Genomic DNA, 72,089 nt, shown 5'->3' on the forward strand with positions numbered 1-72,089 from the left:
TCTGCTCTTTAGTCCATATCATACTTTCCAAAGTAGAGTGACAAATTCTACTTGGTGTTTGGGAGACGTCATCACAAACATGATTCTAAGCATGCATACTACTCAAATTTGTGCACAATAAAAAGAGCGATCTAGTCTTATAAGAGAAAAACATTGATCACTTAAAAGAAACATTTACATTTACTTACTCTAGTGTAGCATTGTAAACATTGACAAGGTTCATACTATCCTTAGGCTGTATTCTTTGCATCCATCTAGCATCTTCAAAAGGATAATTTTTAAACTTAATAAGATACCGTGAGATAATTTTACAATGTCTTAGTACCTTGTCCTCATGTCAAAGGATAGGTTCGGGTTATAGCACCTCTTCTTGATCTTCGATCTCTGGGAGGTCTTCAATAATTGGTTCTGTTGGTGACTCTCCTTTATAAGGCTCACATGAAAAGCATTGTTTATGAGCCAATGGTTGGGCAACTTGAGTTGATAGGCCATCTCATTGATTGTTTTTAAGATTTGAAAAGGACCATAGTATCTTTTTGCTAATTTAGCATAATACTTTTGGTAGCCCATAGGATTTTTGCCCGTAGTTTGCATCAATCGAGCCTTGGGAAACTTACCCAATCATTTTCTTTGAATGTTAAGGCCCTTCTGTGCTTATTAGTTACATGTTTTTTGCTTTGTTGGGAGATGGATATAGCCTCCTTAATCTTTTGGCAAGATTCTTCTATGTCTCGGCTATACTCATCGGCCAGTGAAAATCTTCCCATGTATCTTAAGTAGCAAGGGAGTTTTTGGTCTTCCCTCAATGACTTCAAAAGGTGCCTTTCCTGTAGTAGTATGGACAGTTTTATTGTACGCATACTCCACAAGTGGTAGATACTTCTCCCATTGTGAGCGTTGATCTACTTCTATAACATAAGTCTTTAGTAGATCGAGAACTGTAAGGTTAGCTATCTCACTTTGGTCATCCGTTTGTGGGTGATAGGCCGAAGAGAAATTCAACCTTGTACCTAGATTTTCAAAGAGACCTTTTCAGAAATTATTGGTTATTCTAGGATCTCTATCTGACACGATGGATGTTGGCAATCCATGGTGTTTGAAAATCTAGGACATAAAGAGGGTTGCCATTTGGTGTGCCTTAAAAGTCTTTTTGATAGGAATAAAGTGTGCTTGCTTGCTAAACCTGTTGACTATTGTCCATATTCTTGTATTCCCATGGATAGATTTGGGTAATCCAAAGATAAAATCCATGGATATACTCTCCCATGGCGAATTAGGGATGGACAATGACTGGAGTAATCGAGGTTGCTTCCCTCTATCATACTTTGTCTTTTGCCATACCACACATTTTGAAACATACCCTTATATGTCCACTTTCATGGTGGGCCAATAAAAATACGTGTCTACTCCTCAAAGAGTAGGTTGAATCCCTCTATGTCCCGCATAGGGAGGAGCATGGGATTCATACATCACTTTCTCACGAAGGGAGTGAGTAACACATAGCATGTTGCCATGGAGAAGATAACCATCCTGCAAGGTGAATGGTTCTTCTTTCTTCCCTAAGGCAAGGGCTGACATTATGTCCTTAAAATCAAGGTCAGTAGCATACTCATCTATCATAGAAGATAGATCATTGTGAGTTTCTATAGACACCGCATTTGTGCTTGGTCATCGTGATAGTGCATCGGCTACTTGATTATGCTTACCAGCAATATGAGCAATATGAAAATTGAATCCAGAAAGGAAATTTTCCCACCTCATTTGTTTGTTTTAGAAAGCTTGATTTGCGTCATGAAGTACGTGAGACTTTGGTGGTCTATTTGTAAGATGAATGGAGTCCTTAAAAGATAGTGCTTCCATGTGTCTAGGTCATGTAGAATAGCTAGTAGCTCTTTTTCGTATATGCCCAACACTCGTTCATCGTATTGAGTCTTTGACTTTCATATGCTATGGCATGCCCTTCTTGGAGCAAGACTACTCCAAGGCAATCTCCACAAGCATCACATTGGACCTCAAATGGCTTTGAGAGGTCCAGTAGTGTAAGCACTAGTTGGGAGGTAAGCTTTTCTTTAAGCTTATCAAAAGCATTTTTCTCTTTAGTAGTCCATGCATACTTAACGTTCTTTTTTGTTAAATTATGTAATGGTCCTGTTATTTGAGAGAATTCTCTATGAAGCATCTATAGTATGCACACATACTAATAAACCTTTGTAGCATGTCTAGATTCCTTGGGTTAGACCATCCTTTTATTACCTCTAACTTTGATGGATATATACGGATACCATCTTGAGAGATAATGTCACCTAAGTATTGAATCTCTTTTAGGAAAAATTCACTCTTCTTTTGGTTAACGAAAAGTTTATTCTCCCTCAAAGCTTGAAAGATTACCTGGAGATGTTGCTTATGCTCCTCAAGAGAGATAGCCACTTTTAAGGTCAATCCTATTGAAGTAGGTAGACCCTTGTAGCTTATCAAATAGATCTTCTACCCGTGGTACAGGACATCTATTTTTGATAGTGATCCGCTTTAGTGCTCTATAGTCGACACACATACAATATGTGTTGTCTTTCTTTTGCACTAGTAGGACTGGTGAAAAAGGGAGAGGAACTAGGCCTCACCATCCCCTTATCTACTAGTTCATGAACTTGCCTCATAATCTCCTCTTGTTGAGCTTGAGAAACTCTATAAGGAGGCTTATTAGGCGGTGAGCTCCCAGGTAGAAGCTCTATTCTATGGTCATCATCCCCTTGTTTTGGAGGTAACTCCATAGGGATGTCATCGATAAAAACATCATGGAATCTATTTAGAAAATTAAACAACTCTAATTCTTCTTCATTCCTACCACTTCGTTTTGGTAAAACATTATCGTCATTATGAACTCTTTGACAAAAATAATATACGCGGAAACTGAGCTTTTCATTGACAAGCACGACAAGCACCTCAAGCTTGGGCAAGGTTCCCACTTCAAGGTCAGCCCCAACTTGCTTAAGGTCCTAGGTCTAAGGACTTTTAACAATAACCTTTGAAGGTCTTTACTCAAGCTAATCCTAAGGTCTTTTAAGCTCCATTATATGGTCATTGCTCTTTGATAGAACATCTTCACTTTTGCTTGGCTTAGAGAAGAGTACGAAGAGGATGTCATCGTAGCCTAGAATCATTTGAGACTTCTTATCTTGTATTAGTAAGAAGAAGAAGAAGAAGAAGGTTGAACCTCCATCTGCATGTGTGTATGTGGCTCGTATGTGGTTGCAAGAGCTCAAGCTCTCTCCTTCTCTATCTCTTAACACTATCATCACATCATTTTTTTGTGGCCCTCTACATATATGGCACCAATCTGGCACTTGCTTTTCCATATAATGACTTGAATTCTAATAAGTTGTCACTCCTTTAAGCTACAAATGGCTCTTCTCCATGTCCCATCTTAGGAACATGCCCATGCCTGTAATAAGGAGGTGACCATGTACAAAATGAATCCAAATTTGTTCATATAAAAATTGAAGAGTATAAATTTCCAATTTAAATAGAGCAATGGTGGGCTTAAGTGAGATATATTACTAAAACACTATATATATATATTCAATTCAAATAAATTGGTGGTGCGCTTGAGTGAGATATAAAACTAAAATGCTATATTGTTTTTAAAAAAAGTAAAAATAGATAGGAGGCCTGCCTCTTATCCGAAGAGCAAGAGACCTCCTAATGTCCTTGGAGAGTCCCGAAGACACTTTCAATGAGAGATGCATCTATGGGTGTCATGGCTATAGCATATGGTACATTTCTTGTGGCTTTACCGAGTTAATGATCAAGTTTTGAACTCATATGAAACTCAAGTTTGTATGCATGTCTAGTGGACCATTCATGCTTTTTTTATAAAATAAAACCAAAATAGGAGGTGGTACAAGTGAGGTTGGTGAGTGACGATACATCTCACACGGCCACATGCAGAGGCATGACTCCATTATTGCTTTTGTAAGTATAATCTTGCATGTCTCTATAGTTTAGGATTGGCATGATCAAAATGAAAAACAATCTAACTTTGGATCTATTTGAAACATACCAAAGACTACGTTCAAACTCCCACTTCAGCTAAGACCAAGATGGCGCCACTAGAGCTACAAAGTCCTTCACATGACGCTACATCTAGTGTGCCTTTTTGTGAGTATGTTTCACCACTACCTTTGGCGTGCTCTTTTGCTAGTATGTTTCAACACTTTTTGATATTTTTGTTTGTGAAATTGAACTCTAAACTATCTACTAAATTGTTAACTGATCTAATTGCATTTGTTGATTCTGCAAGAGACTCGTGGAGAGACTAATCTAGAGCTTGTGGCCAAGGAGGAGGAGGAGGATGAAGGCAAGAGGTGGGATGTGGAGCATGCAACGGGCACAACAACACAAGAGATGGGGTGGCCAACTCACATTGAGGATGATTAAAATAGACATAGTTCCCAATCATCCAACTTAGAGGGCGACAGCCCATTAGAACCAGCTCTACGATCACTAGGATCGTTGACATCTCGTTTTATATCTTTTGATTCAAGTACCCATCCTTGTTCCAATTCATAGTTTGACATTTATGACTATTGTATTTTCATTCATGATCATATAGTGAGATGTTCCATCCTATTTGTTGCTTAAGGATGTTTCAGTTTTGTCTATTAGAAAAAATGGAAAAAGTGATGCAACGCTCAACATATAACACATATCGTGATCCATTCGTAAACGATTTAGTCAAAACTATTGCAAAAACAAGTCCTCCTCATATGAAATCTTCAACGCATTTTACAATCATCAAAATGTACAAGCGTTTGTGTGCGTAGGTTGCTTAGGCACTTCGATAAAAAAATCACAGAGAATTACTATGCACAGAGAATGCATCTCATAGAAACCATTACACTCTTTAAAACTCCTCATAGGAGTGATATGACTTAGCATATACGTGCAAATGAGGGCTAAATAGAGAAAGGTGTTGCAAGCTCCATAGATGTTACCTACAACCGTCACGAAAATAAAAAAAGCAGTAACATCATAGAACTTAGGTGTCATTGGTGTTGATATGAATGTGTGTATGTGTGTGCATGTGTATTTCATGTGTGTGTGTATCCAATTTGACCTTTGCCATGCCTTGATGGCTTCAATGAGAGGACGAGCTCCAAAGCAGTTAGCCAATGATAGCCCGTGTTTCGTAGTCTTCTTCATGCTTCTTGATGAGGGATGCAAACAAGAGCGCCGACGGGGTAGGACCCAAAGCTAGAGCTCATGGAGGGAGGTCTTAATGCTGAGTAGACGAAGGACTTTGCTGCTCACTTTGGTTCCAAACAAGACTCTGATCGTTGGCAAGGTTTTACTAAATAGAGTCAGCTCAAAGGGTAAAAGTAGTTTGGCCTACTGTGTGGAGGAAAGAGCAAAGTTAACAAAAAGGTTGGAAGAACGACCTTTTTGGCCAAAGCGGAATTGAAGAGAGGTTGTGGGTAGGCCCCTCTTGCTTTTACTTCATGAGTAATCGTGGTAGCTTGCTGCTATCACTTTGCATATCTTTGCCTTTTCAATCTCCTTCTTCAACATGTGTGGCACTACCATTCAAGAAACCTTCAAGTTTTCTACAACCAACCAATAGGTTTTCTCCCTCCATGAAAACAAGACGTCCGTAGTAGCACTCCGCTTCGGAAGAGAGAGACACAGAGAATCTTGCTTCTCATCGTGGCATGTCATAGAAAAAAAAGCAACCCGTTTTACACGGGCTGAAGAAACCTACTCCTTTCTCTCTTGAAAGCCAGTGGACTTTGGAATTTTAGCTAGCATAAAAAGGTCCAAAAAAACAGAACACAGTACTTACATTTCCTTTCTTATTTTCTTCTTCGGCTTTGAATCCATACTCTTGTAGTTTGCAGAAGGCGAGTTGTATTACTTGTAGAGCACTTCAAGCTGTCGGCGAGGATTTACGGCACACCCGCTTCGACGAGATGTCGGTGAGACCCCTGCTTCCGCACACGCGCCCACAGCACCAACATACACACGTTGATCGATTTGTTGTTCTCTAGATTTTTGAGTACAATGGGAGCGCAGTTGTCGCTATGGTGGGCAAGAACTGCTTCGCCATTGCATGTGATCGGCGTTTGGGAGTCCAACTTCAGACAGTAGCCACCGATTTCCAACGGGTTTTCAGAATCCATGACAAGCTTTACATTGGTCTATCTGGTCTTATCACTGATGTGCAAACTTTGTAAGCTCTACTGTTGATTCGGGGAGTGAGAGTGAGATTCACTATATCATGGCTTTAAAAAAACTGTCTTGTGAATAGGCACCAGCGTTTGCAGTTTCGGCACAAGCTCTATAATCTTAAAGAGGAAAGAAACATGAAACCAGAGACCTTTGCCAATCTGGTCTCGTCCATATTGTATGAGAAAAGGTAGGCTTTCTTTGCTCACCAAATGTAAGTGCTTTGCATCTTCCCATCCATACATCTCAAAAGTTTTTTGAGTTGTGTGGATCAGGTTTTAAAATTGTTTTGACACCATCTGGCATTTGTTGTGATCCTTTGAGCTTGTACAGTTTTTGACCAGAGGCAAGCAGAGCTTGCTGTCTTTACCTCTCATGGTGAATGCATGGCTCTTCAGTTTGTGGTGATTAGAGACTTGAGCATGTAGTAGGTCATGGCCAGTCTTAGCTTTCAAAAAGATGGACTTGACATTCACTCATTTGGCTAGGTGTCAATGTGATGTTATGGTTCACCATATGTCATTGTAAGGGTATTGTGTCGTTTCTTTTTAACATCAGCCAGATGTATCCGAGAAAAAGGTTACAGTAGGCTTTTTGATGTGCTGATGTAATAAGAACAAAAGAACTTTTTAACACATTGATATTAAACACCTCATTATCTTCTTACCAACTATTTTTTCACTTGAGATGGTTATAGATCTAGAGAAGGATGGATAGGCTGATAGCTAGTGAGGAGATGCAAGAGACAACGTCACTTTGTAGAAAGGATGTTAAAGTTATGCATTTTATGTGAATATTCATTTTAAAGCCCATTACTTTGACAATTATTTTCTAAAGATGTAAGTATTTGGCATGTTTTACTAAGGTGGACTGAGCAAGCTCGCTTGGAGAGCAATTGAGTAAACCTTTGCCCTTTGTTGTAACTCATTCATCTTAGTATTTTTTGGTTATCAATCTCCCCTCCTCTCTCTCTCTCTCTCTCTCTCTCTCTCTCTCTCTTTCTCTCTTGCAAGTGTTTTTGTGTTCTTGGATGGTTAACTTAGATATGACATGGAAGTTTTAGGGCCTAGGGGCCTAGGCTCGCGTGTGAACACAGTTAGAGGAAAGAGTAAGAGTGGCAGAGTCCGCACAACGGTGTGGTAGAGGGGTAGCAAGCATTAGCAATGGCCCCTAGTAGCATGCAGTGGCTTGTGGCAGGTGCACGATGCGGGAACAGAGATTGTTAGTAGGTGGCATCGTGAAATTGGCATGTTAGGTCTGTGGTGTAACAGTCTTGGACACTCCAAGTTGAGAATCTACCGCGACACCACAATAAATCACTTCAAAACATTTCACAGTTCACGATTGATTCGACGCTGGCTTGGCGGAGTTTTGTGCCTAGAGATGTTGGCCCCAAAGACTGCCTCCCCTTTCGATATTTCTTTTTGTATTAATCTGTTGCAAAGTACAAGCGAGTGGGAGGCTCTCACTCTCAAACTCTGCGTCTAGATGCTGTGCAGAGTGGGAGGCCTGCCCACTTATTTAAAGAGTTTACAAGGGATGCCTAAAGCAGAGCCCCAAAAGCTGAAAATCAAAAGCCTTGCCAAATAAAGCAAAAGCAAAAGAGCTCTCTCTCTCTCTCTCTCTCTCTCTCTCTCTCTCCCCCCCCCCCCCCCCCCCCCCCCCAAAATACGTAACAAAAGCAAAAACTGCTTGTCGTAAAATCCGTTGCGATTTACGAGATGCCACGTCAGCAGTATGCACTTTCCGGATTCTGCGCCTCATTTTGCGGGGCCTGTCCGTACGGAGCCTGCCACGTCATTGCCTGCATTTCTAGGGGTTCTCCTCACGGAGCATGTGTGTATATGAGTGTACCGGCTGCCACGTCACCAATTTGTGACATACCCCCCTCTTGAAAGCATTGTAATCGCCCTCGATTACGCCTGCAAAACAAATAGAAGTCATAAACTGTCTTAGCAGACACTGACTGTTAGTACCGACGCACTAGGAACACACATCTAGCACATCTAGCAATCGACAGTCACATCACACGACATCACTTGATATCACAGGGCATCACATGACAAATCACATTCAACATTCATTCAGATTTCAGACCATGATTTATCGGCAATGCAATTAGCAATCGCATCTAGATCCACTCAGGACCTCATAGATGCCCAATTGACTAATCCCTATTGCAACCATGTCTATCGAGATCATTCAGACCAAAATGCTACAGTCATTTCGTCTATCATTTCCTGCACTTAAACAAGTCAGTATCATGTTCGGGAATTCCAGTTCATAAAGTCATACTGTCAGCTCTCAGTATCCCTGAAGCTCAAAGAGACATCAATGACTCTAGTATCAAAAATCAAGGCATCTGTTGACAAAGGAGTGGAGTAACTCTCCTCTTGTGCATACCCACTGCACCAGATATCTGGCCAAGTTGGATTCAGGGTTCCATTTGGAAGACTATGCTAAACCAAACGCTTCAAGGTAATGTTTCACATTCCGAGGAGTATCTGCCAGGTCCTCCTCCTCCATTCACTTCGCATCCAATGCAGAGTAGGTCTTGAATTTAACCAAGAACCATCATTTCGCTTTACCTTCTTTCTTTATGTGCTAATTTTTATTCTGGAACGAGTATTTGCTTGTTTTCGTCCATTTCGGGTTGCTCATCATCGGGCACATCGCCTTCAAAAGGCTTCAAGAGACTCACATGAAAAACATTGTGAATCGTTTAAGTGTCAGGCAGTTTCAGTCGGAAGAAGATATCATTGATCTTTTCGGAGATCTGGAAAGGTCCGTAGTATCGCATACTAAGCTTCGGAAAAAGCCTCTCCTTTCCCTTTTTCTTTCTTAGGCGTGCCTTCTCAAAACGTAAGAGCACCCAATCATTCTCCTTCAATTTCAAATCGCGACGATGACTGTAACAAACTGCTGACGTGTCAAAGCCCTGAAGAAGGGAGCCAACCTGCAGATGTTGGCCGAGGGGCCTAAACCCTAAGAAGAACGAGTAACAAAAGAAGTCCTACCAACTTATGGGGACCCCATCCGATGCCCCCCCCCCCAAGTGACAGGATTAAAATAAAGCAGGACCTATACACACATACACAAATTGATGACGTGGCAGATTTTCGAAAATTGCACTGACATGATGACGTGGTAGGCTGTACAGATTTTCGTGTATTGCGTTGGCTAATGATGTGGCAGGCTGTACTGATTTTCGTAAATTGTGCTAACAGCTTTTTGGCTTTGCTTTTGGACCAGATGCTTTTAAGTTTGAAGGCTTTTTACTGTAAACTGCTTTTGGGGCCTAGGGCCTTTAAATATGAGGTTAGGGCTCATTCTCTGGCATGCTTCTTGGAGAAGGTGCAGAGTTTGGAGTACCAGCTTGTACAACGTTGATGCAATATAAAGAAGTACTGAAAGGGGCGCCAAGGTTTGGGGCCAATACTCTTTGGGGTGGAATTCCGCCACTCCGTGTCGCGTGTCGTCTCTCTCTCTCTCTCTCTCTCTCTCAGTTCAGTTGTTATTGAAGTGCTAAAAGTCTGTTGAGTTTGTTCTTTTCTATTGGCACGTGGTGCCCGTCTTATGATAGTGGTATCAGAGCATCAAGCGTGTGCTTTTCTAAAAGCATATTCGGTCCTACAAAAGAGCAGACAGAGCTATTGGGATTTTTATTTGAGGTATCTTCGCCCTCCAACCCGGACTTACTAGCCACTCCCACCCTTACTTCATCGCGCATCGGGCGTGCTCTCGTCTTCACCTCTCATGTCTTACAGGGCATAGCCATTAAGATCACTTGCAAGAGAAGGATCCAAGATTTGTTTCGAGTCATAGTGCCATGGAGATATTGATCTCTATAGCTACCAAGCCACACACTTCCAAGGACTTGGCAAGCTTTCAAGCAAAAAAATTTGCCTGAAGTAATATGGTTTCTAACATCTTCCTTCGGAGTGCAACTTCTGGCAGAGTGGGGTATCTTAAAATGCTTCCCATGGAAACCCTAGCAGATTATATCTTGAAATTTCTCGACATCTCTCAATAGATGTCTCTTCTTGAGTTGATAACCTTGGAGGTTCGATGCGATTGCTATCTTGGGACTACCATCATCGCCAAAGAAACACTGTCTGTCCAAGACCTGATGGACCATCCTGTGCTCGGCTATGACCTTACGAAATGAACCTAACCCTAATTTTTGGTGCAGGTTCTAGGATGGAAAGTCAGTCGACTTTTCGAGCTCGACTAATGTCGAGATTGCTTTTTAAGTTTGAATTTTGTCTGAGAATCTGTTCGAGAACTTGTTTGGTGATCCTGTTTGAAATTTGTTTGAAATGGATGGTACTTGTTTTGGTGCCGATTTGAAATGTTTGACTCTGCTTTTAATACTGGTTTCATTGATTGGTGATTTTACTCCCGGGTGGAGAAGTGAGAAATACTATTTTGGTATTGTTTGAACCTCGGAACGACGTAGGCCGATGCCTGGGGAGCGTTTCGTTGTATGTTTGAAAACCTCTGGATGACGCAGTCCGATGCTTGGGGAGCGTTTGGTTGTATGCTTGACCCTCCAAGCCCCCAGACTGCGGTTTGGGGAGCGTTTGGTTGTACAGTCCTCTGAGCTCATGGCCCGGACCTTTTTAGGTTATTTGCGGGGGGAGTGACGAGGTAGTCGTTGAGTAGCTTCATATCGCAAACCGTTTGTCTCGGGAGTGCTCAGCGGCGTTGTTTGTTGTGTCTTGTAACATGCATATGTAAGCATTTGTGTTGCATTGTGATGTGCCAACTACTGAGTATTCCTAATTGGATGAGATTGCCTGGGTATGTAATTTTAGTGTATCAAGACACCCATGGAAGATCAGTGCGGTCTGGGTGTGATTGCTAATTTTACTACGCCCGAATATCAAGAGTTCGGATTTGGATGAAAGGAGAAGTTAACTCCTTGATCAAAAGAGCAGAAAGGAGAAGCTAACTCCTTAACAAAAAGAGCAAACTGATTGTCCCTCGGAATGACCCTCGGAAATTTTTTGAGCTAACTTGAGTTGTTTTGCAGATATGCTGTAATCGCGGACGATTACTCTCTTTCAAGAAGGGGAAATGTAACAAACTGCTGACGTGTCAAAGCCCCGAAGAAGGGAGCCAACTTGCAGATATCGGCCGAGGGGCCTAAATCCTAAGAAGAACAAGTAACAGAAGAAGTCCTAACAACTTATGGGGACCCCATTCGATGGGGCCCCAAGTGCCAAAGGATTAAAATAAAGCAGGACCTACACACACATACACAAACTGATGACGTGGCAGATTTTCGAAAATTGCACTAGCATGATGATGTGGCACGATGTACGGATTTCTGCGTTTTGCGTTGGCTGATGACGTGGCAGGCTTTACGGATTTTCGTAAATTGCATTGATAGCTTTTTGGCTTTGCTTTTGGACCAGATGCTTTTAAGTTTGAAGGTCTTTTATTGCAAACTGCTTTTGGGGCCTAGGGCCTTTAAATATGAGGTTAGGGCTCATTCTCTGGCATGCTTCCCGGAGAAGGTGCAGAATCTAGAGTACTGGCTTGTACAATGTTCATGCAATATAAAGAATACCGAAAGGGGCGCCAAGGTTTGGGGCCAATTCTCTCTGGGGTGGAATTCCGCCACTCCGTGTCGCGTGTCGTCTCTCTCTCTTCTCAGTTCAGTTGTTATTGAAGGGCTAAAAGTCTGTTCAGTCTGTTCTTTTCTATTGGCACGTGGTGCCCGTCTTGTGACAATGACGATCTGCTGCCTTTTTCTGTCTTTCCTGAGATTTCTGCAAAGCCTCGCAGACCTTGGCAAAAGCCGTGTCCAAGTCGCGCGTGTACTGATCGGCTTCAAAAATCTTATCTTTCGTGCTTAGGAAGGGTGGAACCTTCACAACACCTTCAATAATCTCAAATGGCGCCTTCCCCGTTGAAGAGTGTATCGTGTTGTTGTAGGAAAATTCCACCAAAGGTAGGTACTTTTCCCATTGAGTCTTCTGATCCGAGATATAAGACTTCAATAAATCTAAAACCACTGAATTGGCAATCTCAGATTGCCCGTCAGTCTACAGGTGGAAAGATGACAAGAACTGCAACTGCGTGCCAATGTTCTTCCAAATTGCCTTCCAAAACAAACTCGTAAATCAAGGGTCCCTGTCGGAGACAATCGTCTCGGGCATGCCATGTAATCTAAAGATTTGGGCCACAAACAGTCTCGCTAAGTGATCCGGCTTGACTGTTTTCTTCACTGAAATGAAATGAGCCTGCTTGCTAAATCTGTGAATAACAGTCCAGATACCATCGTGACCACTCTGTGTTCTTGGGAGATAAAAAATGAAATCCATTGCAATACTTTCCCAGGGACGGGTGGGTATGGGCAAAGGCTGTAACAATCCGTGTGCTTTATACCTGTCAAACTTGACCTTTTGGCATACCAAGCAACTGCGCACAAACTCGTCCACATCCTTCTTGAGTCTCGGCCAAAAGAAGTATCTCTACCCATTTCAAGGTGGTAGCAATGCCGCGGTGACCCGTGAAAGGTGGACAGTGGCATTCGATCGCAACCTTTTCCCTCAACGGCTGTGTAACGCAAAACATGGTTTTCCTCATCAAGTAGCTATCCCGAATGGAATATCCCGCTACTGTCTCCCCATCCCGTATCCGTGTGAAAATGTCTGCAAAATCTGTATCTGTGACATATTGATCGACCATATCCTCAAAGCTCCTATGATGTATCGTGGAAATAGCCAGAACCAATGGCTTCCGAGACAAAGCATCTGCCACCAAATTCTTCTGTCCTTGCACATGGACAATCTGGAAGTGAAACTACGACAATTTGTTTGTTTGCCGCATCTGCTTTTTCGATAGCTGCATCTGTGACAAGTAGTATCGTAAACTCTGATGGTCTGTAAAGACAGTAAAATCCGCTCCGAGTAGGTAATGCGCCACTGAGTAAGAGCATGGATAACCGCCAAAAGCTCTTACTCATAAATGTGTCCTGTCAATTCCTGCCTTGAGAACAATCGACTCTCGTAAGCAATGACATGGCCTTCCCAGACTACGACCACAAGTATCACAATATACTTCAAATGACTTTTGCAAGTCCGGCAAAGTCAAAACTGGTCCCGTAGTCAATTTCTCTTTCAATGTCTGAAAGGCAGTCACCTTTGTGGATCTCCACGAGAAAAAGGACTCCTTTGTATGTCACGTGACACATCCCAACCCTATGTGTCCGTGGACAAGCTACACCACAGCAGGGTTCAGTCAGTTTAGATTAGCAGTGATCTGGCACTTTTGTGAGTCTATTCGTAGACCGTGCATGCCCAGTCACTTAGCATAGATGCATATCCTCCGGTTGCACACAGCATGATCATCGGAATTCCCATCAGAATCCATTAGCATCAGTTAGGGGAATTTTCCAGTGCATTTAGCCTATTTTCCTATTTATTGGTATTTTCACTTATTATTTTTAAGTGACTTTCCAACAAAAGTAGGTAGGGCAATTTTGCTAAGTTAATATATAAGCAAACCCAAGTTAGCACTTTCTGGCAGAAGAGGCAGCAGGAGCTTCCCGCTCAACAAGCAACTTCTCAGCAGTACCCCCTCAGACCATCCAGCGTTTTTGCATCTTCAACCATCCCTGGCGTTTTTGCATCTACACCCCAGCCTGGTGTTTATCCTTCACAGTAGATCCATCGCCTACAAGTTCCCTCCCTGGCACTTGTTCCCCCTTGAGGCAGCCCCAAGAGCCAGCGTTTTTGGGGTTGCAATCCTCAGCAGCCATAGCGTTTTGGTCTCAGCTTTTCAGCCTCAAAAACGCAGCAAGACATCAGCCAATCTCAGCGTTTTTTTCTGCAAACAAGCAAAACCTCAGCAGTTTGTAGCGTTTTTCAGCAAGGAATAGATCTACAAGTGCAGCGTTTTCAGCAGGTGCAAATCAGCATAAAAACGCAGCCTAAAGGATACAGAACTTCAGCGTTTTTACCATCAGCAAGACCCCCCGAAGATCCACCATTTTCAGCCATAAGCACAGAAAGAAAACAGTCATTTTCAGCCATCGAAACAGTCCCGAAATTCAGCGATTAGAAGGTCTCAGATTTCAGCCATCAAGTCGTCGTCGTCATCGCCGTCGTCGTCATCGGCATAGTCCCATTGCATCAGTCCATTGCATACGCATTATACACCTTTGTGCAATCAAAGTAGACCACTCTCGCCGATGAGAGTGGGGCCTTCGGAGGAGGGTTTTACAACCTCTCGGGTGTCGTATCTCTTCTCTCTCCTCTCAGTCTCATTCACTTGCACGCACAATATCCACTCACGTTGTTCGTGATCATAGCACTCTCCATAAGACGGAAAGCTCTCTCTTTCCCTAAGAACTAAAAGGAACCTTGAGCAATAAAGATCACTAATCTTGAGAAAATACAACATTCATTCTCATGCACCTTACATTGGTATCAGAGCTTTGGAAGTGTTCTGCATTACTCAAGGAAAGAACCACAAGAACCACGAGAACCACGAGAACCACAAGAAATTTTTTTGCTTGTTGCGGTCGCACGAACCCAAAATTACTTGGGCGTGGCGATTCCTAATCGTGTTTTGTTGAAGAGTGACAGGAATCCCAAGAAAGAAGGGCTTGTCCAGCCTCCCCTTGTGTCTCTTTTCACTCATTGAGAGCGGACCGTGCACTTAGTGGCTGGCCAATCGACGTGAGGTGGGAAAAAGCAACCTTGGTGTGAGCACAAGGCCGCCAAGGGGTGCGCCCACAGAAAAGAGTAGAACTCGGGTGAAGAGAAGATCCTTCTCCAACGCGATTTGCAAGCGAAAGAAAACCTCAAGAACCCCAAGAACTCAAGACCCTCAAGACTCAAGAATCTCAAGAACCTCAAGAACCCAAGATTCTCACGAAGCAAGGACCTCAAGAACCTCAAGATCCTCAAGAACCCAAGTTCCTCGCGAGCAAGATCATAGTGCATGGTCGTCACCCGAAGCGGAATGGATACTTCGCATGCAGGTGATGAGCATGAGAGAGGCGACGAAGACTCGTCCCACCCGGAGATGGTTTCTTCAACCCTCCCCCTTCGCCATCTACGCCACCAGAACCTATGGAGGCAATGATGAAGCAGATGATGACCATGATGGATAGACAGGAAGACAAGCGCCTTGCTTTAGAACGCGAGCGCGACGCAAGAAAAGAAAGAAAAGAACTAAGGAAGAAAGAAGCGGCAGCACGAAACGCATCATTGGAGGCCGATCGTGCCGCTCATAGATTGGCCTTGGAGGTCGAGCGTGAAGCTCGACGAGAGCTACACACTCAAGAATTGCTTGCCCAAGTCCTAGCCTCGAAGACCGAACCACCCAAAGATCGTGGAAGTTCGTCAAGTGGCGCAAGCCATGATGCGGATTCCAACCATCCAGTTACAGAAAAGTTGATTTTTAGTAAGCATGACGGTAAGATGGATGCTACAGTTATTCATTCTTGGTTGCATCAATTTAATGCTTATTTTGCGACAACTAAGAAGACAAGCAATAGCAAAGTTTTGATGGCAGCTATGTACCTTGCCGGTGATGCCATTAATTGGTTCCACGCAAGGCAAGAGGCACAGCTAGCCACGCACCTAGAGGCAGCCGACGATTTCACGCCCCTCTCTTTTAGTTGGGCTGATTTCCAAGACAAGCTCAAGGCACGGTTTATGCCACCTCAGTACCTTGCACGATTGAAGGACGATTGGTGCGCTCTCAAGCAAAATGGTATGCCAGTTATGTCTTTTTCTAATCGTGTTTTGCAGCCAGGTACGCAATTACGCATGTCGGATGAAGAGCGCAAAGAGGCTTTTCTCTTTGGATTGGACGAGTATATCAAGTACGACGTCGAGGTACTCGATCCAATCGATCTCAACAAGGTGGTAGCGATTGCTCTCGCACAGGAGATGAAGCACAACAAGGGAAAGCCTAAGGAGAACAAGACTTCCACAAGTACCTCGCAGACTCCTTAGAACGGTAAGAATGATAACTCTTCTAACCAATCTTCCAACAGTATCTCAACAAAGAATTCTTCCAATGAATCTAAGGGTAAGGCTATCACAATTGCTAAACCTAAGCTTACTCCAGATGAAAAGGTAGCACAAGGAATTGTAGGAGGATACATCACTTCGGAAGAACAAAGCACGTATTCTAAGGAAGGTCGTTGTTTCATTGTCACATTAAGGGTCACATAAAACGAACATGTCCTAAGCTTGAATCGAGTGAATCTAAAGAACCCACAACACCCACTACATCTGTCAATGCAATGAATGATAACACGATTGTGCCCAAAGTTTCTCAGGACCCTCCCATTGATGATTCTCTCATTAAATGTTATGGTTGTACGTCGGGGCACCGTTTTGTTATATTGTTTGACTTGGGTAGTATGCATGATGTGATCAGTTCCTCTCTTGTTGAGAGAGCCCGCCTCGAAGTTAGTCCGAGATCTCCTATCGAGGTCTCTGGCTTTCGTCCTGGTATGGACGCTCTCATCACCGAGGAATGCCTTGATGTGTTGTTTGCAATTCAACAGACTGCCTTCACTAGAAGATTTGTTGTTTCTCCTCTCTCAGGATGTGATATGATTTTGGGTATTCGATGATTTCATGATAATGACGCTCTCATGAAATTTAAGGCTAACACTATAACTATTAATGCCGACAGTGATTCTCCTATTGTCTTTCATGGAGAGGACATTGCTCCTTCTCCATCTCTCATTGCTACTATGCAGGACAAGGTTGAAAGGATTCGGGATAAGGAGATTCTCTCAATCTCTTTTTCTCCACAGCATGACACACAGAACTTGCATGATTATGAGAAGCATGATGATTTGAATGCTAATGATTTGCATGATGATTTGGATGAAAAAGACAAGCATGATGAATTGCATTAAGATGATGTGATTGTTCACAAGGATGATGTGCTAGTGGATGCTTTTCCTAGCGAAGCTAACCTCATTGTAGAGTTGATCAATCACGCAAAACCGATCTTGGCTTTCGAGTCGAGGTCCAAAGAACCCCCACAAGAAGATTCGATAGATCCCGAAGAAGCGATCTTGACTCTCGAGCCTTGGTCCAAGGAACCGTCACAGGAAGTGTTATGTGTTCGCATGATTAATACGCACGCATTGTTCGAGTGTTTCATTCGTGAAGGTTTCCTGTATTTTAGTCAGCATCGTTATGTGATCCCTTTTTCTAGGCATGACATACTGTATGTTGAGCACGTTTCTCTCATGGATGAGCACGAATGTATGCAGATTGTTCATGAAAAGCTGAAAAGTTTGTATGTAAGGAAGTCGCATTCCATGTCTCTTCCTTTGCATGACACAGTTTCTGAACGAGCACATGATAGTATGAGCACCAAGCATGGGCATTTCCATTGTGATTTGCCACAGTTGATTGATCTTGATCAAACAACAAAGATTTGATCTCATTGTTTGCATGTGTTTGATGAACGGGTTGTCACTCCATCTATTTGTTCATCTACATTGCATACACAGTCTTTAGAGAAGACAAGATTTTTTTCCTTTACTTTACATGGAATGGGTATGTTCATGGTTTTGTGATGGGTTCAGGAATTTTCAGCCATGGAGATTCTTGAAGACGAAAGAAGCAGGACTCTAGACAAAGTTGAAGCAAGGAAGGAGATTCAGAAGACTTTGTGTCGCTTTCGGCGCGGCCCAAAGAAGCAAGCATTGCAGACCTTTATGAAGTTCAAGTACCGCACGACCCACACATCAGAGTGGGCCGGCGAAGAGTCCCTTCCAGGATTCTGGATGCTATTGGCGATCTCCCTCGACGCCATACAGTTCGGTACCAGTACCTCACTTTGAAAAGGAGGGGATGTCACGTGACACATCCCAACCCTATGTGTTCGTAGACAAGCTACACCACAATAGGGTTCAGTCAGTTTAGATTAGCAGTGATCTGACACTTTTGTGAGTCTATTCGTAGACCGTGCATGCCCAATCACTTAGCATAGATGCATATCCTCCGGTTGCACACAGCATGATCATCGAAATTCTCATCAGAATCCATTAGCATCAGTCAGGGGAATTTTCCAGTGCATTTAGCCTATTTTCCTATTTATTGGTATTTTCACTTATTATTTTTAAGTGACTTTCCAACAAAAGTAGGTAGGGCAATTTTGCTAAGTTAATATATAAACAAACCCAAGTTAGCACTTTCTGGCAGAAGAGGCAGCAGGAGCTTCCCGCTCAACAAGCAACTTCTCAGCAGTACCCTCTCAGACCATCCAGCGTTTTTGCATCTTCAACCATCCCTGGCGTTTTTGCATCTACACCCCAGCCTGGCATTTATCCTTCACAGCGGATCCATCGCCTACAAGTTCCCTCCCTGGCGCTTGTTCCCCCTTCAGGCAGCCCCAAGAACCAACGTTTTTGGGATTGCAATCCTCAGCAGCCATAGCGTTTTGGTCTCAGCTTTTCAGCCTCAAAAACGCAGCAAGACATCAGCCAATCTCAGCGTTTTTTTCAGCAAACGCTAACGCTAGAAAAGCCAGCAAAACCTCAGCAGTTTGTAGCGTTTTTCAGCAAGGAATAGATCTACAAGTGCAGCGTTTTCAGCAGGTGCAAATCAGCATAAAAACGCAGCCTAAAGGATATAGAACTTCAGCGTTTTTACCATCAGCAAGACCCCTAGCAAGATCCACCATTTTCAGCCATGAGCACAGAAAGAAAACAGTCATTTTCAGCCACCGAAACAGTCCCGAAATTCAGCGATTAGAAGGTCTCAGATTACAGCCATCAAGTCGTCGTCGTCATCGGCATAGTCCCATTGTATCAGTCCATTGCATACGCATTATACACCTTTGTGCAATCAAAGTAGACCACTCTCGCCGACGAGAGTGGGGCCTTCGGAGGAGGGTTTTACAACCTCTCGGGTGTCGTATCTCTTCTCTCTCCTTCTCTCAGTCTCATTCACTTGCACGCACAATATCCACTCACTTTGCTCGTGATCATAGCACTCTCCATAAGACGGAAAGCTCTCTCTTTCCCTAAGAACTAAAAGGAACCTTGAGCAATAAAGATCACTAATCTTGAGAAAATACAACATTCATTCCGTTGCACCTTACATTGTATGTCGGCAAATGCAAAGGGGTAAACAACCTCTGCAAAGTTTCTGATGAACCGCCGGTAGTAAGAACATAAGCCCAAGAAGCTTTCAACTTCATGGACATTCTTCAAATCGGGCCAATCACGGATAGTCTCTATCTCGGCCAGATCCATATGCACTCTCGCTGTTGAGACAATGTGTCCAAAAAGTGTATCTCTGGCAGGAAAAATTCACTTTTCTTCGCATTAATCACCAACTTGTGATCTCGTAATGCGTGAAAGACTTGAAGCAAATGTTCTCTATGTTCTGCCTCGTCCTTGGAGAAAACAATGATATCGTCAAAGAAAGTGCCAACAAATAGTCTGTACTCTCGAAAAATCCTGTCCATTAGCCGGTTAAATGTCGCAGGAGCATTGGTTAGGCCAAAAGGCATCACCAAAAACTCAAATAATCCAAAAGTCGTTCGAAAGGCTGTCTTGTAGACATCTCTTGGTGCGATTCGGATCTGATGATATCCACTTTTCAAGTCGATCCTGCTAAAGCACGAGGATCCCTGAAGTCAGTCAAGTATATCATTGATTCTAAGAATCGAAAATCTGTTCTTGATGGTGATTTTGTTGAGAGCTCTATAATCGATGCAGATTCTCCAAGATCCGTCTTTCTTCAAAACCAACAACATTGGAGAGCAGTACGATGAAGTACTAGGCTGGACAAGGCCCTTTTCCAAGAGGTCTTTCACTTGGTTCATAATTTCTTCGTTCTGGGCTCGGCTCACACGATAAGGTGGCCGGTTCGGTGGTGTGCTTCCTGGTATCAAATCAATGGTATGATCTTCACGATGAGCGGGTGGTAACTCGTCTGGCAAGCCCTCTGAGAAGCGATCGGCATGAGTGTGGAGAAAATCTTGGCGTTCTTTATCAAGTTCAGACATATTTGTCCTATCCTCATCACTCAACTCTTTCAAAAAGATTAAGTAAACAAATAGGCTGGACTCATTAATTTTGAAATGGCGAAAGCCGATACAATAGGGACAAACTTGTCCTTAAGTTTCACATCGAGTACAATGATTCTGCCCTTCTCTGTAGTCAATGTCTCTTCCCTCGCCCGATAGTCAACCATGGCGTTGTTCTTGTGGTACCAAGGAATTCCCAAGAGGACATGACAAGCTTCCAAAGGCATTACGTAGAAGTCCTCATGCCCCAAATACCCCTGATAATGCAACCGAAGTTTGCCAATGACAGGTGTAATGGCTATGTCCTTGCTGGGTGTCGCTAGAACTGCCTCTGCAAGTGGTCCCATCCAATCGGGTGTGATCTCGAGCCTCGTCGCCAATTCAAGTGGAAATGAAGTTGGCCTTGGCTCCTCCATCAAAGAAGATGAGGGCTTCTTGGTCTTTTACTTTGCCCCAAGCTCGACAAAGTTCTGTACTCTTGTTCATCGTGCTGGGATCAATACCCACGCAATCTGGAACCAGTCCTGTTTTCATCTTACCTTTTCTTCCACGTTCCTCAGTTGCTCTTGAACTCTCAGGCCTCTCATCGTCCTTGTGGTTCTGTTCTTTCTGTGCCTTTTTAGGGCACTTTGCCTAGTTTCCCCGCATCCATAGCACTACCCCTCCTTGATGTAGAGAGCCCTCTCTTGAGGAGTGAGTTTGGGTCGTGCATCCTTTTCTTTCTTTTTTGGGTTGCTCTTCCTCTTTCTACTTCCATTTTTCAAAGTCTGTTCGGCCCTTTGCGTCATGATCATGTCTGTGGGGTAGGTCAAACTGCCAGAATGAATGGCAAAACCCCATTTCACACGGCTCATCAGTTTCTGAATGCAATCTGACTTTTGCTCTTAAGTGGTGATCTCGGATCTCCGTAGGAAGTCCCAAGGTAAACCGCTCAATTTGTTTTTTAAGCGTCACTGTATCCTTCTTGGTCATCTGAAGATGGTTCCAAGCAGTTCGTATGTCGCGTTCATACTCTGGAGTCAGCCAAGAAGAAATAGAAAGCCTTTTGAATTTCAGCCATTTAACTGGCGTTGTCTTGTTTAATAGAAGCGTGGACTACCAAGTTCGAGCATTTCCCTTAAAGTAAGAGGCAGCCCTCCGAATCTTGGAGTGCTCTGAGTAACGGCCTCCTCAAAAAGCTATGTCAAACTGCTGTATAAAAGACAAAGCTTTCAAAGCATCTCTATAATCAGAAAACGTGTCAAATTTTATTGACTATCCACCTTCCTTAAACTCTCAGACTTTCTTGCTTTTGTCTTCCAGAAAGTCATACTGGTTGGCTTTATAAAAATTCTTCTTCTTTGTGTAAAAGCTGCTGTCATCAGAGTTCGAACTATCTGAAGAGGAGTCCTCTTTAGAATTGTCAACCACGGAGCGAGATTTAGGCTTCTTTGCCTTTTTCTTGTCCTTTCTGAAGCTTTGCTTTTTGCTTCGCTTTTTGCCTTTTCTGTCTTCTTCGCTCGAGTCAAATGAGCTAGAAGAACTGTCAGAAGAAGAAGAAGAAGAAGAAGCAGAACTGGGTATCGTTCAAATCGAACATGCTTTTTCTGCTTTCTTACCAATTCAAAAGTAGACTGACGACCCAAAGAAAGGACTAGGTGATGGGTATTCGTGATGCGTCACAAGGTGGGTGACGGGTGCATCAGAAAGGGAATATCCATAGTCGAGAGGAAATTCCGAATTGTGTTAGAATTGTGCACAAGGAAAAAGCAAGCACTTGAATGAAGATGGGTTCAGAGGAAACTTTGAGGAAAAATAGATGCTTTCTGAGAAAGCGGGATTGCTTTTCGGGAAAGCAGATGCTTTCCCGCGGGGAAGTCTATGTCTGCATTGCAACTGTGCATGTGATTGCATCCAGGGACGCTTAGGAAGTGCTGTGAAAGTATTGTTTTTAAGTTACAAGGTTTTATTGAGTTTTTGGGCAGGTTTAGACTATTTTTAAAATACGTCGGTCGCCCACTAATTAGTGGACAGCCATCTGATAAATAAGGCAACAGATCAGCCAGCGTTTTCTCTCTCTTTTTTTGACAGAACATCGAAAAAAAAAGATGAAAAAAAAGAAAAAAAAAGCGGTTGCGATCTCTACGCGAGCAGCTATTCGTGCCCGTGGCTAGGAGCTATAAAAGTATCACATGCCCTCACTCAGAGAAGGAGGATCAGTTTTTGCAAGAAGGAGATGCCGCTGCAGAGTTCACCCACAAAGAAGATGTTTGCCGGTGATGCCCATGACTGTCCCAAGTGTACCAGATGTTGCCAAGACCCAACGTGCGAGTTCCCTCGCGAAGAAGTGCCTACGGAGCGTGTTTCCATCGCGACAAGTTGCTGTTTTTCTTTGTTTTCAGCCCATAAACGTCATAGACGGGGCTGATTTATGAGAAGGAACCCGAGAACACACCTCTTTTGTGTGTAGGATTGGAAGAGAGGATTTTCTATGTAGAGATCTCTTCCAGGGAATTGCTTTTCGAGAACCGAGTTGCGTTTGGAGCGTCAAGACTTTGAAGGTAACGATTTTCATGTTATGGTCTCTAAGTATTTGTTTGCAGGTGTACTTCCTCTTAGTGAGGGAGTAGGAGCAGAGGAAGGCATGAGCCTCTCCAGGAGAAAAGCGCTCAAAGGAACTAGAGCCAGATCAGCCCAAGGGTTTCATACCCGAGTTTGGGAAGTAGATCCACGGATCGTAGAGAGGTAGTCTCTCAAGTTGTAATCCGAAAGTTGGAATTCCCAAGTAAGGACTTCGTGTCTGGGAAAGCAGAGTTGTTCTGCGGGAAGAGGACTCTGGAAACAGAGTTGGAAAAGAGAGTTGCAGGGATGTCATACCCTGAGTCTGGAAGGTGAGATCCAGAGGCGAGAACCTTGGTTCTCAAGGATTTGGAATAAGGAACGGAAGTTCCTTGGAATAGGGTTTTTCCCCAAGAATCGGAAGTCGAGGCTTCCGGGAACTGTCAAGTCTTATTCTAGAACGAACGTGGTAATACGTTTGGTTCAAGTGCTTGTATAGACTTCTCCTCAGTAATAAAGATACTATTACGGGGGGGGACCAGCCCATCTTCTGGTCCCCAGTACTGTGTCGATCTTCTCACTCTCTATCTCTCTCTCTATCTATTTCTCTCTATATCGTTTGGCTTCAGTAATAACTGATAAAGTCTATTTATCCGAATGTATTTATATTGTTATGCGCTCCCGTTTGTGAGAATAACAGTCTAGATACCATCGTGACCACTCTGTGTTCTCGGGAGATCAAAAATGAAATCCATTGCAATACTTTCCTAGGGGCGGGTGGGTATGGGTAAAGGCTGTAACAATCCTTGTGCCTTATGCCTGTCAAACTTGACCTTCTGGCATATTAAGCAACTGCGCACAAACTCTTCCGCATCCTTTTTGAGTCTCGGCCATATTTGTCTACCCCTTTCATGGTGGTAGCATTGCCGCGGTGACCCGTAAAATGTGAACAGTGGCATTCCGTCATAACCCTTTCCCTCAACGGTTGTGTAACGCATAACATGGTTTTTCTCATCAAGTAGCCTTCCTGAATGGAGTATCCTGCTACTGTCTCCCCATCCTGTATCCGTGTGAAAATATCTGCAAAATCTGTATCCGTGGCATACTGATCGACCATATTCATGAAGCTCCTATGATGTATTGCGGAAATAGCCAGAACCAACGGCTTCCGAGACAAAGCAGCTGCCACCACATTCTTCTATCCCTGCACATGGACAATCTGGAAGTGAAACTGTGAGATGTTCGCCCCACCGCATCTGCTTTTCCGAAAGCTGCTTCTGTGACAAGAAGTAGCGCAAACTCTGATGGTCTGTAAAGACAGTAAAATCCGCTCCGAGTAAGTAATGCCGCCACTGAGTAAGAGCATGGATAACCGCTAAAATCTCTTTCTCATAAATCTGTGCTGTCATCTCCGGCCTTGAGAACAATCGGCTCTCGTAAGCAATGACATTGCCTTCTTGCATTAAGACCGCACCCAGACTACGACCACAAGCATCACAATATACTTCAAATGACTTCTGCAAGTCCTGCAAAGTCAAAACTGGTCCCGTAGTCAGTTTCTCTTTCAATGTCTGAAAGGTAGTCACCTCTGTGGATCGCCACGAGAAAGGGACTCCTTTGTGTGTCAAGATATGCAAAGGAGAAGCAACCTCTGCAAACTTTCGTATGAACCGCCTGTAGTACGAACACAGTCCCAAGAAGCTTCTAACTTCATGCACATTCTTTAAATTGGGCCAATCACGTATAGTCTCTATCTTGGTCGGATCCATTTGCACTCGTGCTGCTGAGACAATGTGTCCCAGAAAGTGTATCTCTGGTAGAAAAATTCACTTTTCTTTGCATTAATCACTAACTTGTGATCTCGTAATGCCTGAAAGACTTGAAGCAGATGATCTCTGTGTTCTGCCTCATTCTTTGAGAAAACAATGATGTCGTCAAAGAAAGTGCCAACAAATAGCCTGTACTCTCGAAAAATCCTGTCCATCATCCGGTTAAATGTCGCAGGAGCATTGGTTAAGCCGAAAAGCATCACCAAAAACTCAAATAACCCAAAAGTAATCCGAAAGGCTGTCTTGTAGACGTCTCTCGGCCCGATTCGGATCTGAGGATATCCACTCTTCAGGTCAATCCTGCTAAAGCATGAGGATCCCTGTAAACTGTTGAGTATATCATCGATCCTAGGAATCGAAAATCTGTTCTTCATGGTGATTTTGTTGAGAGCTCGATAATCGATGCACATTCTCCAAGATCCGTCTTTCTTCAAAACCAACAACACGGGAGAGCAATACGGTGAAGCACTAGGCTGGACAAGACCCTTTTCCAAGAGGTCTTTCTGCTGGTTCATAATCTCTTCATTCTGTGCTCGGCTCACACGGTAAGGTGGCCGGTTCGGTGGTGTGCTTCCAGGTATCAGTTGAATGGTATGATCTTCAGAACGAGCATGTTGTAACTCGCCTGGTAGGCCCTCTGCGAAGCAATCGGCATGAGAGTGGAGAAAATCTTGGCGTTCTTTATCAAGTTTAGACATATTTGTCCTATCCTTATCGCTCAATTCTTTCATAAAGATCGAATAAACAAACAGACCGGATTTTATTAATTTTGAAATGGCAGAAGCCGATACAATAGGGACAGGCTCGCTCTTCAGTTTAATATCAAGTACAATTGTTCCGCCCTTTTCTGTAGTCAAAGTCGCTTTCCTCGCTCGATAATCGACCACGGCGTTGTTCTTGTGGTACCAGGGAATCGCTAAGGGAACATCACAACCCTCCAAAGGCATTATGAAGAAGTCCTCATGCCCCAAATACCCCTGACAATGCAACCGAAGTTTGCCAATGACAAGTGTAATGGCTACGTCCATGCCCGGTGCCGCTAGAACTGCCTCCGTAAGTGGTCCCATCCGATCGGGAGTGATCGCGAGCCGCACCGCCAATTCCGGTGAAATGAAGTTGGCCTTGGCTCCTCCATCAAAGAAGATTAGGGCTTCTTGATCTTTCACTGTGCCCCAAGCTCGGCAAAGTTCTGTACTCTCGTCCATGGTGTTGGGATCGGTACCCACACAATCTGGAACCAGTCCTGTTTTCATCTTGCCTTTTCGTCCACGTTCCTCAGCTGCTCTCGAACTCTCAGGCCTGTCGTCGTCCTTATCATTCTGTTCTTTCTGTGCCTTTTTAGGGCACTTCGCGGAGATTTGTCCATGTTCCCCGCATCCAAAGCACTTCCCCTCCTTATGAATCGAGCTCGCTCTTGAGGAGTAAGCTTTGGTCGTGCATTCTTTTTCTCTGGGTTGCTCTTTTTCTTTCTACTCTCATCCTAGAAGTCTGTTCGGCTCGTTGTGTCATGGCCTCATCTGTGGGGTAGGTCAGACTGCCAGAGTGAATGGCAAAGCCCCGCTTCGCATGACTCATCAATTCTTGAATAGAAGCTGACTTCTGCTCCAAACAGTGATCTTGGATCTGTCTAGGTAGACCCAAGGTGAACCGCTCAATCTGTTCTTTGAACGAGATCTTCTTGAATGAAGAGGCGGGTAGAAAAGAGCTTCAGAATCTCTCACAGTAAGCATTTATTGTATCTTTCTTGGTCATCCGAAGATGGTTCCAAGGAGCTCGTATATCTCGTTCATACTCTTGCGTCAACCAAGAAGAAATAAAAAGCTTCTTAAATTTCGCCATTTAACTGGCGTAGTCTTGTTTAAAAGAAGCGCGGACCACCAAGTGCGAGCATTCCCCTTAAAGGAAGAGGCAGCTCTCCGAATCTTGGAGTGTTTTGAATAGCGTCATCCCATGAAAGCAATGTCAAACTGCTATATTAAAGACAAAGCCTTCGAAGCATTCGAGTATCCTGAAAAAGTATCAAATTTGATGGAGTGTCGACCTTCCTTAAACTCTCGGACTTTCTTGCTTTTATCTTCGAGAAAGTCATACTGGTTGGCTTTATAAAAATTCTTCTTGTCGCATAAAAGTTTCCGTCATCGGAGTCTGAACAGTCTGTAGACGAGTCCTCAGTAGAACTGTTAGTCTCTGGGCGAGATTTAGCCTTCGTTGCCTTTTTCTTGCCCTTTCCGAAGCGTTGTTTTTTGCTTCGCTTTTTGCCTTTTCTGTCCTATTCACTCGAATCTGAAGAGATAGAAGAACTGTCAGAAGAAGAAGAAGAAGAACTGGGTACTCCTTCAAAGTGAACACGCTTCTTCTGTTTCTTTGCTTTGTCAAATGTCGACTGATGACCCAAATAACCCGGGAAGTCAGTGCTTTTCTTTTGATTTTTGCCGTGCTTTTTGGCTTTCCTTTGCGCGTCAAAAAGCTGAGCAATCCGTGCATCAACCACCGCTTTTAATTCCTTCTCTGAATATTTCTTGTGAGGAGAAGGTTTCTTGAGAGCAGGTTTCGGGGGTGGTGTAGTGGTTTTCTGCCACTGCTCGTGCACTTCCTGAAAAGAAGTCTCGCTCATATATTTTGCAAATTTTGGGTCCTTCGCAAAATTGAGCATCATCTTTGTTGCATCGCCGATCAATTGACGGCGCTCCATCTCTCATCGCTCCGCCTGAGTAGGCCGAGGCGGGCCATACTGTTTGTCGGAATCTTCGTTGTGATCCTTGCCCGCATCTCCAGATGCAGAGGGAGTGGACTGATCCTTGCGTAAAGGCATAGGTGCCGCGGAAAAAAAAATTTGGGGGATCGTATTTCCGTAGAAGAGAAATCGGCCCTGCTCTGATACCACTGTAACAGAGTTGGACACTCCAAGTTAAGAATCAATCACCATAGCACCAAATAACCACTTCAAAACAATTCATAGATTTGCACTCGCGCGGCGGAGTTCCATGCCTAGAGATATTGGCCCCAAAGACTGGCGCCCCTGTCGGTATTTCTTTTTGTATTAAATCAATGTCAAAGTATAAGAGAGCGGTTAGGGTTTCACTCGTAGACTCTGCGTCCAGATGCTCTGCAGAGTGAGCCCTAAACCACTTATTTATTTGTTTACAAGGGATGCCCAAAAGCAGAGCCCCGAAAGCTTTTAAAAATAAAAGCAAAATTTCCCTCCCTCTCTCTCAAGAGAGTAAAAATTAAGCAGTCAATTCTTCTCTCTCTTGGCCAAATTGCGTCGCCCATAGGACTGCTTTTCAGCTCCGCGTTTTCCGGAAATGTGTACTCTGGCCACGTGGCATTTGCAGCCGCCAATTTTAGGGTTTCAGCCAGAAATTAGGGTTAGGGTTTCTGCTGATTAGGGTTTTTGGCAGGAATTAGGGTTTGCAGGAATTAGGGTTTCTGGCAGAAATTAGGGTTTCTGTTGTTGGTAGCCACGTCGAGAACGTGAGGCAAGAAAAGCAGAAATTGAGCGTAAATACGAAGACAGAACGATAGCCATAGCGCGTGAGCGCGAGGAAAGAGAAGCAAGATTTGATCGTGAGAACAAAGCAAGAATGCAAGAGATGTTGCGACTCTTTTCTCAAGTGCAGGCACAGATGCAAGAGATTCGGGAAAACGAGACTCTCTCAGTCTCTTCTTCTCCAAAGCATGACACACAGGATTTGCATGATGATAAGCATGATGAATTGCTTGATAATGTAAGCATGATGATTTGGATGACAATGACAAGCATGATGATTTGGATGACAATGACAAGCATAATGATTTGCATGATGATCACGATGTGATTTCTCACAAGCATGATGATTTGCATGAAGATGATGTGATTGTTCACAAGGAGGATGTGTTAGTTGATACTTTCTCTAGTGAAGCTAACCTCATTGCAGATTCGATCAATCACGAAGAACCGATCTTGGCTCTCGAGTAGAGGTCCATAGAAACCCCCCCCCCCCCCCCAGGAAGGTTTGATTAAATACGAAGAACCGATCTTGGCTCTCGAGCCTGAGTCCAAAGAACCCCCACAGGAAGTACTATGTGTTCGCATGATTTGTCAGCACGCATTGTTCGAGTGTTTCATTCGTGATGCTTTCCTGTATTTTAGTCACCATCCTTATGTGATCCCTTTTCATAGGCATGTCATATTGTACGATGAGCACGATTCACTCATGAATGAGCACGAATGTATGCGGATTACTCATGAAAGTTGAAAAGTCTGCATTCAAGGAAATCACATTCGATGTCTCTTCCTTGGCACGACACAGTCGTAGAGAGAGCACAAGAAAGATTGAGCATCAAGCATTTGCATTTCCATTGTGATTTGCCAGAATTGATTGATTTAGATCAAAAACACAAGATTCGACCTCATTGTTTGCGTGTGTGTGGTGAGCGGATTCGCACTCTGTCTATTTGTTCATCTACATTGCAAGCACAGTCTTTAGAGAAGACTAGAATTTTTCCTGTTACTTTACATGGAATGGGTATGTTCATGTTTTGGTGTTGGAAGTGGTTTCGAGGATTTTCAGCCTCGGAGATTCTTGAAGAAGGTAGACGCATGACTCTAGACGTTTATAAGGATACTGGTCTTGTTAATGCCTCCACCACAGGGGGGAGGGGGGGGGGTGGCTTGGCTCGGATAATCTCACGCGGCACTGAGGCCTTAGCTCGAATCATTCGAGCGATCACAGAGACCACAGGCCTCTTCATAAATCTCCATCCATCTGTGTCGCCAGATCTCCCATGGTGGTCTACTGAGGGTCCCCATACTTGAACTCCATAGAGCATAACTGAAGTCACTAGAGTGTCAAAAAGCCAGAGCTTTGTTTGCGGTTTCTGAAATTGAACCTGCGAACATATCCTCTCCAATCCTCCCAAAGCTGCATATGCTCGCGTCAGTCTAGTCTCTGATGCTCTCCTTGGTGAAAACACCGGTCCACCGAAGACTACCCCAAGATAAGTATATGCATCTGTGTGTGGGTGCTGACCTCCTGACCCACTGTAGTGTGGTGTTGAACACCATAACCTTGGTTTTTCCCAGGTTGACAGACAGTCCACTATCACGAGCAAATGTATGCAGATTATCCAAATGACTTTGCATCCCCTCACTTTGTCAGAAGTCATCACAATATCATCAGCATATAGTGACAACGGAATCCATTGCCCTGCCAGCTGAGCCCCCCTATCGCCCTGACGCTCTACATAGTCCGAAAACTCATCCACATACATCCCATAAAGAGTCGGGGATAGGGGGGATCCTTGCTTTACTCCAATAGTGGAGTGGACAATGTCCGACATTCCCTCAGTGATGCGTACCCGCCCCATCATTGTCCCACACACACACACACACACACACAGAGAGAGAGAGAGAGAGAGAGAGAGAGAGAGAGAGAGAGAGAGAGAGAGAGAGAGAGAGAGAGAGAGAGAGAGAGAGAGAGAGAGAGAGATTCTATTATCGTCCTCGGAGGTCAAATATGACCTATGGGACCAAACTTACATGTGATGTAGTATGTGTATGGCTGATGAGTGACTCTCGATGCTCCAAAATTGTGGTGATGAGAGTCGCAATGGAGAGCCCACACTTTGGTTGGTAGAGGAAAGTGTGTAGGTCTAAGTTATGGCTGAAAATGTGAGAGAAGCAAGTTCGGATGTGACCAAAAGCTGAGCACTCTAGTAGTGTGTGGTACTCAGACTCTCGAACTTGCAGTGAGCATAATGTGCACAGTCGATTTGACTCTTCTCCATTGCCCCAATGCCCTATCTCACATCGAAGGAAATGGGAGCTAAGCCGAATGGTTGCGATAGTGGGTATCAACCTCAAGGGGATAGGCTCAAGCATGTAAGTGTGAGTACGGTTTCCTCTTCAAGCAAAGAACATGGTTTTGTAGTTGGGGGCAATATGAGTGGTGTAATGTATGAAGTGTGACCCACCGGATTTCTCCCAAGCCGTAATACATTGGCGTTGTAGAAAAGCTTCATTCACTTGGGAGTCAATTGAAGCATCATGAAGCAAGTATAATGCATCCCATCTCCCAAACTACTTCTTTATGTCTTGCATCCATCCCGTGCTCAAGATCTTGCTTTTATGCGTCTTGAACTTTTTTGCTTACATCCCATGCAATTGTAGGAAGTCAATGTGAGGGGTTTTGACGCATCTTTATCATATACTCCACAACCCTTTCCATGCCCATAACCTCAACTGGAAGACATCTCGACTCAAGAAGTAGGAGCATATATGGTGTTTGTGTCTTCACTTGGAAAAAGTTTGTAAGAAAACAGGGGCTCGCTGTTGCTATGCTCTCCCGTTGCGCCATCGCCATCGCCTCCTCCCCCCCCCCCCCCCTCGCTCTGCCCTCAGCCCCCGCTGCCCCCCGCTTGCCTGTCCCCTCCCGCCTGCCCTCTGCCCTTGCTGCCACCCCTCGCGTCGCCATGTTCCAGCCATTCCGTCCGCCCTCAGCCCCCTGTTGCCGTCGCACGCCCTCAGCCTCAGCCCTTGCTGCCACCGCACGCCCTCAGCCCTCAGCCCCCCCGCTTTATCCCCCCCCCCCCCCCCCCCGACTCGGCCCGTTCATCCATCAGTTTGGGCCCTCCGCCTCGGTTGCTCCATGCAGATTCGGCACTTTCGGCAGTTGTTCCAACTCCTTGGAGCAGTGTTGGCGCGCCCTTTTGCAGCATCCTCCCGTCGTCCTCTTCTTACGCCATAGCAGTAGACACAGATGGAGGCTCTAGCTTCGCCACAGAGGGACTCGCCAGAAGCCCCCTCGCCCGACCCGACTGAGCCCACCATTCGACTTGCTCTCTCGCCTACAGAGCAAGCGAGCCTTGCCGCCGAGGTAGAGCGATTGCAGGCGACCTCGGTCATCTGCAAGATTCTCGGCACCCGACCTAGCAGAGGAGAGCTGCGAGACCTTCTCCAGGCCCGCGTTCTCGCAGAGGTGGGAAAGATTTTGTATGTCCAGATTCTCGGATGGGGCTATTATCAGATCGAGTTTGAGTCCTCCGAGATGGCGTCCAAGGTCATAGCTATGAGTCCACTAGCCATCCGAGCCTCACGTGCCCACTTTCGACAGTGGCGACATGGTTTTGACCCAGCTTCGGATGTTCTAGTAGAGGAGGCAGACATCCCCATCTCAGTCTCCTTCGGTTTACGGAGGGAGTACCTACCACTTCTTTCCAGGATCGGTTCCGCCATTGGGACTGTCCTGGAGACATCCCCATCTCAGTCTCCTTCGGTTTACGGAGGGAGTACCTACCACTTCTTTCCAGGATCGGTTCCGCCATTGGGACTGTCCTGGAGACACCTCGCACGGCAGCATCAGTAGCTGCCAAGGCGGCTGGCATTCCCTCAGTTCGAGTTTTGGTTAGAGATACCCACACACTCCCGAAGGTTATTCTTCTACCTTGGGTGAGTGGGGGTTGGTTTCGACAGAGTGTGGAGTACTCGGGCCTCCCGAACCAGTGCTTCATTTGCCGCCAGATGGGCCATCTAGCGAAGGCTTGTCCACGGAGGAGGCCGCGACCTGCACCACAGCCACAGCCAGCGGCACAACGTACAGATGCAGAGCCACCCTCCGAGCCTAGGGCTCCAACGGAAGAGGGGTGGTAGCAGGCCCGTGGCCGCCGACCCCAGGGGCCACAACGTCAGCCTGGCACTCAGAGTGGCCCTTAAGTGCCGACTCAGCGGCAGTGGGTTCCCATGGGGAACCGTTTTGGTCCTCTTGAGCAGGAGGAGATCCCTACGCCAGCCTCCACCTCCGCTTCTCCCTCGACAGCCGCAATCCCCCCAGAGTTCCCTCCCTTTGTCTCATCCTCCTCGCCTTATGCTCCCGTCGCCTCTCTACCCCGCCCCTCTACCTTTGTCGCCCCATCCTGCCCCTCTTCTCCTCCTCTCGCCCCAACTCCCTCTCCTCCTCCTGCTCCAGTTCCTCAGTCGGCTCAGGCGACTGGTCCCTCTTCGGCGGCTAGGAGATCTCTTGGCAGCGCTTTTGCCACGAGTCGCCTAGCGCGAGAGGGTCAACCCTTCTTGCGGCCCCCTCTACAGATTCAGACATCCTCCCTTGCAACCATCCCTCGTGGGCTGACGAGCATTGACATTAGACGCCGCTGGGACTTCTTCGACTACGGGTTCACTCGTTTTCTCGGCGACTCCGCAGTAGACCATGAGGCAGCCTGTTTCAGGGTCCATGTTTTGTTCCTCGCCGCTAGGGAGACAGAGGCCCTGGACTCAGCAGTTGGTTTCTCCTTCCCCCTTTGTGGTAGGACCGATGTCAAGAAGTGCGCAGTGCGACTAGGAAAGCGCCGGGCCTCTGACTGTGTGGATTCGTAGCAAAATCAAGCAAGGCGTAGACGATTTGAAGCCAAAAACACACTAAAAAAGAACAAAACTCCAGCCATGAAAGCTCCACTTTGAAAAAGAACCAATACTAACTCAAAACTCTTGTGTGTGTGAAGATTAGGTGTAGCCTCGCTCCCAATTGCACAGATGCAGTGCTCATTCGACCTGTTTTAAACCCTAAATTTACACTTCAATTCTTTGTAGTAGAAAGTTGAAAAGTATGCATTCAAGGAAATCACATTCGATGAAAAGTATGAAAGTTGATACAAAGGTTCTGCTACATGAAAGTTGAAAAGTATGCATTCAAGGAAATCACTTCAATTCTCTCGCTCCCCATGAGGATCGTCTCATGGAACGTGCAGGGACTAGGTGGGCCCCAGTTTCAGCGACAGCGGGGCCGATTGCGTTAGGAGCTTCAGCGTTGCCTTGTGGGGGGAGAGATTGATCTCCTTATGCTTCAGGAGCACCATTTGTGTGAGAGCCGCATTCGGCGTTGTGGTCAGATTTTGCGTGGACGGTATGATACCTTTTGGTCAGCTGCTTTTGGACCTAGAGGAGGGGTATGTATGACTATTGCGGCTCATTGCAGCAGGCCATTGTAGGTAGAGGGATTATTGTGCCAGGCAGGGCTCAGTGGATTACTATGCAGGTTTAGGGTGGCCTTGTGGGCTTCCGGGACATCTATGCGCCCAATGTGGCGAGTGCTCGTGCAGAGTTTTGGTCACAGATTGTTGAGTCTTTGCCGTGGGCCGATCATTGGTGTATAGGAGGGGACTTCAACATGTTGGAGGACCCTTCTGACAGGATTGGTGGCAGCCATGCTACTATGTATGGAGTCGAGTTTGCTGCTTGGGAGAGGTTTTGTATGACTTTGAGGGTCTCGGATACATGGCAGCACTCGGGTTTTGTGAGGCCCCCAGACAATCTTGCCTTCTCTAGATCGGACCGTAGAGTGGGAGGAGTGAATCTATCACGGATAGATCGCTTCTACACTAGTGACCACTTCAGTGACTTGGGGGGTTCAGTGGACATCCTGGCAAGGACTTCCTTCTCGGACCATGCACCAGTGATCCTCACAGTGGCAGATAGGCAGAGGAGTGGGAGCACGATGCTCCGCATCCAAGACAGGGTCTTGTTGGACTCAGCACTCAGAGAGAGGGTAGAGGCTCTCTGGACAGAGGGTATGGACAGACAGGATTCACCTGCAGACAGAGTGGCCTCAAGCCTAGGTCAACTTAGCCACTTTTTTCTTCAGGAGTCTCTGGCTCGTCGGGCTGCAGCGAGAGAGGCGGAGCAGCGTCTCAGACGGGGCATTGCTTCATTGCAGAGGATGTAGGAGCAGCATCCAGACAGTCCATGGTTGGAGGAGCAGTTACAGCAGGCTCGACAGGAGCTTGCTAGCACAGAGGAGAGGCGTCATGAGTTTGCCTTCCACCGACAGGCATCTCAGTGGACTCAGGTGGGTGACAGAGTGACTGGTGCTTTTTTTGAGACAGTGGGGCCTCGACATTCGCATGCCAAGGTCAGTCAGTTGAGGAGGCCCGATGGTTCAGTTGCTTGTGAGCCCGAGGATATGCGTGCAGTCGCTACTGACTTCTACCATGAGTTACTGTCGGCTGAGCCTCAGTCAGAGCAGCAGGATGCATGCAGGGAGCAGGTTTGGGCAGAGATGCCATGTCTTGTGACAGAGGAGATGCACCAGAGGCTAGAGATGCCACTTCAGCTTGAGGAGCTGCGCACAGCTCTGAGGGCCCTTGCTCGTGGTAGCTGTCCAGGTGAGGATGGGTTGACTCCCAGCTTTTTCTTGGAGTACTGGGACTTGCTTGGCCCTGATCTTTGTAGTGCTTTTCAGTACATTTTGCACACAGGAGTGATGCCTGACAGCATGAGTGAGGGCCTGATCTACCTCATTCCCAAGGAGGGTGGCTCCTTGGATGAGATTCGTTAGTGGCGCCCCATCACCATCCTCAACTCAGCCTACAAAATTCTTGCCAAGGCTCTGAGTTTGAGGATTCAGCCACTTTTAGAGAGCCTTATACATGGGACTCAGACAGGTTTTGTCAAGGAACGCAGTATCCTTGACAACATCTTTACTTTCTGGGAGGCTTCTGCCCTGGCATGGCTCCATGGTGAGGACCTTGTGATTCTTCTTCTCGATTTTGAGAAGGCCTACGACCGAGTTGATTGGGACTTTCTAGAGGGCACTCTTCGCATGATGGGCTTCTCAGATGCTTGGATCAGAGGGGTGTCAGCTTTGTACAGACAGGCTCATAGTCAGGTGCTTTTGGCAGGGGGGAGAGGTGCGCGCTTCATGCTCATACGCTCGGTCAGACAGGGCTGCCCTCTTGCCCCCTTTCTCTTTCTGTTCTATGCGGAGGCGATGAGCAGATTTTTTGTGTCACAGCAGGTTGGTCTTCGGGGCTTAGCACTCCCTATTCGGGGAGAGGAGCTACTGGACGTTGAGTTTGCCGATGACTCAGCCTTGTACTTAGATGGCCAGGAGGCCAATCTTCACAGATGTGAGCAGGCTTTGGAGACCTTCTGTTGTGCATCGGGTGCAGTGATCAACTGGAGAAAGACAGTGGCTTTCTCGGTTGGTAGTGCTCCTATGCCAGATTGGATGCTAGGAGAGGGTTTCAGGTGGATTCCCTCAGGGACTGCAGTTCGATACTTGGGTTGTCAAGTTGGTTTGGACTTGTCTCCCGAGCAGCAGATTGCTCCTCTTCTCCTGTCCATCAGGAGAAAGCTGTTACATTGGAGCTTAGCATGTCTGTCGTTGGTGGCTGGTAGAGTAGTAGTTGCCAACCAGGTGCTGTTGGCGACTATGTGGTACATCACCTCCTGCTGGATCTTCTCGAGTTCTTGTATCAGCCAGGTAGAGAGGCTGATCAGGAACGTCTTTTGGTCAGGACGTGACACTCAGATCGCCCGAGCCAAGGTGGCTTGGTCGGTCATCACGCTTCCCTGTTCTCAGGGAGGGCTTGGGATCATTGATCCAGCACAGCAGAGCAGAGCTCTTCTAGGGAAGTTCATAGTCAGAGGACTTCTTCCAGGTGAGGAGCCCTGGAAGGAGTTCTTGTTGCAGAGGCTTCGTGCCAGGGTGCCTCAGTTAGGAGGGCCCTTGGCAACCTTCGACCAGATGGATCTTTACAGAGATGCGCCGAGTTGGTTTGAGTAGGAGACTGGAGGACCGTTTCGCTGTGAGTTTGCTTCGTTCTTGGGAGCTCCTACGGCGTGGCCTGGAGCAGCGACAGCCGATGTGCACGGAGGAGCGCCTACGGCAGCCCCTCGTCTGGAACCCCATGGTTAGCACTCAGAGAGGCCACTTGGTTGGTAGTCGACCTCATGTTTCGTGGGGTCCCATGGCAGCAGGTCCAGCGTGCTCTCTAAGTGACTGGCTAGAGTTCATAGGTTTGTTAGAGGAGGTACAAGGTTTCCAGCTACAGGGCATGAGAGGGGTGTAGAGCATGTGTCAGGACATCTCAGAGTCAGTTCCAGCTGAGTGGCTCACGCTTCTCGAGCCAGTAGTACCCCGGTGGATGGGAGCCTTCACACGACTGGAGGTTCTCATTTCAGTCAGGGCTTGCTCAGAGACTGTCCCAGCCCTGTTCTTCGAGCTTCAGGGTGGGGGACGACTACAGCGAGTTGCAGTAGAGGCCCCGCAGGTAGCAGAGTGCTGTTTTTAGAGGATCTGAGTTGTGGGCATCTGTGGGAGGACTTGCGTCATAGACCCTGACCCAGCAGCTCTTGAGACTGGACACTGGAGGCTTTGGGCTTGGGAGTGCTGTCCACTGGCACGAGGACAATGGGATCCTGGTGAGTGGCTATCTTGTCTTCTGCAGACCACTCAGGAGTCCCCTTCTTTCAGTACACTGTTCGGCTTGGACGGCACATACTAGCAGCACAGAGAGAGGCTCTCCCCGCTGCAGCACGTCATTGGCAGAAGGAGGGTCTCACCGTCGAGTTCTTGGCAGACTTTTGGGAGAGGTTGTGGGACTCCAGACAGCTGAGGCGAGTCACCTTGTTTCAGTGGCTGGTCGCACACAGAGCCACAACAGTAGGGAGCTGGCTAGTGTATAGTGGTCTCTCGGCCACATGTGCAGCTTGTGACCTTTTGGTGGAGAGTCAGCGTCACTGTCTTTGGGACTGTCCCTCGGCCCAGCAGGTGTGGCTACGAGTTCTTCGGCTGATGCCTGCTCTCTCCACGGCTCGACAGTACACTTGGGGGGTAGCGGCTTGGTCCACCCTCACGGGCCCGGCACTTCAGTTTGAGCTATCTTCCACCAGCAGGATGATAGTGATGCAGAGGAGACGTCCTACACTCCAGCCTGCTACAGAGCTTACTCCACAGGAGTGGTGCAGTGAGAGAGAGGAGTCTTGGGAGCTCATCAGTGGCCTGACACTTTGGTTCATTTGGCGGGTCCGCTTTTTTCGCATCTTTGAGGCTCGCCCTGTGCCACCAGCAGAGATTGTTTGTGACTTTTGGCTAGAGCTAATCCATACTCTCAGAGGACAGCTTGAGGGACTACAGGGCAGCTCCGACCGCAGGCGGGAGCGCCACGAGGCTTTCCTTCGACTTTGGTGCCCCGGGCCTTTCTACACCATAGTCCAGGGGGTGCTCAGATGGCACTACTGTCCACGTGTGTGGCTCTTCCTTCCTCCCATCTCTTGATTTAGCCTCATTGTTTATATGCTGTTTTTTCATTGAGAGTCTCCCCATCATGCTTGTTGTAGCCCTCTCTTGTAGAGGAGATTGTAGCCCTATGGGCAGTTTTCATTAACTAATAGAAGGATCTTTTTCTCGGGAAAAAAAAAAAGTTTGTAAGAAAACACTTTTGGACATTCTCAAACTCTTTCCGAGTAGACTTTGAGATGCTCCCACCCCACACTTCAACTCCATAAAGAAGAACCGGTGTCACCAATGCATCAAAAAGATACTTCTTGAGAACCCAACACTTGATGTTTCCCACATTACACATGTTCTCAAATGCATAAAATGCTCTCTTTCTTGCTTCCAAACGACGCATAGCACATTCATGCCACTTGTGATTGGACAGAACCTCAAGGCCAAGGTACTTAAGCTCTCAACAACTTCAAGTGTCTCATTGTTGTACACAATGCATGGCTTCTCCTTATGGTTGGTTTTCACAAGCATAACCTTTGTCTTGGATTCATTCACAATCAGCCCACTATGCAAGCAAAAGTTCTCAAGGACAACCATAAGCTTTTGTGCATCTTTTAAAGTGTGTGCTAGAAGCACTACATCATCCGCATACAACAAAAGCATGATTACCGCATTGCAGATAGTGACCTCTTCAATGCCTTCTTCTTGGATAAAGTCAAGTACCATTTATTCCAATTGATCGATGCATAGACCAAAGAGAGTTGGCGACAAGGGACATCCTTGTTTAACCCCAATAGTGCTTACAAAAATTTCTAAAAGTTCTCTTCCCATGCGCAATTGACAAATCACCTTCTCATAGATTCGAGAAACCGCAAGCATAAACTCACTTGGCACTTGGAGTTCTTCCATCCTTCTCCACAAATTGTTACGGGGAATCATATCAAAGGCTTTCTTAAAGTCCACAAAACAACAATACAGTTGCTTGCCTCTCAACCGATACATGCTACCCCTCCTGGTCCTCTTCGTTGCTTAAGATTCTTTGACCACATCAATGAATGTACATTGTAATTCTTTAGGCCGTTAATCTTGTGTATCATGCTCCCAAGTTTTTAGAAGAAGTACAACATCGGCTCTGCTTGTTAGTTCATCAATCCCAATCCCCGCATGCCATGCGTATCCATTACAATTCCAAAAGTATATTTTCAATTGTAACTCGGTCTCATAGGTCACGCATCCCTATTTGCTCAAGGGACTTGCCTCCTCCTTGGGCACATTTTCTTCATAAGAGATCTCCTTGTTTTTCTTATTCTTTTCCTCATATGCCTTGCGACGCATATTTTGTTGCTTAATAGTGCGATCTTCACATACAAAACATTTTGTGTCCCTCAAATAGATCCAACTATTATCAAGGATAATCTTTCGCTTGGTCTCATCCGGCATGGTGCATACAATTTGCCGTTCTCCCGAGCGAGGAGCTCCTTGCTTCCCCACTCTATGTGCTCCATACACCATAACTCCGGACATGCCAAAGTGGGTTTTGAAGAAATCATCAATAACAATGGCAAGAGAAGGAGATGTCTCTAGCTTCTCTTCGGGAATTCCACGAATAACAATGTTCTTGGAATGTCGCTCCCGTTCCTTCAACTCCTCCACATCCACATTCTCAACATTCTTTGTTTGAGCCATATCTTGCATGAGTGAAAAATCAGAAGCCACATTGCTACCACATACATGAGCCCAAGACTTGTTTGTGCATACATTTTTCATGTCGCATACATCCCGGCTCATGGTGTCAAATTTCTCCTCTTTCAATACATGGTCATGCTCTACTTTGCTCATCCGCTCCTTCAAAGCATTCAAGTCCACAAGAGAGAGTTTACATTCCTTGACTTCCTCTTCAAGTTGCATCAAACGTGTTGTTTGCATCTCAAGTGTCCTCTTGAAATTCTCATTCTCAACCACAAGTACCCTTAGTGTGCCATTTTCCATTGCAAGTGCTCGTAAGTCTTCACCTTGTTTGTTTACGGTCTCTTGCAATGATACCAAGTATGCCATGATCATGCTTTCCGATGTCGTTGGTTGGGTGGTTGTGTTGCTATCTCCACACTTAGGAGATCTTGGATCATTTTCCACAATGGTTGTGGATCTTGTTGAAGAAGAAGAACCCTTGCGAGTGCCGGAAGACATTGTATGTAAAATAAGAGATGAGAGTCAATTTTCTTGAACCTGTTCACTTCAGAAATGCTGTCACAGAAACGCCTTCCATAACTCTGGAAATTTTTGTCTTTACACCAATGTGTAGAGGGCTTCGTGCTCTTCGATTGAGGCTATAGATCACCCAAATCGGAGTTCGGATAAAGAAGTTCTGATCAAAAGAGTGAACTGCTGTCTACTAGATCAAAAAACGGCTGCGTTTTTTGTTGGATGGATGGAGAGAGAGAGAGAGAGAGAGAGAGAGAGAGAGAGAGAGAGAGAGAGAGAGAGAGAGAGAGAGAGAGAGAGAGAAATGAAATGTTATATTTAATGTCTTCAAAAGGTCAAAGTGACCTATGAGACCAGAAACGTATTTGAGAGAGAGAGAGAGAGAGAGAGAGAGAGAGAGAGAGAGAGAGAGAGAGAGAGAGAGAGAGAGAGAGATGAAATGAAATGAAATGTTATATTAATGTCTTCAAAAGGCCAAAATGATCTATGAGACCAATCTGTTACAAAATGGTGAAGAGAGAGAGATTTTGTTTGCAGGTTTGGTCCATATTTATGTCAGCCTGTGATTGCTGGGCTCGATGTAGATGGAAAACCTTTTATATGTGCAATGGACTCTCTTGGAGCAAAGTGAGTCTTGATGGACATTTGATGTCTTGTAGCCTAGTCAATTGTTTGCTGTACTTGAGGAAAAGTATGGTTTTTTACATCAGCATGCTACTTTCCATGTAGAGAGCTGGCAAAAGATTTTGTTGTTGGAGGTACTGCAGGGGAATCTCTCTATGGTGCTTGTGAGTCCATGTTCAAGCCAGACATGGTATCACCTTTATCTGAGAACTTAATCTTTGAAACGTTTTAATCGATTTCTCTATGCTAGTTTAGAGCTTGTATAATTTTTACCTGAAGGTCCATGTTTTCCTTTTCTATCACGAGAATAAGAGCATGTTATACGTTTCTTGTGGTTTTGGAATTTTCTCTTGTGGCACTGAACACTGATGAGACCATTATTTCATGTGTTATTTTTTCACTTCATAATTTTAAGACACTGATCAAAGAGCATCGAGCGTTGGCTTTATTTCACACCTTGAGTTTATTTGGTCGTACTGTCAAGGAGCGAGGTGTGTTTTTTACAGACCTGAAATGTAGATCTTAGAAGCAAAAGTTTGTATAGCATTCAAGGGAGTGACCAACAAAATCACCACCAACTGAACATTGTAGTGCTTGTTGACTCGAATACAAAAAATGTTGGTCCTGTGACAAGTTTATATGGTGAGACAGAGGAGCTGGAAATACGAGAGAGAGAGAGAGAGAGAGAGAGAGAGAGAAATGAAATGAAATGTTATATTAACGTCTTCAAAAAGAGAAATGAAATGAAATGTTATATTAACGTCTTCAAAAGGCCAAAGTGACCTATGAGACCAGAAAGTTACAATGTGGTGGATCTGATACGAGAGAGAGAGAGAGAGAGAGAGAGAGAGAGAGAGAGAGAGTAGGCAGGCTAACATGTGAAAAGATTCTGTGAAGGCTACCAGAAATTTAGGTGGTGGAAATGAGGAACGCAAGCACAAGAAGAGGATAAAACAATCGCTTGCAGAAGCATTTCTCTATTGATCTATGCGTGTTATGTTCTTGAGATCAGGGTTGAACGCATGGTCATGTACCATCAGTACACATACTAAGATGTGCGGTACTGATGGACTTCAAAAATTATAACATAGGTATAATAAAAAATCGAAGACTTCTAGTCCTTAAAGGAAAGATGTGTGGGAAAGGGCCTAACTGGCTGAAAAAGCTACAGCCCAAACACATGGAAAAAGGCCAAAATGCAGCCCACAATGTTGAAAAATGTTCATTTTGGCCCAACATTGACTTGGAAACTATCAAACGAGTACAGAACAAAACGTACTAGTTTATGGTACAGAGCAGAACATACTAGTTGTCTCGTACATTGAAGGTGAAGAACCTGTGATGAATGATGATTGATTGGTTCAGTATGTTGTATCTGGGCTTAAGAATTCTATTCTAGGTTTTTGGTGGTGTTAGTTTTGGTGGCATTAGTGAAAATGGCATTCTTCCTGCATGTCAACTGGCTTGTCGGGTTTGCAAGTACCTGGTAATAGCCTGAGTTGTTGAAGATTTTCAAACTTTCAGTTGTTTGTATGCAAATTTTTCTATCTATATCTTGTGTATGGATCCAAGGCCCCATGTATGAGCAAGCCCTATGTTCTGCTCATTTTAGTTCTAAGGCTCCTTTCGATTGTCTGTTTTCCTAATAACTGGCATTTTCGTGCACGTTAGTTAGTATACGCTTTAATGCCTGGAAACCTTTATCTACAGGAACCAGAGGAATTGTTTGAAGTTATTTCACAAGCCTTATTATCATCAGTGGATCGAGACTGTTTAAGCGGATGGGGTGGAATTGTCTATGTTGTGTATGTTTTTCTCACCTTTGTTGCTTTGATTTTGAACCAATGTTTGTTGGACTTGTAGCCATTGATTTATTGTCTCAAAACTGATCTGTGGTGTTGTGATTTTAGGTCGGCTGATCAAGTTATCACTCGAACTCTGAAGGGACGAATGGATTGATTGTTTTATGCAGAGCGGTGCTATCATTTTCTCTGACCTCAAGCTGCTGACTGAGGGTTTGGGAGCTGGACAAGTCCCGATAATAACATGCCATTGTTAGGTTTCTGTGGGTATGAGGGAATTTTGGCCTTTTGCTTAATTATGTCAATTCTGATCATGAAAACATTTATTTTGTCAAGTGTCATTGGCCTGGTATTCTCAATCAGAATGTGAGTCAGAAGCGTAACTCAAGTATAATTGAGGAGAAATATTAGGAAGCTGATCCCAATATGCCCTAGTAAAGTGGCATTTATTTGGGACAAAGAATGTTTTGCAACAGGTTTAGGCTTTTTCTGGTACAGTCACAAACACTTTCTAAACAGAGTATGGAAGCACAGGAAAGCTTTTCCTGCTGCATTTTATGCAACCAGTAAAGCTCTCCTCAGGAAGACACTGTAAATGGGTAGACGCCATTTGAAAACTAAAGCTGCACCTATGGCCTCAGGATTTTTCTCCTTTTTCTAATCGAATGCTCGAGAGATTGGAAATGGTGTGTAGTTACTCGTTATATTTTGAGGTTCCAGTAGTGCTGGACATGCTAGGTGTCGTAGCGGCAAAAAAATTGGAAGCATAGCGAACAGTCATTTGTTGATTTGGTCCTCACGTAGGTGCCTTTGTGTATGTGCTGAGGATGAAACTTGCTTTTGTTACTCTTTTAAGATTGAAGAAGTTCTTGATGCTGATCATAGCAAGAGAATCCTCATTGATTACAAGCTCTCAATTTGTAGTGTTGTGCCTGCTTTTGCTCACACTAACTCACACACTCTGGTTTTTGCTCACACTTAACTCACACTCTGGTTTTTGCTTGACTTTATTAATTTTTGACATGTGTGTTTACTCACTTTGGATTCAGTGTGGATTTCTTATCCACGTGTATGCATATTTGGTTAAGGAAATCATCCATCGGTCGATCAGAGTCTATATACCTACATCAACACAAGCGCAAACTAGGGAGGGAACATGGTTTGGGTCACCATCCAAGCAGAGGAGATGAAATTTGCGTCCCATTTCAGGCCAATGTAGCAGGGGCTTGTCTGCCCACACTAACTAGACCCACAACCTCCCTTTCACAAGGCGCTCGAGCTTCAAACCCTGGTTTGCATACTGTCATGCTCCAGCGCATGACCTCAAGGCCCAGTTCTATAGCACTATCAATTATGTGTGCAGCTGTTGCCCGTACTTAAGAGAGCTGATGCCTGCACCTCTCAACCCCTCCAAGTTGGCCCAAAAGCTTGCCCCCACTCTCTGCCTTGTCCTTGACCAACATAGAGTCTACTCATCGCTTTGTCCTTACAAATGTCGTCAGAGGTTGCGTGCCGACTGCTCTATTGAACTGCAAGCTATAGCCAAAACCATCAATCACTTCTATTCTTCTTTTATTTTTTGGCTTGCTCAAACAACCCTTGCTATAACCTTTGGTCAAAGGTTCTCGTCTGAACAACTCTGTAGGGGTGATGGGATCTATTTATTTGAGGAGTTTTTACATTCTCTCTCTCTCTCTCTCTCTCTCTCTCACTCACACACACACACACACACACACACACACACACACACACACACACACAATTTGTAACTTCAAGCGATAGTAGGCTTCTACTACTACTCTACAAACCTACCTATTCTCATCCAGCAAAAAATTCAATTTTGGAATCAATGGCCGGACAAAGGGTCGCTGTTCGGTCTGCCACAATTTTAGGCTAAAGGAGAAAGACTGTAGTGTGAACTTCTCAGAATATTCGATATGGTGAGGTCTACATACTCAATGCCCTCTACCTTATTTACTTGCCTCTCAAATGCTCCAAGGAATCATCCAACGTGTCATGAACCTTGTCTCATGCAAGTAATTCACCCAGCTTCAGATAATGGGCAGATCTCCTCAAATGCTCAAAGGAATCATCCAAATGTGTCATTAACTACGTCGTCTCCATGAGAGCTTTCTGCTAGTTCCTTCTTTGGCACTCGCAAAAAAACAATTGCAGAATAGCATTGAAATAGTGAGTCAACACAAGGCAATGCACTGTACATGTATGTGAAGCGATTAGGGAGACTTTTAGCAGTGCTCCCCCGTCTTGATACGCAAAATGCAAAGTTTGCAGGAAATGGAATTGCTTAAATGTGAAAATGCAAGCACCACTATATAGAGGACCAGACTTCATGACCAAATGATGCTAGATGGGGATTGCTAGGGGAGGAGTGCAATTGGGAAACAACTCCAAAACGTTGCAAAAACGCTTTTTTCGAGCAAAAAAATGTAGCCCCTAGAAAATAGGCTATTACCATGATAAGGTAGGTCGATGAGTTGGATCGACTACGTGCTCTAATAAGCTTCTTGTAGACATGCTGGCTTCATCATTCGATGGACTAGGCTACCTGCTTGACCTTCTTGGATGTAGTATACTCCTCAAATGTAGCGCATAGAATAAGGTGAGCAATTCCATGGGGACTTACACTCTGTTTTCTTGGCACCTCACAAATTACTCTTTGGGCACATGATAAGCATCGGGAAGCTTATGGATTGTTTGACCCCACAGGTACCAACACTTGTTTCAATGACTGTATAGGGATACAGATAGTTTATGAACTTCTGACCAAACTTATATTTTCCTATGTTTTTTAGAGATAATGGTGACCCTATGTTGACAAACATTGGTAGTTACCACATGTTTAAACCGCTCAATGTTTACAATAACCTATTGGAACAATAGGTTATTGTAATTTAGAACAATATTGTTTTGGAAATTTGTAGATTTCTGAACTTGGTAATTTAGAATCATATTGTCACTGTTCTGAGCGTTTTGCCGATGTAGAATCATACACGTAGTGCATTTAGAATCATATTGTCATGTTTTGAGCTTAAAAATTTGGGTCTATTTTTAGTTACTTCTGGTTGAAACTAGGTTCTTGGCCTTTTATGAGTCTAAAAAATTTAACAATGGCACATCTGACTTTTGAATAAATTGGATAGTCAGATGCTCAAATAATGTAGCATTCAAATTTATATATGTTTAGTATTAAAGATTATATGATCTAATTTTCTGGCTAGGTTTAGTACCGTGCATAAGAAACATATACCGGGTAGAACATTCATGAGTCTTGTCAAGTGAAAAACTGAACAATTTGCTCCCAAACATAGAGCTGAGAGAGAGAGAGAGAGAGAGAGAGAGAGAGAGAGAGAGAGAGAGAGAGAGAGAGAGAGAGAGAGAGAGGGACATGGATGAATGTTGACAATTGTGTAATTGGATAAGAGTGCTCAATATTGCATGCTCTAGTTTTGAGTCATTAGGTATTAACACTGAAGGACACAGAGAGAAAGAATTGGAGAGCATTAATTGAGAGATCGACAGGCTGTAAGAGGGAGGAAGATGGTATTATGACTAGTTCCAATTTCCATAGGCACATGTCATTTCATTGAAGTCCACAATAAAGTCCCATTTTTCTAACACCAACCCTTGCTTGAATTATAGAAGTGATACCTCAAAATTAAACAAAACCTGGTCTTGTAAACATGCTCATGAAAGAACCGGTAGCCAATGCGGTTAATGTTCTTAGTTCACTCCAAAACCATAGTAAAACATGGCTAGCTAGATTTAGATTCATTGTCTACACACACTTGTTCGGTCAGTCTTGTACATCATATCAAATGGATTAGTCTAATGGGGTACTATCTTGTCTCTAGTACAACCTCGTCTCAAACAACAATGTTCACAATGTGAAGACATGCTTCTTTCGGAAGAAGAGTATGATTTGAGTTTATGGATGAAATTCTAGTCCACCTCTATGCTTTTTGTATCTTCCTATCACACGTCAAAACTTTCCATGAATAAGGCTCAACGAGGGCATTTGTGACCAAGATACATCAGTTGTTAAACTCAAGTCTATGGATCATTAGACTTTAATCAATTTTCCTCTCAAACACAGAAACAAAGATCTATATAGTTTTGTTGCAAAAGTATATTGCCGGTGGATACCTTTAACTCCTTGACATTGCCACTCTCTTACTATTTGGTGAAAGAATTGCAAACATGATACATATATTTTACTTTTATAGTAAGCCTATTGATGTTTAAAAGATCCAAACATCAAAAGAAGCATGGGAATTTAAGTAGTGTAAATTTTTTTTTTTAATGGTGCAAAAAGCTTGTGTAAATCATATGTTCAAAAACTTGGCAATATTTAGGATTCAATGTCTACAAAATGTTGTACGACCATACCTTACTGTTGGGTATGTGGTAGGACTATACCTTTCTATTGGGCATGTGGGCTTTGTCCCAATGCTCTAACTACTCCTTATGAAGTCTACCTTGTATCCTATTGATGGTTTTCATGTGGAACGCGTCTTGTCTAATCATATCCTATGTGGCAGCTAGTCATGTGACTACCATATGCACTTGATAAGTTATGAATGAGTCCAAATGAGGTGTACATAACTCTAAACCACCTCTCTGGCCTCGTGGGCTATACCACATTTGTGGGGATGATTTGGGATGCCTCTTGGTGTCTCCTAGAGATAAATTCATTGGTACTACACCCTTGTACTACACTAGCTACTTCTACTTAAATAGATAATCTTGTACAAAGTGAGTTTATGGTCAATACTCTAATTCATTTTCAACTTGCTACATCTTGTGTTGTGCCATTGATCATTGTTTAATTATCATTATGAATGCCTACTTATCAAGCCACCCTAATCCTAACAATTGGTATCAGAGCCATGAGAAGTAATTAAACTTCTTATGATTGTAGCATTTTAATTAGTAAGCACTTGATTAATCATGTGTGAGCATGCTCTTGGAACACCCAAGTGAGCCTCTACCCTCCATGGCTAATTAGTCTTTCATTAAAGAGAACCTGAGCACATAATCCAATAAGTGCTCTCTATGCTTGCATTTGCCAATAGTTCCAATGCTTAATTCATCAATTAATCCTCACTCAATTTCATTGCCAATGGACGTTTCAATTGATTGATACATAGTTGGATCATTAGAGAGCTTCATTCAAGCGTGTTAAGCCCCATTTTCCTTGACTTTGTATTCTTAATTAGTATTGCAGCTTCACCTTCTCCTTGCATTGCTCACCCCACTCCAAAGTTCTCTCCTCACAAGCTTCCAATAGAACCCACAAACATGCATTTTGAACACCATTAGCCCAATGAATGATTTTTTAATCCTATTGCTAATCATGTGTGTGTGTTTTTCTACTAAGCCGATAATAAGATTCTATTTCTAGGCCCTTACGTGGAAGCCCATTGGGCCTTGTGGCTAGCATAATTTATATACTATATTGGTCCCTAAGGTCACAAGTTCAAAGGCCTCGACTAATTTTGATGTTGAATCCATGACAAATGCAAAATTGGCTATTAAAAGTATAATCAATGATCGGTAAGGTATGCCAAATTTGGTTCCTACGAGCACACATGTGTTGGAAAGTCTCCTTGGATACCAAGGAACTCTTCAAAGTGTCTTTTTCATAGGTCGGGTTCATTGGGGCCCCTTCCTGCATGCCTGCACATTCTCTCAATGGGGTCAAGCCTTTAAGCCCGTTGTGTTAGAGCACATTCCCACGAGCCTTTTGAGCTCCAAGGGCCCAACCCCTTGGTCCTTTGGCCAAGGCCCCATTCCCATGGGCTTTGTAGATTTTTTATTCCTCTCCCTCACCGGAATTTCACATCAAGGGTTACCCAAAGGAAGTTACTCCCACGGGCATCAAGCATCAAGCTTGTATAAGAGTAATATCCAAAGCTTTTCTCAAAACTTCATTTCAAAGCTTAAAATTGACAGTTGAAGCACACCAAAGGAATTCAAGGAAGAGTATTCTCAAGCCAAGAAATACTTCTCACTTTCTCGCTTGCATTAAATTAAAACTTTGCATACAAGCACAATATCTTGGAATGTATCTTATATCTAGATTTCCATCCAATAAAGGCACTATGAAGTGCTATGAGTGTAAAATACTAGGGCACAAAGACAAGGATTTTTGGTAGCTCAAAATATGTGCACATTGTGGGAAGAAGGGGCATCCCTCTTCTAAGCGTCAAGGAGACATTATCATAGTAGGAGAGATGGCAAAAGGAGGAAGATGGAAGAAAATAGCTTAATGGTGATTGTCATAGCTTGGAGACATTATAAATGATCCTTGGCCTCATCATGGGAGTCCTCTTTTTGGGATAGCTTGATCCTAAGTGATTTTGTTTGATGAGAGGCAAGCTTTAGCCTCCATGGCACCATAGTCTTTTGAGGTACAACATAGCATGTGTGGCTTGATTGGCCTTTGTCATACAATTTGTGTGGCATGGCCTTTGTGGTAGTGTAGTCTTTTTGCAATTGGTCATTGGTTCAAACCCCAAGGGGAGGTTGGTTGGGTATGGTTTGTCCCAAGGCTGCACCTTTTTGTTGTGAACTCCACCTTGTATTTTGCTAAGAGTCTTCATGTGTAATGCCTCATGTCCAGTCACAACTTATGTGGTACCTAATAATGTGACTACCACTTGCACTTGATGAGTTGTAGATGAGTCCAAAAAAGGCGTACATTACTTGCTATTATATTAGTTGGAGCTTACAAATCAATTCATTGCATTAGTGTGGAGCGAATCATTTCTCAGAGGGCTTGACAAAACTGATCCTTATATTGGCATCAACTTGACCAACATGCAGTTAGATCTTTGGTAGAGAATGTGGTGAAAGCATAGCGTCTTCAAGTGCTCATTATCCAAGAAAGTGGTTTTTAAACAAGGAGTTAGAGCTTTTGCTTTAGAGTATGCAGGGGAAGCAGTTTGCAAATGGCAGCCTAGCCTTTCCTAGGTTCTAGAGGCTCATAAAAGAGTAGGCAACATAGCCATGAGGGTGCAGCTGGTTGGTTTGTGTTATCAGGCTTTTGGCCTAGCATATTGTGTGGTCACTTTGCTAGAGAAGAATTTGTGGAGTGGAATGCTTAGATAAGAATCCATGGTGCAATATTTGCCAAAACAACAGGCATGGGGCTGAGGTGTGTGCATACAATGATCGAAGCCAAAGAATGGGTATTTCCCATCCCTTGGTGTTGAGATATGGTCCAAGTGCTAATTAGCCAAGTGATGCCTTGCCAGATTCTTACCAGACTTTTGATGCATTATGCACTTTGCTATTTGCAAGAGTCTCTTTCCAAAAAAAAAAAAGGGGACTAGACAGTGTATAGTTGAACATGTCTTTATTGTTGCTCAAGAAAAGGTGGTAACAACAATGTAGCCACTTCTCATGGTTCTTCTGTGAGCGGTAAATCACTTTTCCATTATTGTAAAGCTAATGATCACTTGATCAAGCAGTGTCCTAAGTTGAAGGCCAAAGAGGCTAAGAAGAAAGTGACTGGTTCCACTACTAACGCTGGTTTCACTACAAATGCGTTCAAGGAGACTGTGATGCTTATGTTGATGCAGAATGGGCTTTTACTGCGGAGGGGCACTTATGATCCTTCTGTCCATGATGCATGTTTGTCAGTTGTTGCAGATGCTCAAGTGTGGTACTTTGATAGTGGTTCTAGAAAGCACATCACCTCTCATCATGACTGGTTTACCTCTCTCAAGGATGTGCCTCTTATCTGGTCAAGGGATTGGAAAGATTGTGCTTACTACTACAAATGGCAATTCTTGCACACTTGTTGATGCATTGTATGTACTTGGGATCAAGAAGAAAATATTGTATGTATCTACACGTGCTAGACTTGGTCTTGTAGTCAAATTTTTGGATGACAGATATACAATACATGATCTCAATTTCGGTGATGAAATTGTTGCATGTCGCAATTTATGCCGTGGGTTGTATAATCTCACTTTGTATGACAAGTGTGGGTAGATCTTTTCAAATGCAGTTGTAGATTCTAAGGCTATTTCAGGTGCAAAACTTTGGCATGCACGTTTTGGTCATCTGAATTTTGCCAGTTTGCAGAAATCTGATATGGTTGCTTCTTTGCCTCCTCTTGAAGCACCTGTCAAACATGTTTGTGAAGGCTATATTTTGGGTAAGATGCAACATTTGAAGTTTCCAAAGGATAGTTCAGTTAAGGCCACATGCAGGTTGCAACTTGTGCATAGTGATGTTTGTGGACCATGGAAACTCCGTCCTTGGGCAATTACATTTACTTCGTGACTTTTATTGATGAATACTCCAGGCATGCATGGGTATATGCGAAGTCCGAAGTGTTTTTTTGGCTATGGCTGAAAATGTCTCGAAATGTATTATGGGCACTTATGGAAAATGACACATGGATTTTATGTGGTTTGCCTCCTAGCAAAAAGCCCATTGGTAAAAGGTGGGTTTACAAGTTGAAACGCAAGCTAGATGGTGAGATTGATCGCTTTAAGGCTTGACTTGTTGCAAAAGGTTATGCACAGCAAAAAGGCATAGATTATGAAGAGACTTTTGCTCCCTCTTGACGTATGACTACTGTGCATTTTCTATGTGCATTGGCAACTCATTTTGGTTGGGATGTACACCAGTCAAACATTGTTACTACTTTCCTAAATGGTGACATATTTGAGGAAGTTTATGTAACCCAGCCTCGTAGTTTTGTCAAGAAAGGGCAACAGGATAAAGTATGGTGATGTAAGAAAGCTTTGTATGGGGTTGAAGCAATCTCCTCGTGCTTGGTATGAGAAAGCTGACACTAATTTGGTCAAACGAGGCTTCCGTAGGAGTCCAACAGAAAGCACATTGTATGTAAAGCGTGAGGGTGATGTACTTCTCATTGTGGTTCTCTATGTGGATGATTTGCCGATCACTTGACCAAATGAGAGACATATTGCTGAATTCAAGACTAATTTGAATGTTACCTTCAAGATGAAAGATTTGGGGATGTTGCATCATTACTTCGGTATATAGTTTAAGTAGTGTGATGGTGGTATTGCTGTGTGTCAAACAAGTTACATAGAGACATTGCTATGTAAGTTCGGACTTGAGGATTGCAAACCTATTGCCACTCCCATGGAAACAGGTCTGAAATTGAGTCTTCATGATGCTGGTGATCCTGCAGATGTCACTCTTTATCAAATTTATGTTGCATGCCTCATTTATGTATGCAAGACAAGGTCGGATATTCAGTTGCAGTCTCACAAGATTCATGCATAGTCCAGGGCCTAAGCATTGAAGGCTGTAAATAGGATTTTTCTCTACTTGAGTGGCACTTTACATCTTGGCTTGTTTTATCCCAAGAAAGGATCAATGTTGCCACATTTACATGCTTTTTCGGACTCAGATTGGGCTTGTTGTTTTGACACATGAGTGTCCATAAGTGCTTGACAGCTCATGCATATCATGGTTGAGCAAGAAGCAACCTACTATGGCCACTTCTAGTTGTGAGGCTAAGTACAGGGCATTCTTCATAGCTCTCATTCACCGCATCACTCCCAGGGGGGATTTATTACCATATACATGTGGTAGTGATGTGTGTGAACACACTTAGGACCGTCGGGGCATTTTTTCCCTCACTAGGAGGTTTTTTTCCCCGTGCATTGTATATACGCCCATCACTCTAGGGCTATCTTATCTTTCCATTATAGACTAAGTAATATACTCTCTATTGTGTGCCTTGAGATTCCTTCGTCTTCTCCAATCTGTGCGTGTTTTCCTACAACCCTAATTCTAACAGGAAACTCTCCCCCAACATTAGCTCCCTCTTCAATGTAAGCTTCAATCTCTTCATCATGAAGCTCTTATTCTTCTCTCTCTACTATGGATGTTATTGATTCATCCGGGATGTGTTCTTTAGTAGCCTTCTCTTTTTTCTCTTTGTTTTTTGATCATATGTACTGATAGGTCCAACTCTAGTACCCGAAACCATCATCTCGCTATTTGTGTCTAGATGTAATTTTGATGGCATATCCGTTGGAGTCTTTGTTGATGCTTCTCTTGTCCAATGTCCTCGAGAGTTTTCTAAAATGAATGATAAGAAAGGACCAAATTGTTACCATATACATGTGGTAGTGATGTGTGTGAACACACTAGGACCGCCGGGGTATTTTTTCCCTCTTTAGGAGGTTTTTTCCCCGTGCATTGTATATACGCCCATCACTCTAGGGCTATCTATCTTTCCATTGCACACTAAGTAACACACTCTCTATTGTGTGCCTTGAGCTTCCTTTGTCTTCTCCAAGCTGTGTGTGTTTCTCTGCAACCCTAATTCCAACAATTGGTATCAGAGCAGGTCACGTCCTTCCGGGCTTAGTCGCCAGCCGCTCCAGCACACGCCTGCTCACCTTCTCCGAGTTCAGTGAGCTTTGGCGAGCGTTCGTAGGTCGACAAAAATTTTGGGAAAACTCGAAGAGCTTGGTCTGCTCAGAATTTTGATTTGGGCTCATTTCGGCCTCCGTTTCCACTAGAGGCAGTACTGCACAGACTATTTCGTCATTTTGTGCAGAATTTCTGTCAGTGCCGTTTTCTGCATAACAGGTGCCTTACAGTCTTCTACGGTTTGTGCTATATAGCACAGGTTGCTCCCGCTCAGTTTCTCCTATTTTCGGGCAGTTTTCACATCAGGTGCAGCATTTACCATGGCTGACAACAACAACACAGATGTGTTCAAGATGTTTGCTGCTGAGGACAGGTTGGATGGGGACAACTACCCTATGTGGGCTTATATATGCAATATGTTCTTGTGTCAAAGGGTGTCTGGAACATTGTGCAGGGCATTGATGTACATCCTGGTTCTGAGGATGTAGGCGATGTTGAGGATGTTGCAGGTCTTGCTGCAAGGATTGCAGCTGTTAGAGTTGTTTTGCCTACGGCAGAACAAGCTTGTTGGGATGTTAAGGATGCGCAGGCTCATGCATTGATTGCGTTGTCTGTGAAGCGCACCATTGTTCCTCACATCCGTTCTGCAAAATCTGCAAAACAGGCTTGGGATATTCTAATAGGTCTTTATGCGAGCCGCAATGAGGCTAAAATTGCTTTGCTGCGTAAAGAGCTGGAGTCGAAGATTATGCATGAGGAAGATGATATGGACACTTTCCTTGCTAGTGTCAAGGATATCAATGAGCAGCTTATTTCTGTAGGTGAAGTCATTTTAGACAGTTCCCTTGTGCAGACGGTTCTTGATGCCTTACCAGATTCCTACCAGACATTTGCTAGTACTTGGAGACTAATGACCCAAGGAAATCTTGAAGTTGTCAAGTTTGATGCATTATGCACATTGCTGTTGTAAGAGTCACTTTCTAGAAAAACCACGACTAGGCAGCGTGCAGTTGAACAGGCCTTTATTGCTTCTCAAAGAAAGGGTGGTAATAGTAATGCAGCCACTTCTTATGGTTCTGCTGCGAGTGGCGAAAATTATGTTCCTAATGCTTCTGCTGGCAGTACTTCGTCTGGAAATTCTGGTGATAAGGGAAAAAAGAAGATGCGTTGCCATTATTGTAAAGCCAATGATCACTTGATCAAGTCGTGTCCTAAGTTGAAGGCCAAAGAGGCTAAGAAGAAAGAGGGTGGTTCCACTGCAAATGCTGGTTCCACTACAAATGCAGCCATTGTTGAGTCTTCTGTGAAAGGAGACTGTGTTGCTGATGTCGATACAGAATGGGCTTTTAGCGCAGAGTGCACTTACAATCCTGCTATCCATGATGCATGCTTGTCAGTTGCTGCAGATTCACATGTGTGGTATTTCGACAGTGGTGCTACAAAGCACATTACCTCACATCGTGAATTGTTTACCTCTCTCGAGTCTGTCCCTCATGGGAATTCAGTCACTTGTGCCAACAACGCCTCTTATCCAGATGAGAGAGTTGGAAAGATTGTGCTCACTGCTGCTAATGGCAGTTCCTTCACACTTGTTGATGCACTTTATGTACCTGGGATCAAGAAGAATCTCTTATCTGTATCCGCACTTGCTAGACTTGGACTTGTAGTCAAATTTGTGGATGACAGATGTACAGTTCATGATCTCAGTTTTGGTGATGAAATTGTTGCATCTGGGCTTATGTGCCGTGGGCTGTATAAGCTCACTTTGTATGACAAATGTGGACAAAATTTTGCAAATGCTGTTGCACATTCAAGGGCTATTTCAGATGCAAAACTTTGGCATGCACGTTTTGGTCATCTGAATTTTGCTAGTTTGCTGCGTTTGCAGAAATCTGATATGGTTGCTTCTTTGCCGCCTCTTGAAGCACCTGTCAAACATGTTTGTGAAGGCTATATTTTGGGTAAGATGCAGCGTTCTAAGTTTCCAAAGGATGGTTCAGTTCGGGCCACATGCAGGTTGCAGCTTGCAGCTTGTGCATAGTGATGTTTGTGGGCCCATGCAAACTCCGTCCTTGGGCAATTATCTGTACTTCGTGACTTTCATTGATGATTACTCCAGGCATGCATGGGTATTTCCGCTTAAAGCGAAGTCCGAAGTCTTTATGTGCTTCAAACAATTTTTGGCTATGGCTGGAAATGTCTCGAAATGTACTATGGGCACCCTCCGTTCAGATCGAGGGGGGGAGTATATGTCTCATGAATTTAATGCATTTCTGGCTAGTTGTGGGATAAAACACCAATGTACAGTGCCTTATACACCTCAGCAAAATGGTGTTGCTGAGAGGAAAAACAGGTCACTGACGGAAATGGCACGATGTATGGTCAAAAGTCAAGCTTTACCGCATTCTTTTTGGCTTGAGGCCATCATGTGTGCCACTTATGTACTTAACAGGTTTCCTACGAAAGCTTTGCAGTCTATTACTCCATATGAAGCATGGCATGATAGAAAACCTTCTATTGAGCACATGCGTAGAAAATTGGATGATAAGGCTGTCAAATGTATTTTTGTTGGTTATAGTGCCGAAAGCAAAGGTTACAGGTTGTATCATCCGCAAACAAAACGTATTCTGGTTTCTCGGGATGTAGTGTTTGTGGAAGATTCTGTTCAGCCCTTGCTGTCATGTACTAGAGACAATAATGTAAGCTCACAAGACATTTATGACACTTTGTTGCCTCTTTTCAGTGGTGGAAATACGAATGTAAGTTCCAATGAGGCAAATGTATAGCCTATGGGGGTTTCTGAAAATGTTTTAGATCAGCCTATTACTGATGCAGATGTACATGATGTACTTGATGAGGAAAGGGCTGAAAATGAGCAGGCTAGAGGTATGCCAAAATGGCCGGTGCACACTTTGCGTGACAGTAAATTGGATGCACCTTTGTCTAGTCGTACTCGTTCAAGATCTCGCCATGCATCTTATGCATCAGATTGTTATGCTTTGGCTGTGTCTAGTTTACATGATGTTGAGGAGCCTCTGTCTTTTGATGAAGCACAGAATTCAGAAAATTGGATGGCTGCCATGCAATCAGAATATGATGCACTTATAGAAAATGACACATGGACTTTATGTGATTTTCCTCCTGGAAAAAAGGCCAATTGTACAAAGTGGGTTTACAAGTTGAAACGCAAACCGGATGGTGAGATCGATCGCCATAAGGCTCGACTTGTTGCAAAGGGTTATGCACAGCAAAAAGGCATAGATTATGAAGAGACTTTTGCTCCCACTTGTCGTATGACTACTGTGCGTTTTCTATGTGCATTGGCAGCTCATTTTGGTTGGGATGTACATCAATCAGACATTGTTACTGCTTTCTTGAATGGTGACATATTTGAGGAAGTTTATGTAACGCAGCCTCGCGGTTTTGTCATAAAAGGACAAGAGGACAAAGTGTGCAAATGTAACAAGGCTTTGTATGGGTTGAAGCAATCTCCTCATGCTTGGTATGAGAAAGCTGTCACTCATTTGGTCAAAAAAGGCTTTCGTAACAGTACAACAGAAAGCACATTGTATGTAAAGCGTGAGGGTGATTTATTTCTCATCGTGGTTCTTTATGTTGATGATTTGCTGATCACTGGACCAAATGAGAGACATATTGCTGAATTTAAGGCTGATTTGAATGCTACTTTCAAGATGAAAGATTTGGGGCTGTTGCATCATTACTTGGGTATACAGTTTAAGCAGTGTGATGGTGGTATTGCCTTGTGTCAGAAAAGTTACATAGAGACATTGCTATGTAAGTTTGGACTTGAGGATTGCAAACCTATTGCCACTCCCATGGAAACAGGTTTGAAGTTGAGTCTACATGATGCTGGCGATCTTGCTGATGTCACTCTTTAGAAAATTGTTGTTGGCTGCCTCATTTATGTATGCAACACGAGGCCGGATATTCAGTTTGCAGTTTCACAGGTCAGCAGATTTATGCATAGCCCAGGGTCTAAGTATTGGCACGATGTCAAGAGGATTTTCCGCTACCTTAGTGGCACTTTACATCTTGGCTTGTTTTATCCCAAGGGGGGATCATTGCCGCCAGACTTACATGCTTTTTCGGACTCAGATTGGGCTGGTTGTTTTGACACACGAGTGTCCACAAGTGGTTTTTGTTTCATGCTTGGCAGTTCATGTATATCATGGTTGAGCAAGAACCAACCTACTGTGGCCACTTCGAGTTGTGAGGCTGAGTACAGGGCAGTCTTCACAGCTACGGTTGAGTGTGTATGGCTCAAACGCCTTATGGCTGATTTGGGTGTTGGACAGGACACTGCCAACACTATCTACACTGAAAATCAGAGCGCGTTGGCAGTTGCGAGGAACCCAGTTTTTCATGCTCACACAAAGCACATTGAGGTGCATTACCACTATGTCAGGGAGAGGCTCTCAGCAAGAGAGATCAGCTTGGCTTATGTGCCAACACAGGACAACCTTGCAGATCTTTTCACAAAGGCATTGTCTCGTGAGAAGCTTGAAGCTTTCGGCAAAGCTTTGGGCTTACTCCCCTTTGTGGACTGATCCTGTCCTCAGGGCATGGCACTTCCCTTTACTCATGTGCCAGCTCTCGTTCACCGCATCACTCCAGGGGGGATTTGTTACCATATACACGTGGTAGTGATGTGTGTGAACACACTAGGACCGCCGGGGCATTTTTTCCCTCTTTAGGAGGTTTTTTCCCCCGTGCATTGTATATACGCCCATCACTCTAGGGCTATCTATCTTTCCATTGCACACTAAGTAACACACTCTCTATTGTGTGCCTTGAGCTTCCTTTGTCTTCTCCAAGCTGTGTGTGTTTCTCTGCGACCCTAATTCCAACACAAATCAAGATGTAGAATATATTGGAGACTTTCAACTAAGCAAGTGGTTTAGAAATCAAAATCCTACCAATTTTCTTTGGGCCAAGCAATGATGTTATTCACAGCACAACGCAAAGTTTTTGTATATTCATCCATTGGATTGAGGTTACGCAAAGGTTCATCCTTATCAGCATAAACTTGAGCCACAGATACACCATAACATCCATTAGGCATTCTTGAGCCATGCAGAATATCCAGATTTGATATCTTTGTAATTTTTTCTCTACCAATAGCTTCTCCATTTTTCAAAATTTGAACTAAAGTTCCCAGGGTTCTTTTACCTCTCGCTAAGGGAATCACTTTCTTTGCTTTTGTGGGAGCCATGTTAACTGCAAAAAATAGGAAATAATTTGAGTATTGATTTCAAGAACATATAGGTAAACATGGCATATAGACACTTTGTTACAAATAGTAATATGATGTTACCAAATATAGTATTACTACACATGCCAAACAATCGCATTCCATCCCCCACCATGTGGTCTCCTCAGGTCTATTGAAAATGACTCTTTTTGTTTGAATCTAGGGTGCCTGGCACCCAAGGATACACAAGATATGGTGCAGTTGTAAATTCTCATGTTTCTAGGGTGCCCCAATATGCATTAGGAATTTTTCTTCCACTTTTTTGGATTGTAGATTAATGAGGATTTTGACTATATTGAAACTGCATGGGATTTAGGGTCACAATTTTTAAGTACATGAAATCTCTATTGCTAATATTGTGCTGATATTAGTCTATAATGGGTTTGCAAAGACATTTGGAGTAACTGATGGGGTTGGCAATATGATGAGAGTAACTTATGCTACCAAGGACCAATAAACAATAGAGAGAGTTTATGCACCAGCACATGCCATACAAGAACATAGGAAAAACGTGACGGTGTTCAAATAGTAGACACTCTTCGATCAAAATCTTGCTCGATGATCTTCCTCGAATCTACAACAGAAAATTCAATCTATGGGTTCCAATTTAAAGACAAAGTGAGAGGCCTTACAATGACCATGGGGTAGTAATTTTATTCCTAACTTTTCCTTTTTTGGACCGACTAGCTTGACTTTGGGGCACTGCTATTTTGGTAGAATCCGAGGTGCCTAGCGCCCCAAGATACAAGACGAGAGTTGTGAATAAATTTTTTAAAAGTCTTTGGGAGCCTTGCATCCTGAGATGCAAGGGAGACATGTACTTTTTTTTTTAATAGCTCTAGAGCCGCTGCTATTGAGAAAGACTATAAGGTGCATAGCACCCAAGATACAAGGGGAGCTTTGGAATGATTTTTTTAATGGCTCCAGGGTGCCTAGCGTCTCAGGATGCAAGGGGAAAGTTTTTTTTAATATGCTCCAGGGCGCTTGGTGCCTCAGGCATCATGATGCGCCATTTTTTTTTGAAATCTTTAGGGCACCTAACACCCCAGGATGCAAGGGAACCACTTTTTTTTGAAGGCTCTAGGGCGCCTAGTGCCCCAAGATTAAGGGAAAGTTTTTCTTTTGAAGGCTCCAGGGTGCCTAGTGCCTCAGGCCTCGAGAGGTGCCTAGCTTTTTTTTATGAAGGCTCTAGGGCGCCTAGCACCCCAGGATGCAACGAGAAAGGTTTTTTTTAAGGCTCTAGGACGCCTAGCTCCTCAAGCCTCAAGAGAAGCCTACTATTTTTTGAATGCTCCAAGGTGCCTAGCATCCCAGGATGCAAGGGAGATCACATCGGTAGAGGATAACTTATGCGAGCGTTGCAGTCTAGAGTCGGAGACAAAGGAACCCTACATATATGAATGCACTATATAACCCTCCCTTAGAAATGCTTCAGGGCCCTCTGTCGTTTCATGAAGTGTGATTTCTTCAGCAAACTAGACCCCACTTACACGAAATGAGGAGCGACATATCTAATTGGTTGCATACCTTACACCCCTGACCGTGGAGTCTCACTTGATAAATCCATTGTACTTTGTCGAGCTTGATGATGATGCCCACCACAATGACATCCAAGAGGCCCATTATATGGTCAGATCATAGTTATCCTAACGAGACACCAAAAGGATAGCACCATACACCTAAGTAGGATAGCCATGGCCCACCTCACAGATGATGTCATTGACTCATCTAGAGACTTGAGTCTTTCTTTAAGTTTCTAGCTCTTTCCTTTATTTCACATTAGACATGGATTTTTTTTAGGAAGACTCTAGGGCGTCTATTGCCCTAGAATTCATGGGAAAGTTTTCAAAGACTATAGGGGGCCTAGCACCCCAAGATCAGCAACATGTAGATATTGTATAAGACATACCAAGAGAGCATAAGAGCTAGAAGCATGTCAATAGAACCTAACCATGCGTGTAGAACACAATGGATATCTACAAGCCTTTACAAGATACTGAGGGTAACGGTAAGGCATGTGCTTCATCACCACTTGGTTGAGAATTCCAATCTCCTTTCATGTCCTCTAGCAAGACACTTTAACTAGGTTTAATGACACCAAGAGGAGGATACTCCAAAAAATCAATTTATTAAAGAGCACTTAACATTTAATCTATGATTTGATAAAGAAATTGCCTCATTTGAGGAGCAGTATTGTTGTTGTTGTAAACTTGACCACATTATGTGGTTGTGCTCATTCAAAGTATCATTTTTGCAAGCCTCTTGGGCCCTCCTCTATGTGCCACCCACCTTATCCAACATCTACCACTTTTGCCTGCATGACTCCAACCCTTCACCTTTCATTTCATTTCTTTACTCAACGGGAAACTACCAATCTTCCTCTTGATTAACCACTTCAAAAACGTTTGTGGAACATTCTCATAAGAGACCATTGACCTATTTACAGAGGTAATTATGCATCATTCATAGTGGTCCAACGACTAGAGAATTCTTAGGGTACTATGCCAGCCCAAACTCGGGGATAAGGGAACCAAGTGTTCCCCGCCACTTCTTTGGACAAGATCTCCTCTCTACTTTATTTGAGACATTATTTCCCCTTCATGTTTGCATCTTCAACACCACTTTAAGAACTAACCCCCCCCCCCCCCCCCCCCCCCCCCCCCCCCCCCCCCCCCTCTCTCTCTCTCTCTCTCTCTCTCTCTCTCTCTCTCTCCTTCCTTTCTTTCGTAAATTTTGGGAAAGATATACAAATCCTTGCTTATAATTTTGGGACACCTTGCTCCTAGTCATAACTCACACCTAACCTAGTTAGATTGAAATCTTAGGGCAAGATGGTCTAGGCAGCCTGTTAGAGCATTGCCTTGGCAACCTGGGGTGCTAGGAAACTTGGGCCTACCTAGAAAATTAAGGCCTTTGACTTCTTCCTGTAGGCATACTCCATTTAGGGTAAGTACTTCTCCCATTGGGACCTTTGATCTACTTCCGTTACATAGAGATCAAGAATTGTTAGGTTAGCTATTTCACTTTGGACATCCGTTTGGGGGTGATAGGCAGAAGAGAAGTTTATCCTTGTCCCTAAATTCTCAAGAGACCCTTTCAAAAATTACTGGTCATTCTAGGATTTCTATCAGACATATAGACATTGGCAAGCCATGGTACTTGAAGATTTGTGATATGAAGAGGGTTCCCATTTGATGGGCTTTGATAGTCTTTTTTACAGGTATAAAATGAGCTTGTTTACTGAACCGATCTACTATCATCCATATTCCCATATTCCCATGGATAGATAGGTTGAAGCAATCCAGCTTGCTTCCCTCTATCAAACTTTGTCTTTTGGCATGCCACACATTTAGAAACGTACTCTTGTATGTTTGCTTTCATGGTAGGCCACCAATAGAAACATGTTTCAATCCCTTTTAGGGTAGACTGAGTCCCTCTATGCCCAACATAAGGAGGAGCATGAGATTCATACATTAATTTCTCCGTAGTGAGCTAGTAACACATAGTCCATTGTCATAGAGAAGATAACCATCTTGTAAAGTAAATGGTTCCTCTTTCTTCCCTAGTGCAAGGGCTGAAATCACATCTCTAAAATCAGGATCAATAGCATACTCATCTATCATAGAAGATAGATCATTGTGAGTTGCTATGGAAACCGCATTCACTCTCGGCCATCTTGAGAGTGCATTGGCTACTTGATTATGCTTGCCAGCAATGTGAGCAATATGAAAATGAAATTGCGAAAGGAAATTCGCCCACCACATTTGTTTGTCGGAGAGCTTGGTCTGCGTCATGAAGTACATAAGGCTTTGGTGATTTGTCCGTTGAATGAAAGGAGTCCCCAGTAAATAGTGCTTCCATGAGTCTAAGGCATGTAGAACTACAAGGAGTTCCTTTTCATATATGCCTAGATTTTTCTCAACAAGGTCGAGCCTTTGACTTTCATAGGCTATGGCGTGCCCTTCTTGGAGCAAAATAGTTCCAAGGCAATCACCACAAGCGTCACATTGGACCTTAAATGGCTTTGAGAGATCCGGTAGTGTAAGTACAGGTTGAGAGATAAGCTTTTCAAAAGCATTTTTCTCCTTGGCAGACTATGTATCCTAACGTTTTTCTTTGTTAGCTCATGTAATGGTCCTGCTATTAGTGAGAACTTTTCTATGAAGCATCTATAGTATGCACACATACCTATAAAGCTTCTTAGTTCATGAAGATTCCTTGGATTAGGCATCCTTTTATTACCTCTAGCTTTGATGGATCCATTTGGATGCCATCTTGAGAGATACTGTGACCTAAATATTGAATCTCTTGTAAGAAAAACTCACTTTTCTTTCGATTAACATAAAGTTTATTTTCTTGTAAGACTTGAAATATTACCTGGAGGTGTTGCTTGTGTTCGCGTAGTGAATTAGAGTAGATGATGATATCATCAAAGAACACGCCATTAAAGGTTCGATGAGGCCTGAATAGCTTCTCCATCAAGCGATTGAATGTGGCTGGTGCATTGGTCAAACCAAAAGGCATGACAATGTGTTTGTAAAGACCAAACATAGTGCAAAATGCAGTCTTTACAATGTCTTGATCAACTATCCTTATTTGATGGTAGCCACTTTTTAGGTCAATTCTACTAAAGTAGGTTGACCCTTGTAGCTTATCAAATAGGTCTTCTACCTGTGGAACGGGAAACCTATTTTTGATAGTGATCCTATTTAGTGCTCTATAGTCGATACATTGAGCAACTCTATAAGGAGGTTTATTAGGCGGTGAACTTCCTGGAAGAAGTTCAATTGCATGGTCATCATTGCCTCATTTAGGAGGTAGTTCACAAGGGATGTCTTCAATAAAAACATCTTGAAATCCCTTGAGAAAATTGGATAACTCTAGTTCTTTTTGTGATTATTGATATTTTCTTTTGCTAAAGCATTAGCTTCATTTTGAAAGTCTTTAACAAAAATCATGTACATGGAAATAGAGCTCTTTATTGACTTATTGAAAGCTTGTGTATGTACAATGGGTATGGTATTACCAACTCTTTAGCATCTATGTACATATCTTTTTCCTTGAACCTAAAGTAGATTCTCCTTTCAGGGAATTTAACATTGGCAGCCATGCGATCAAACCATGGTGCCCCTAGGATTACATCCTCGTGGTTGAGAGGGGATATAAAGAAGTCCTCGGACATTGAGCTACAAAATGGCCGTACTTCTTACAAGTGTAGCAGCCATAATCTCTCTTTCTAGACTCAGATCTACCCCTACCTTGACCATTGCCCCCTAGTATCTACCTCTACTAGCACCAATACTAGTATTGGCCTCATTTCCTTTGGAATTATATTCTCCATCCGCTTTCACCACTTCTAAATTAGTTCAAGCAATCATAGACAAGTCCTTTCCTTTCTTGAAGTGGTGAACTCTTATTTTGCAGTTATTCTAAACATGGTTGTACGCTTTAGAATATGTACATTAACTGCATTCATCTGACATGTGATCCCTTAACCTTCATTTCAAACCCCAGGTCTCTAGCTTGCTCACTGAGGGTCTAGTCTTTGCCATTTCAGCAATTTGCTTGGACAGTTCAGGCAGACAATATCCCTCCCACCGAGAAGTAACAACTCTCCTCAAGTGCTCAACAAAAAGATCAACTAATTCGTGAGTGGTAATAAAAAAATTTACAAAAGAAACTTCTTAGATATCGAACGGGCGTCTTCTCTAGGGTGACCCTTAGATATCTTTTATCACCGTGTCTGCACATATAGTGGTAGTCTATTATAACCATGTCTGCACATATAGTGGTAGTCTCATGGTCAGCAAGTTGTGCAAGGATGAGTTCTCCTTCTTGATCTACAAGTGCAAGTGGATCTTCATAGTCTGAATGACAGGGTAGGGGTCCTCTAAAAGGTCTCAAGACACTAATCTAAAAGGCATTGTGAATTTGCAAGTTAGATGGTAAGTCAAGTCCAAAAGAAACATCATTTATGATAGTTGAGTTTTTAAAAGGACCCTAAAAACAAGGAACAAGGTTACTAAAAGCATTAGTGTCCACACTCTTGATTTGATGGGGGATTGATTTGGAGAATGCTTGGTGAAGCGAGCTCCCCCCCCCCCCCCCCCCCCCCCCCGTCCGTTTTGCTGCTTACAACCCACTAGATGCATCCCATCATCGCCTCTACCATCGAAGGCAAGCAGCCCTTCCTTTGAGCCACTACAACCCCTCTTTCTCCTCCATGTTACACCACCAACATACAACTCCCCTCTTCTCTCAACCTCCAATTTCCCCCTCTCTCTCCCCACCTCTCCCTCTCACACATTCTCTCTTGATTTCTTTTCCCTACCTCTCCTTTCTTTTTGCCTCTCTCTCTCTCTCTCTCTCTCTCTCTCTCTCTCTCATGTTAGCAAGGACTTTGTATTGGTTTAATGCATTTACACAACTATTCTTGGTGGTCCATCAACACATGTCTCTATGTGAGAAAACGTTACATGTAAAAGTTGGAGTCAAGTGCATAAAATCTTCTAACAACACACGAATCTTGACAAATGCATTATTCATAGTAACTAATGTTGAAATCCTTTTCTCCACCCTTGCGGAGATTTTACAATAACTCGGAAAAAGATTGCATCAGCATTTGTCTTGCAACATAATGTTGAGTTCGTGATCACCCAAATTAAATTATGGATGAACATATTGTGATCTATGACCATTCCAAAAACTTGCACGTAAATGTAGAAAAATGAGCTAAAGTAAGGGTGACAGGGATGAGAGAGGTAGAGGGATGAAGGGTGAGTGGGATAAGAGAAGTACATGCTCGAGAAAGGGGATATGTAGAGGGTATAGCAAAAAGTGGTGAGAAGAAACATATAGGAAGGGAATAAGTAGAGGATAGAGAGAGGAGAGAGTTAGAGCGTGGAGGGAAGAGAGGGGTAGAGGGTAGAGAGATAGAGCCTATATGGAGGAGAGAGGTAGAGCCGATGGTGGTATAGAGAGAGTAGGGGATAGGGGGTTTCTACAAAAAGAGATACTAATAATAATAAGCAAGTGGTAAGTAGAAAATGACCCCTTTATATAGACTAGCAGGTCTACTTACATCATTAAATACTCTAATATCAATTAATACAATTAGCTTTGTGTCTATAGTGAAATTTAAAGAAAACGTTGAGGGAGAGCGAGAGCGAGCGAGAGAGAGAGAGAGAGAGAGAGAGAGAGAGAGAGAGAGAGAGAGAGAGAGAGAGAGAGAGAGTTAGGGAGAGTAAGAGAGATGGAAAGTGAAGGGTAGAGGACCAAGGGAGAATGTCCCTCTTCCACAGGCAAGGTTGTTAGTATTCATAAAAAATTAAATTCTATACTTTTAATCTTTGGAGTAGAGAGCTCGCTTTGGTCGCACCATACATCACAAATCCTCTTGACACCATTTTTATAGATGATAGCCCTAAAAAGGCTGTCAAAAATCCCTCACATGCTTCTCACTATAAGTTGTTATGATGGATCAAATAGCGACAATGTCCTCCTCAATAGCTTCCTCCTTTATTAAAAAGAGCTACATGTAGATCCAAGTTTAGCATCTGACTTTGTTCCTACAAAAGAATTACATTTAAGTTAAGAAATTAATGAAAGCATTTGGTTTTGATTGGTTGCTTCTAGTTCTTCAATTGAACCATGTCATGCATTTGCAAACTATTTATCACGCTTTTTGACACTAATTAGCTTGCTTCATGCTTACAGTAGGGAGATTATTGTTCGAAGACTAAAGATAATTTTTTGTTATGTTTATATTTGTACATGTTAACGGGTAGGCATTGAAAAAATAGTGGGCCCCTATCAGGTTGGGAGCACTTTACGACTTTGATGCCGTATATATATTGTGGCAACCATATATAGCTTGCTATCTATGGCCTTTAACATTTGTATATGTTAGCTTTGTATGTAAGATTTTTTTGCCAATGGAAATGGAAGTTTTCATGTACCATTTCAAGTTCTTTATTATATTCACTTTGTTGATAGAGTGCTTAGTCTCTCTCTCTCTCTCTCTCTCTCTCTCTCTCTCTCTCTCTCTCAATTTTCACTCGAATAATTGTTTAAACTCCCTCTCTCTCTCCATGCCTAGAGAGATTCTGTCTCAATTTTCACTCAAATAATGTTTAAACTCCCTCTCTCTCTCCATGCCTAGAGAGAGAGAGAGGGGGAGGGAGGTAGAGGTTGGGGCTATACAAAGAGAACATGAGAGAGAGAGAGAGAGAGAGAGAGAGAGAGAGAGAGAGAGAGAGAGAGAGAGAGAGAGAGAGAGATTTCATTATCATCCTTGGAGGTCAAATATGACCAATGGGACCAAAGTTACATGTGGTGGTATGTGTGTGGCTGTTGATGAGTGATTCTTGATGCTCCAAAATTATGGTGATGAGAGTTGCAATGGATTGCCCACACTGTGGCTTAGAGAGGAAAGTGTGTAGGTCTAAGTCATGGCTAAAAATGTGAGGGAAGCAAGTGTGGATACAAGCAAAAGTTGAGCACTCTAGCAGTGTGTGGTAATCAGACTCTCGAACTTGCAGTAAGCATAATGTGCACAATTGATTTGAATATTCTCCATTGCCTCAACACCCTGTCTTGCATCGAAGGGAGTGGGAGCTAGGCGGAATGGCTACGATATTGCTTATTGTTGACAAGGGGATAGGCCCAAGCATATAAGGGGACTTGTCATAGTATAAAGGCTTTATGGTTTGTAAGCATATAAGACCAGATTCCTCCCAAGGCGTAATACATTGGTGTTGTAGAAAAGCTTCATTCACTTGGGAGTTTATTAAGGCATCATGTAGCAAGTGTAAAGCAACCCATCTCCCAAACCACTTATTTATGTATTGCGTCCATCCCATGCTCAAGATCTTGCTTTTATGTGTCTTTTGATCTTTATTGCTTGCTTCCCATACAATTGTAGGAAGTCAATGTGAGAGGTTTTGACACATCTTTATCATGTACTCCACAACCCTTTCCATGCCCATAACCTCAAGTGGAAGAGATCCCGGCTCAAGAAGTAAGATCATATATGGTATTTGTGTCTTAACTTAGAGAAAGTTTGTAAGAAAACGCTTTTGGATATTCTCAAACTCTTTCCGAGTAGACTTTGAGATGCTCCCGCATCACACTTCATCTCCATAAAGAAGAACCAATGTCAGGAATGTGTCAAAAAGGTACTTCTTGAGAACCCTACCTTTGATATTTCCTGCATTACACATGTTCTCAAATGCATAGTACACTTTCTTCCTGGCTTCCATATGATGTATAGCACATTCATGCCACTTGTTATTGGCCGGAACCTCAAGGCCAAGGTACTTAAAGCTCTCAACAACTTCACGAGTCTTATTGTTGTACACAATGCATGGCTTATCCTTATGGTTGGTTTTCAAAAGCATAACCTTTGTTTTGGATTCATTCAAAATCAGCACACTATGCAAGCAAAAGTTCTCAAGGACAACCATAAAATTTTGTGCATCCTCTAAAGTGTGTGCTAGAAGCACTAGATTATCCACATACAACAAAATCATGATTACCGCATTGCACCTTCAATGCCTTCTTCTTGCATAAAGTCAGGGATCATTTGTTCCAATTGATCGATGCATAGACCAAAGAGAGTTGGTGACAACGGACATCCTTGTTTAACCCCAATAGTGCTTGCAATTGTTTTTGAAATTCCTCTTCCCATGCGCAATGGACACATCACCTTCTCATAGATTCGAGAAACCTCAAGCATAAACTCACTCATGGATATCCATTGCAATTCCTAAAGCATACTTTCAACTGTAACTCGGCCTCATAGGTCGCTAATTCCTATTTTTTCGAGGGACTTGCCTCCTCCTTGGGCACATTTTATTCATGAAAGATCTCCTTGGTTTTCTTATTCCTCTCCTCATATGCCTTGCGACACATATATTGGTTCTTAATAGTGCAATCTTCACATACAAAACATTTTTTATTTGTCAAATAAATCCAACTATTATCAAGAATAATCTTTCATCTGATCTCATCGGAATGGTGCATACAATTGGACGTTCTCCAAAGCGAGGAGCTCCACCCTGAGTGTAGGTTTGTAGCAAGCTTTGCGAGTGAGCTATGGAGCAAGATTTTGAGTTTTCTCATGTCACATGGCTGGTAAACGAGTTTTTGAGTTTTCTCGTGTCTCTCAAAACGCTCGCTCCCAACCAAATAAGACCACTCAAGAATATTGCTCTCAACTGAGAGAGATCACCCAAAAAATATTGCTTGCAATGCTCTTTTGAAAGATCGCTCCCAAGTCCAATATGGCGTAGGTACCAACCTGTTTGTCTTTGTTTTGTGTCGTGAAGGAAAGGAGGTCCTCCCTCAATCTCATCCTCATGTCTTTGTCTCCTTGAAGTGCATCTTGTGCTATTCCTTTGTTTGACAGGTAAAGAGGAAGCTTGTCTATGTGTATGAGTGTGTCTCTATTGACTCATACTTTATTTATGCATTTAGAGAGAGAGAGAGAGAGAGAGAGAGAGAGAGAGAGAGAGAGAGAGTAAATTATCATCCAGAAAGGTCAGATGGACCAAAAACAAAACAATACAAGTAGTTCCTTCAAAGAGAAGGGGTTGTGAAGGACTGAGGGTTAAGTAAGCAGTGAACAAAAAAAAGGAAAGGAAAATGAACAAAGCCTAAGGAGGGGTAGATGAGGAGGGAGCCGGTTTGGGAGTTCAAAACTCCTGGATAATGGCTTATCTCCTCGATAAACTGCCCATTTTTTTTGCCGTTTTCACTTCTTGCATCTTTTGTAGTTCAGCATTCTTCTGTTTTAGTTGGGCGGGTGTAAGGTCTTTTGCAAACCAAATTTAGAGAGAGAGAGAGAGAGAGAGAGAGAGAGAGAGAGAGAGAGAGAGAGAGAGAGAGAGAGAGAGAGAGAGAGAGAGAGAGAGAGAGAGAGAGCCCCACATATTCTTGCATCCATGGATTTCACCCCTTCTTTTTTATATTCTTGCATCCCTGGATTTCACCCCACATATTCTTGCATCCATGGATTTCACCCCCTTTCTTTTGATATTCTTGCATCCCTGGATTTCACCCCTTCCCCCAAATAGATTGTATTGGTTTAATTCTCTCTCTCTCTCTCTCTCTCTCTCTCTCTCTCTCTCTCTCTCTCTCTAATTAAACTAATACAATCCATTTGGGGGAAGGGGGTGAAATCCATCGATGCGGGAATATGTGGGTCTCTCTCTCTCTCTCTCTCTCTCTCTCTCTCTCTCTCTCTCTCTCTCTCTCTCTCTCTCTCTCAATTGTATTAGTATACCTAAGTACCACTAAATACGGACAAAAAGTCTATGGAATCTGTTTTTACCAAAGCTTGAATGTGAAAAGCTCTCAAAATTCTTTTATTGTCTCAAGCAAATAACAATTTTAAACCACAATGTAAAAACCAATTTATGTGGATCTTGCCTGCTCTTCCAATAGTCATGACCTAGAGATATTTGTAAATTACCAACATGTAATATTCTTAAATTCCTTAGACACCAGGACACAACAAAGAAATGAGGCTGCAAATGGTGGCCCTAACTTTTGGAGACATGATCTCCATTAGAAAAACACAAGCTGCATAATCTGCATTCATGTAAACACAACCTATATAATCCGCTTCTTTGTGTATATGAGTATGTCTCTAGTGACTTAGCTCTTTATATATGCATTTTGAAATGTAGAGAGAGAGAGAGAGAGAATTAAGCTAATACAATTCTTCTAGGGGGAAGGTGTGAAATCCACGAATGTAAGAATATGCAAGTAGGAGAGGATTAAGCTAATACAATCCTTCTAGGGGGAGGGTGTGAAATCCACGGATGTAAGAATATGCAAGTCTCTCTCTCTCTCTCTCTCTCTCTCTCTCTCTCTCTGTGTGTGTGTGTGTGTGTGTGTGTGTGTGTGTGTGTGTGTGTGTAGCCCTTCGAAATTGTAGTAGTAAACTTAGGTATAAGTAAATAGGGACAAAAAAATCTATGAAAGCTATTTGTATCGAATTTTGAATGTGAGAAACTCTCAAAATTCTTTTTTCGTTCGCAAGAAAATAGCAATTTTGCACTACAATGTAAAAACCAATTTATGTTTATTTTGGTTGCTCTTCCAATTGTCCTGCCCTAAGAGCTACACGTATTTTACTACTATTTAATAATATTTCACTCTTGTGGCCCTAAGTTGATTGAGCAAATCACAATAACAAGTTGTTACATTATCCACTGGATGCATTTTGAGCTCGGTCCTCTCCAATGTATGGTGAACCAATGATAGTGGCTAAGCTAGATAATGTGAAGAGCAACCAACAAACCAAGGTCTTTGTTAAATCAAGATTCAGAATTAGGCCTCTGTCACACAATGGCGGATGGACACGGTAGCATATGACTTGGACCAATGAAACCAGACGCTACTCACGAAGCCACTCACACACGGCCGGAGGACATCGCGCCTTGCAGCTGAGTGGCAGCCAGGTCATGGTCGCACCCTCCAGGTTCATGGCCGGCCCCCACAAGCCATCCAACTCTCGCCCAAGCAAGGAGACGAGTTGCCTATTGGCTGAACCGTTGTAGGAGAGTCTCGTGGCTGCCACCTTGTGTGACCTTTGTGCTCGGACATGCGTTCTGGTTATGAAACGGTCTGCGTCCATAGAGCTCCAGGTCATGCATGGCCGCTGTCCATGTGTGACAAGTGCCTTAGAAGGGTCAAAGTGATGAAAAATAGTGACATAAACCGGGCAACAAAAACATGCTAAGATTTAAGCAACAAGACCTTTTCCCATAGGCTGTGTGTTTTGGCACTCTTTGTGGACAATGCATTACCATGTTGCAGATTTGCCTCGTGTGATCCACATTGTCATTACAAAACCACATGTACTAGGCTTTTGACCCTTGCCCTTGCCCTCCCTCATTTCCATTCTCCCAAGTTATAATGCCCCAAAATGATGGTGCTACTCTACCCATTCTAGTATTTTTAATATTCTTTTTGGATTTTTTAGCTCGACCACCCAACCTTCCTTGACATTGTACTCTCCTACCTCTAGGGACTCTTTGAATTGCCCACATTATTGTGTGAATATTGGATTCTTCGGCAACCATCGCTTCATTTTTGTCTTCTTTAAAGATTGTTGGCATTGCTTGAGACGTATTTCTTCCCCTCACTGGTGGATTTTGAGTGACATATCTAGTCTATGGGAAGCATTTTCCTCATGCAATGTCATGGAGCTTGTAGCGCGGATAATGTGTCGTGCTCTCTACAATGTGGGTGCCCCTCAGTGCAATGTGCATGACAATCTCACTCAAACAAATGGAAACATTCTCAAATAGAATGAAACATAGAAACAATGGATAACAACAGAGACACAACAGTGGACCAGAACATGTGGACTCGACTAGCTCAAAGAACCATGTACAGACTCTGGCGTGGCAGCACACTCAGCTCCAGCCCAGGACTCACAGGTACAAATGTGGGTGTTGAGGCTCAAATGTGCAAGGATGGTGAAGCAGTGCTCTGTGTAAGACTCGCTCTCGACGACTACGTACAAGATAATGATAATGAACCAACGGCTACTACTCATAAATACAATCATAAAGAGCCACCAACGACTCATAAATGTCAACCAGCTAAGTGTGACCTGGCCACATGTCCACTAGGCCACCATCCGTATCCCTGCCACGTGTCACTGCCCAGAGTGTCTGTCTAGTGTGAACAGACCAGAACAACTGTACTAACTGTAACTATGTCCTGTAGCAATGACACTATAGTCTGCTCTACAGGTTGCCCGCCACAAGACTGGTCACCGCCTCGGTGAGCCAAACACTGAATGAAACTGCAAAAGTAACTATATGTACAATGAAAGGTGGGGCAAGAGCACAGTCCTGTCACCCAAGGGAAAGTGTTGTCGCCACTGTTGCTTCAGAAGTATCCGGATTGCGAGGAGCCATCAGATCGATTGTGTAACGATGCGGTTGCTGGATTGTGCTGTGCATAACCTGGCTTCATGTGGTTTGAGCAGCCATCTGCTGCACAGCGGATGGAAGCACATGCCCTGAAGTAAACTCCAAATGCCTAGTAACACAACTATGGCGGTGTGGACCAGCAACACCGTCACAGCAAGGAACACTTTGGCTCTGCATGTGTGGCATCTAGACTTGAGACCCCTGCTGAGTAAAGTACTGGAACTGGGGCTGTGGGTAGTGTC

The 72,089-nt window shown here is 43.7% G+C and overlaps 1 protein-coding gene across 1 annotated transcript; it reads left to right on the forward strand.

Moving 5' to 3' along the window:
* Nucleotides 1–5,818: 5,818 nt before the first annotated feature.
* On the forward strand, nucleotides 5,819–42,871 carry LOC147419064 (proteasome subunit beta type-3). Its single transcript, XM_086506044.1, has 7 exons — nucleotides 5,819–5,969; nucleotides 6,042–6,223; nucleotides 6,302–6,409; nucleotides 40,343–40,432; nucleotides 40,535–40,619; nucleotides 42,140–42,234; nucleotides 42,340–42,871. The coding sequence occupies exons 1-7, from the start codon at nucleotides 5,964–5,966 to the stop codon at nucleotides 42,386–42,388; spliced, it is 615 nt and encodes a 204-aa protein (XP_086362170.1). The 5' UTR covers nucleotides 5,819–5,963; the 3' UTR covers nucleotides 42,389–42,871.
* The last annotated feature ends 29,218 nt before the right edge of the window (nucleotides 42,872–72,089 follow it).

Source organism: Adiantum capillus-veneris, chromosome 29, assembly GCF_014529385.1.
Source record: "Adiantum capillus-veneris isolate H3 chromosome 29, ASM1452938v2, whole genome shotgun sequence".
Taxonomy (NCBI): Eukaryota; Viridiplantae; Streptophyta; class Polypodiopsida; order Polypodiales; family Pteridaceae; genus Adiantum; species Adiantum capillus-veneris.

Excerpts from the sequence above, each read along its gene's own strand:
- LOC147419064 (XM_086506044.1), top strand. Across the intron at positions 6,410-40,342 it reads TCCATATTGTATGAGAAAAG|GTTTGGTCCATATTTATGTC; the intron begins GTAGGCTTTCTT and ends TTTTGTTTGCAG. Across the intron at positions 40,433-40,534 it reads ATGGACTCTCTTGGAGCAAA|AGAGCTGGCAAAAGATTTTG; the intron begins GTGAGTCTTGAT and ends CTTTCCATGTAG.